At 40.8% G+C, this 71,162-nt stretch overlaps 4 protein-coding genes across 7 annotated transcripts in view; 2 read left to right on the forward strand and 2 right to left on the reverse strand.

Moving 5' to 3' along the window:
• Nucleotides 1-565: 565 nt before the first annotated feature.
• On the forward strand, nucleotides 566-18,392 carry znf395 (zinc finger protein 395). Of its 4 annotated transcripts, none has more exons than XM_023347817.1 (10): nucleotides 566-951; nucleotides 6,123-6,297; nucleotides 7,602-7,756; nucleotides 7,842-7,954; nucleotides 9,181-9,380; nucleotides 9,499-9,599; nucleotides 11,781-12,078; nucleotides 15,600-15,695; nucleotides 16,530-16,636; nucleotides 17,492-18,392. In XM_023347817.1, exons 2-10 carry the CDS (start codon nucleotides 6,187-6,189, stop codon nucleotides 17,625-17,627), a joined length of 1,317 nt encoding a protein of 438 aa, XP_023203585.1. In that variant the 5' UTR covers nucleotides 566-951; nucleotides 6,123-6,186; the 3' UTR covers nucleotides 17,628-18,392. The 4 variants fall into 4 exon arrangements, with proteins under 4 accessions (XP_023203585.1, XP_023203584.1, XP_014329404.1 ...); XM_023347816.1 differs by having other exon boundaries at nucleotides 570-941; nucleotides 11,778-12,078; XM_014473918.2 differs by having other exon boundaries at nucleotides 571-951; nucleotides 11,778-12,078.
• A 2,306-nt stretch (nucleotides 18,393-20,698) lies between these two features.
• Nucleotides 20,699-44,393, reverse strand: LOC102226437 (proenkephalin-A-like). The gene is made up of 3 exons (XM_005812577.2): nucleotides 44,289-44,393; nucleotides 29,163-29,419; nucleotides 20,699-21,605 (listed from the first exon to the last, which is right to left on the reverse strand). The coding sequence occupies exons 2-3, from the start codon at nucleotides 29,298-29,300 to the stop codon at nucleotides 20,967-20,969; spliced, it is 777 nt and encodes a 258-aa protein (XP_005812634.1). The 5' UTR covers nucleotides 29,301-29,419; nucleotides 44,289-44,393; the 3' UTR covers nucleotides 20,699-20,966.
• Nucleotides 44,394-53,589: 9,196 nt separating this feature from the next.
• Nucleotides 53,590-69,035, forward strand: LOC102227986 (serine/threonine-protein kinase pdik1l-like). The gene is made up of 4 exons (XM_023348106.1): nucleotides 53,590-54,054; nucleotides 54,374-55,138; nucleotides 58,847-59,072; nucleotides 63,944-69,035. The coding sequence occupies exons 2-4, from the start codon at nucleotides 54,389-54,391 to the stop codon at nucleotides 64,180-64,182; spliced, it is 1,215 nt and encodes a 404-aa protein (XP_023203874.1). The 5' UTR covers nucleotides 53,590-54,054; nucleotides 54,374-54,388; the 3' UTR covers nucleotides 64,183-69,035.
• Nucleotides 69,036-70,066: 1,031 nt separating this feature from the next.
• elp3 (elongator acetyltransferase complex subunit 3) overlaps nucleotides 70,067-71,162 on the reverse strand; it is a 26,761-nt gene continuing 25,665 nt past the window's right edge. Inside the window, exon 15 of the mRNA XM_023347319.1 lies at nucleotides 70,067-70,410. Coding sequence (XP_023203087.1) covers nucleotides 70,319-70,410 — 92 coding nt within the window. The 3' untranslated portion in view covers nucleotides 70,067-70,318. The remainder of the gene's footprint in view (nucleotides 70,411-71,162) is intronic.

A 71,162-nucleotide genomic window follows, 5' to 3' on the forward strand; every position in this document is an offset into this window, starting at 1 on the left:
TGCTGACTGGATGTCTGGTGGAGAGGGTGCAGACAGCCGACACTAATCCGGCCTCTCCAACACAGAAACAAACACGCTGCGTACACACACAGCGGAGTCCTGTGTGATACGCAGGCGATTCGTCGTGTGATGTTGGGGGTTGATATGAGAGAATACAATTATGTGAACTGTTCGGCTTCTCTGTGTGTGCGTGCGTGTGTGTGTGTGTTTTAACTGATGGGATTGTTCGATGCTGGAAAAAAAACACTTGTCGTTCAAATTAATATGGAGGTTCTTTTAAATTGGATTAATAGCAGTCAGATTACACAGTCTAGACTAAATCTACAGGAAATATTCATGTGCTGTACATTTGGGATTTGCATTTTTTTTTATGAGGCATTAGTTAGAGGTCAACTCTGAGTGACCTCATGATTGCAGAGTACGTTCTCAAAAATTGGCCATCTCTTTTAGGGAATCTGTTGCAAACAAGTGCTTTAAAAAAAATTTTTTTTTTTTTTACAAAAACACACCACAGGGGGGAGGGTGAAAAAAAAAATCTATTTTGGTTGTTTATGTTTTTGGATGGGAGCCATGTTAGATGTTTATCTGCCTTTAAACACATGAGCAGAGCCAACAAGGAAGATGTGCTTGTGCTGCAGACAGACAGACAGGAAACAGACACAGTGGATGCTGCTGCTCTGGTAACCCCTCACCTACATCATCCTCTTGTGCACAGCGCGCCGTGCCGCGGGCTGATATCTCTGCGCTCTGCCCAGCTGTCACCTCCGGCATTGGTCCACCGAGCAGACACACGTAGGCACGTATCCGACCAACCCCCTTTTTCCTCCGGCAGACTGTAGAGCCGGCGAGCGGGCGGCGGGACAAGCCGAGGCAGTGCGAGGCAAGGCAGGCAGCGACGATCCGCTGCTGCAGCAGCTCGGACCGGGACGGCCAGGACCGAGGTCGGGGAAAGTAAGAAAATCGAATTTTGTATACGAGGCGGTAGATGTTGCGCGGCTTTCTTGTTGCAGAAAGGAGAGAAAAAAATAATAATCTGTTTTCTTTTACAGCATGGGAGGAGGGAGGGGGTGTTTCTCCTGAGGTCGGTCTGCGTTGCCGGGTGGAGATCAGTGAGCTTGTTGGTGGGGGGCGGATGACAAACTGACACTTTTCTGTTGTTTTTTCTTTCTGTAGCTCATCATAAAACGCAATTAACACCGATAATCGCGCGTTTCATGCACTTAAAAAATACGTATTGCTCCATTTCAGCATCTATGTTATTTTAGATGTATTTTTGTCCGCAATAACGTCTGCAGCCTTTGAATATGCACCAACAAATATGATCTATATTGGAATGATCACGGTATTTATTTCACTTCAGTTAAAATGTTCGGTGTTTACGTCTATAGCAGGACCCTGTTTAGGAAACCGACCGTTTTGCGGTCGGTGTAAACGTGAGTTTGCGTGGCGAAAAAAAAAAAACTCTAGATATTTTCAGCCGTATTCCCTCATCGAGCTCCGACTCTCCCGGTGAAACTCGTGTCCGAACACGTTGCTGGAGCGGGGGTGTGTACCCGAGAAAGCGGGGCGCATCCAATCAGCGGCCGCGTTCCGCCCACACTGTGCAGCTTGTTTACTACTAACGCCGCGCGCTGATTGGCGGAGAGCTCGGGGGGCTTGAAAGTAGGGCTTTGTGCTGCGTTTAGGTGCGTGGAAAAGTACAGGACAGTGGGGCTTTTCTTGTGCCATGCACCGCTGGGGGTGGATTAAAATGGAGTAAACAACTTCCACATGCACAGCAAAGGGTTTGATAACAGTATTGGACTGGATATAGATAAAAATATTAACGTTTTTCATGTCAATAAGCGTTTTTTTTTTGCTGTGTCTTTTAATATTTGCTGCTCAGCAACGACTGATACATTTACAGACTGTCTTTATGTATGTATGTGTCTGTGCATGTATTTTCTTCTTTAAGATAAAACAAACCTCTTCTGTTTTATTATTATTATTATTATTATTATTATTATTATTATTATTATTATTATTATTATTATTTTCCTTTGATTAATTTACTACGCCCCACGCCACAGCTGGCGTTGCCTGAATTTAACCCAACGTAAAGAAACAGTAAACCTCTTTATTCACTAGTTAGCAACCCACAGCAACCAGCGAATAGCTAAAATGAGCAAATACTTGATACCCCCTCTTATAATTGCTTATTTTAATAGTTTAAACACCAAACATACCTTAATATGAATGAACGAAGATACGCAGTGGAAATCGTTAGCATTACGCAAAAGCTAACATACGCACTTTTCCTCGTCGCTGCTTTTGGGGGCTCAGCCAATCAACACCAAGGAAAATAAATTGCGCTCAAGGATTGGCTGCTTTGGAAGGGGCTGCCAATAGCATGTCAAGTAACATTGCAATTAGTTTTGCGGTATTTCAGTTTCCGAAGTAAATGTTTTTTTTGTGTGTCATTCGTGTAATAACTGTCTAGGCTAATGGTGGTTAGCAATACAAAAGCAATAACAATCTAATTCTACGTATTTCATACATTCAGACTGAAAGGAAGGTGATTTCTAGGATTTCTATGATGATTGATTTCATGAGATTAAAAGGGTCTAAAGAGCAAGTAAACAATCTGTTATAAGAAATTCTGCAGCTTGGTATGTTGAAATGCCCAGGCGCAATGCCACTCGATAAGTTACTGGTAGCGCAGCCAAATCCAGCTTCGTTGGCGCTGACTGGCATTTAAATGTATATTTGGAGTTTGAACCATTAAAATAGGCAATTAGAAGCATTTTTAGAGGGCGTCTCAACTATTTCAGACGCTCTCATTTGAGACTCCAGGATTTGCATGGGACCAACCCATGCAAATCCTGGGAGAAAACTGTACATCCGTTAACCACCCCCGGGGTCCCAAGTTAATGGTTTCCAGTTGATTTTCCACACTTGGACACACAGTAAGAGAACCCACGTTTTGCAACATTAAAAACATTCTTTGAATGTCCATCATTTGAGTCTCTGCTGGTGTGTCTTTTCACTAATTGCTTGTTGATTTTGGCAGCTTTGAAGTGCCTGAGCACTTGAAAAGACACTCCGTCTCTGCAGTGGGACCATTTCGTTAAGCTTTTCAGCTTTAGTTTAGTTCCTGAGCTGTCCCGGCTGCAGCTGAACACAGCACTGCCCTTTTCACCTTTTTCAGGCGGCAGGCCAAAGTACGTGCAGCCAAACATTAGATTATGTCTGCTCCGAGTTTGAATCACTCTCATGTTTTTGCAGGGAAGGAGGCAAGCAAACAACAATAAGATAGGAACTAAATCCATTCTTTCAAGTGTGTTTCATCATTTCAGACCTCCTGTGGTGCTGTTGCTCTTCACCACCAGGCTCACAGATGCAGGATGAATATTTGATTCATTTAGAATATTTAGGCTCTAACAGAAATCAACCATTGACCTTCATTTTTTTTCCTGCTAGCATTGTGCAGAATGTTGCCTTTTAAAGATATTTGTATAAAGATATTTATCTAAATTTGTCACATTACAACTGGGGATGCACCGATCCACTTTTCACTTCCGATATCTATACCGAAATCTGATGTTTAGTGTCGACCGATGCCGATCCGATACAGAAAATCAGAGCTGAATTGGCTTGAAATGTTTCTGTTTTTTAAACACAGACATCAATGTACTGAATTACAAATTTATCAGTTAACTCTGCACCAGTAAAGCACACCCAACTACATCAATAGCTTCCCAAGCTTGGTAAAAACAACACAGCTTTAATTTGTTCAGTCAATTAGGAGTATAACAACCCATGTAAAATAAATAAAACAATAGGTTGACTACCTTGGTCAAACGTAAAAAATAAACTGCAAGAAAATTTCTTTCAAATGCTTCAGAAAGTGCAATTAGTCATTCTAAGTATAATGTAAATTAAATATATATAGCCTGATGTTGTCCAAAGCACAAAGCATAGAAACAGACTGAGTAGATCTGCCCTTATGGATGGGGCATATTACGATATCCGATCTAGAATTGTTTTCAGTATTTGGACCACAGCAGATAAATACGGTTAGTGTTCAATATTTATCTTTTTTTTTAACATATCGGTATCAGTCCAGTAGGTAAAACTGGAGTTTTTTTCCCCATCTTTTTGCTGTTTGTTTTTGGAGGGGTTACCAAGGAGGTTGGCTATGTGACATTGATAGTGATGCAGAAATGGATTGTGGGTAGTTTAACTGATGAAGAGAAGCAGTGGTGAAGTCACTGATGTGGTTGGGGTTTTTTTTTCAAAATGTTGAAAGGGTAATGAAATATATGTACAATATATAAAATACTGGCAAATATCGGTAATAGGCCATAGCAGAAGTATTAACATAATATTATCGTCCAAATTTTCATATATCATTTTTCATGTATCATTATTTTGTAACCTAACCAATGCTAGTGCCGATATATTGCGCATCCCTAAAAAGAATATCACCTGAAAATGGATGACAGTATTGCAAACCATGGCCACACAATATTAGAAAAACTGAGAATTGTGACATTATTGAATGCTGAAATAAATACATTGCTTCCTACTCACCTACATTTTCCAGACTGACCCTCTGACCACATTTTTGCCCTTGAGCTTCAGCATCTTGGTTACTTGGATCTATTTTAAGGAGTAGACATAAACTATCATTGTTCCTCAACAAACACGGAACCAAATCACGTTGCACTTTCACATCATGCAAGTCGATCTGCTGACAACGAGCTCTGTGTGTTTTCAGAGCATGTTGCCTACAACTTGCAGCATTCGTCTGAGCAGCATTCGTAAAGACGAGTGGGGGATTTCCCTTCTGCAGCTGGCTTTATGTTCACTGCTTTAATATCACAGCATTCAGTGTGTTATTACCTGAAACAGATTCCAGTGGTTAAACCTCAGAACAGTTGGATTCTAGAAGATAATTTAGTGGCTCTGCTACTAAATGATCTACAGCTTTATCATCATATCAGTATGTATTAGTGTATTAATCCTTACAGTTCTTGGTAGATACATGTCTACAGTCTGAAGTGGATCAGGTGCGTAATAGAGGCGTGTGATACTCCATGTTTTGGTATCGATTCAAAACCAAATAAATACAGGACGCGTATCGCCGATGCTGATGCTGATACCGATACTTTTTATTTAAGTCAGATATATCATCAGACTTCTGACCTTTGGGTGTTTTAGTGGTAGGACTGAATTTGGACAAAGTTTATAGGTGTTTACAGAATACTTTAATAACATTAATATAATTTGTGTGCACTAAAAAAATATTATTTAATCATAAATTAAATTGTTGCAAACAATTATAATTTGAGAGCAAGTCAATACTAAATCCTTTTTGAAGTTGAGTTAAAAAACTCCAGTACAAAAATTAAACATAATTTCAAGAATCTAAAGTATGAATATTACCACACAGGTATCGATGCGACACACCGATACTTGGTATCGCTATTAGTGATATTTTTGGATCAATCCACCCACGTCTTGTGTGTAATATTGGTGGGTTGACGTCATCCTCCCCAATCCAATCAGTCAAACACAAAACAAAAGGATGCTCCAAAAAAAAACAAAAACGAAAGACCATCCAACTGTCTGAATATGTTTGTAGCAAGAAGGGTTTGACCGCAAGGAACCTGAAATATATTAGCCCGCCAAATCATTTACGCAACCAGTGTTTTGCTGTCGAAAATGAGTGCACACACCTAAATCGTGGCCACCGTAGTGAGTCAGTGCATTACGCAACTCTACTGCAATCCTACCAAGACGCGGCCGTCCACCTAAACAGTCATGCTGGGGAAGCAGAGCATTAATCAGAGAAGCAGCCAGAAGCCCCCCGTCGCCGCAAATCAGACCTTTATGGACGAGCAGCAAGAAGGAGGAGAGAAGGCTGCGGGTGAAAAGAAGCTGAAAGTGTAATACTTTCAGCTTGAAATGCAGTGAACTTCAAACGAAGTTCACTGCAACTTATGGAGGGCTTTCCAACAAAACTGTGTGCTGAAAGAGTAACATTGTACTGAACTTTCTGTGAATAGCTGAAATCCAATTCAAGGCTTTGCATGACTGAGAAAGTGATCTAATGCCTCATTTGCCCAAATCTGTTGCAGGTGTCTTGTCTGAAGCCAAGTGTGACGTTGTGCTGAGTCCCCCCTCACCGTGTGCAGCAGCACCATGGCAGCTATGGGACCAGAGAGCGGTGGTGGGACGGGGCCGGGCGGGACGGCGGCCTGCCAGGTGGGACAGCAGGACGGTGCGTCGGCAGAGCTCAACCAGCAGACTCCGGTGAGAGGCCGGAGCCATAGCGAAATCATTCTTCTAATGAAATGTTCCCACTTAGAAGGTGTTTTTTTTATCTTCTCATTTGAATCGTACAAGTAGAGAAAGAGTGGCAAAGTTCAGTCTTTTCCAGAGGAAAACAAAGCGTTCCTGCAGACGGGATCCGTGTTTTTCGTCCTGAATTCATTGTAACACACCACCGTGGCTCTGAGTCTGTCAGCCGCTTCCTGCTCCTGCCGTTTTTTCCCAGCAGATTTTGCCATCTACAGAAGGACAGGAAGTATTCTCTTAAAAGTGTTGTTCACGGCGCGGCGCCGCGGCTTAGTTGCACCATGTGTGTCCAGTGATTCATCCTGATCCAGTAAAACCAGGGGGATGCTTCACAGACCTTCCACTGGCTCCCTGGAGCCCAGAGAATAGACGAGGGCTGAAACGATTAATCGGATTGAATGTGATTAATCGATTGTTGAAATAATCATCAACTAATTTAGTAATAGATTAATCATTAACTGGAGTACACGGACTTGAAAATATGTCATTTGCTGAAATAACATCATATTCAGAGCAATAATGATGCCAAAACTGTAAAAAAAAAAAAAAAAAATATATATATATATATATATATATATATATATATATATATATATATATATATATATATATATATATATAAATAAGTTTTGCATTTAAGATAATTGGTTCTGGTTCTGGTTCGGTCACCAGAGCCAAAACCAGACATGGAGAATATTCGGCTAATGTAAAAAAAAAAAAGCAAAAAAACCCCACAAAACACAATTTTGCAATTTCGATGTTTTAAAATGAAAATCTCACGCAAATAAGTTTGTTTCACGCGATAAGTTGATAGAAAACATGCCGTGCCGTGATCCTCCAACCACTTCCTGTCGTCTTCTTCTTCATAGTTTCTGACAGTGGTAACATCCTGTTGTTGATGAAAAAAGTGTTTCCATTGGAGTTTTGTGAAAAGAACCAATTTTGATACAGTCAGAAAAAACCCTCCACCTCATCCTAGCGCCGAAACGTATTTACGAAACTGCCGTGTTTCCATGAAGCTAATTTATTTTCAACATGTCAAATTTTGAAATGTTACAATTACTCATTTATATTTAATGTATATTTGCTTAATGACTCCATTTGAAAAAATGTAATGTTGACTTCTTGTTTTACAATTAGTGACTGTATGATATTTTTATGGTGTAAAATCACTTTGACCTGCCTTGTTGCTGAAATGGGCCACACAAATAAACTTGACAAGTTTTAACATTGTCACCTCGTCCCTCCGCCACCTGTAGCTGCACACCCCAGGCGGCGTCAAGGCTGAGAAGGCGTTCGGCTATCATCACAGGACCAAGACGTCAGGCTGGGGTAACTTCACCGCTCCGCTGCAGAACGTGGGCGCCGCCACGCACCTCAGTAGTGGGCCGCCCAGAGGCGACGCTCCGTACAGGTGAGGGAGCGACACCCAGTGCTGGCGTAGCGGGGGTCGCCATGACAACGAACGCTCAAAGACATCTCTGCGTGTTGCTCTTCAGCTTCCGGAGCCCGGAGTCTGTGGAGATGGACGAGATAATGGCCGCCATGGTTCTGACCAGCTTGTCCTGCAGCCCGGTGGTGCAGAACCCTCCACAGACGGATCCGGGTCCAGGTCAGACTGCTTTCTGTAGTATTAAATACTGATTCTGTTGGAGCTAATGCTTTGTAGGAGCATTATTTGTAAAGTATATTTCTACTGGGACAGTTGTTAAATATCAGCAATTACCAGTATTTCATAGCATTTATACATTGTTTTTTAGTGCCCAGTCAAATGCCAAAGCAGCTGATGGTTCCAGAGAAGTCTTACAAAAAAAGAGTCCCTCCACGATGTTGCCATGGTTTTGTTTTTGTGGCCTAAAATGTCTGATTTTGCGGCACCTTTTTCAAAAAGTTGTTGTAAAAGTTGCACGTTTTCTTTTAAGCTTTATTTTTACCATGACATGTTCTTACAAAAAAAAGTTTGAAGTGCTGTGCACGACCTTGCCAAAGCAGATATAATCTTAATAAAGTCAATATTTAACGTGGAAAAGCCATTTTCAAGTAGCTTCTTGAATTAGTGCCTTTAATGCACATAAAATCCTGTTGTCAAAGTGCAACAGGAGATTTCCACATTGGTGATTCCAGCTAACATGAGCTGTTCGCCCAGTGTAATCAAATCCTACAGGATGTCTCAAAAAGTGTTTTTGCAACAAAGGCAACAAAAACAAAGGCAAATATTACCATTTAGCGTCACATGTGTTTCAAGAGACATTGTGAGACCATAAGTCAAATGAGAAGGGGGCTAATAGGATTGGTCAAAACTAAGCCAGGCTGATTGGTCAGAAATGAAAGAAATACAGGAAACGTTAAGGTGGTTGGTTAAATTTGGGGAAAAGTTGTGACGCCTAGTAAAAATTTCAATCAAAGTAATCCACCAGGCACATCTGTCCTGTTTAGAAAAGCAGAATAGACACTGGGCCACCCTTAGTAATATGAATCACCCCTTTAAGATATCAGGGGTCTTAAAGAAACTATAAATAAGATCTAATTCTGTTATTGTATCATTTATCATAAAAAAGCACTCAGCATTTTTGCCAGTTTGTTCTTTTCATCCCCAAAGTTGTTTATTTAATGATTATTTTACTTGCCCTTTGTCCTTGTATGCAATGACTGTGCCAGACCGAAGGCCACATATTTGGTATAAACTCACCTGCCTGAGTAAAATAAATATTAACCTTCTTAAGATAACAAGGAGTGGGCCAAAGGGGAATAAATGTGCTATAGTGATTTTAGTGTCGAGAGGTAACCATGTTGGAACGCCTTCCCGAAAACTAAAAACATAATCGTCTCCGACTCCAGCTGGCTCGTCCTCGTCCGTCGACATGGAGAGCGGCGGAGGCGAGCTCTCCGACAGCGGCAGCAGCGGCTACTGGAGCTGGGACCACGGCAACGGGAGCCCCGCCCCGTCGCCGTCCGTCACCGAGGTGGACAGCAGCCCCGACGAAGGCCTGCACATGGAGCTGGAGCAGGGCGAGGAGCTCACCGCCAAAAAGCCAAAGGTGAGCCGCCTGGGCGGGAACCTCTGGAGGAAAGGCGTGTTAGCCGGGGGACGGATTCAGCCGACCCCTCTGCGCTGCCCCGCGCTTCACCTCTGCTTTCCGTTCTTTCTCCCCGCAGAGCTCCCTGCGAAGTGTGTACAAGTGTCTGTGGCCCAGTTGTGGCAAAGTGCTGACGTCTTCTGTTGGAATAAAGAGACACATCCGTGTGATGCACCTGGGGTGAGCTGACATCATCGGTGCTTTACCCACAAGAACACTCAGTTTCACTTCATCAGTTTATTCATAGTGTTTTCTCCATGACTAAAAATAAAAGATAAAAGAAGAAAACAAGTTGAAACACACACACACACACACACCTATGGATAGAGTGTAAAGGCCTGGGCATAGAGGGAATATAGAATGTAGAACAGTCTGTTTTATAGTGACTTTAAAACTAAACACAGTGTGCTGATGGAGTAAAATTTTATTGTTGCCTCTCATGTAGCTCTTCTCTTCTCTTCTCTTCTCTTCTCTTCTCTTCTCTTCTCTTCTCTTCTCTTCTCTTCTCTTCTCTTCTCCATGTAAGTTACTTGCGTATTGCTTTATGCCTCATTTTTAAAAATCTTTTACCACATTTTAAATATGTCACATCTCACAGTTAGAGGTGGACTGAGAGTCTGCTGAATGCAATCAGACGATTCAATTTTTTTATTTTTTTGTATTTTGTGGCGATCACCTGTCAGTAACTTCAAATCTGATCTTTCGTCTGATCAGTAAACGCACCACATTTAAGCGGTAATGGTTGTGTTGTTGCTTCTTTGCTAATTCATTCCCTTCTAATTGCATCGTGTCTATGCTAGCAGTCTTTTGTGCCTGGTGTTTTTCTTAGGCTGTTTTTTCCCCCAAAAGTTGCCACCTTGTGTATTTTTTTTCTTTCTCCACCTTATTTCAGCTATTTTGTTGGTCAAGTTGTTTTCTGAGCTACTTTTTAGCCTCACTTTGAATATGTAACACTTCACAGTGAGAGAAAATAGTTGGTGACTAGATTCAACAGGATTTACACTTGGTGTTTATCAGCTGGTTGAAAACGAAAGATTTGATCCGCTTTTGTATCACCGAGCAACTAAGCGCTAACAGGTTGCACTAACCTGTTAGCGCTAAACAGGCGCTTAATAGACTCTGTTAAACGCTAACAAATAGCAAACCTATTTGCTAGCAAATAGGTTTGCTATTTGTTAGCCAAATGGTAAACCTATTTGGCTAGCTATCTAGGAACTTCGAAATCTCTATCGTTAGCTGTAGCCAGTATTAGCAAAGAGTGTAGAAAGACAAAACTTCTAGAAAGGAAATACCCGCCTGCTAATTCAAGTTGTCATGTTTAAGTAGCAAATAACAGGAGTTTTTCCTGCTCAAATATCAAGTTAAGCCAACTGATATTTATTTTTGAAATAATTTTGTAAACAAAAAAAGATATTTTTGATCTTCATGTAAAAAATTTTGAATGTGCAAAAGATATCTAGAGACGTTTTGGTAACCTGGACAAGGAAATAATAATTTTTTTTAATAATAAACAGTTTACAGTATTGGTAAGATGGGTAACATTTAAATGAACAGTTTTGCAGAAAAGTAGAATAAAGGACTTTTGTTTAAAGATAAATTGTAACTGTTAAAGATAAATTGTAACTGTTAGCAGATTTTACAAAAATGTGCCCTGCTGAGGTTTTCAAAAATAATTAAAATTGGCCACAAACTCTCAAATCCGTGCTTTTCTATTCATAACACGTATATTGTCCTCTTTGGGCTAATTTGTAGATGGGAAACAATCCTTTTAGCTCATTTAGAAGCAACTAGCAACAGTCCTTATGGCAATTTTATCATTTCTCATTCTTCTAAATATTTAATCCCCCCAAAAAAAGTCTGAAATCTTCCTTACCTACTCTGACACATGGACTTTCAATAGTCAAGCACTGAATGCTAGGTATTTAGAGTTTACCATTAATATTGCTCAATAAATGAGGTCAAGTCTCGTCTACATCATACAGCTTTAATGGTGAAATAAGGAAAATGACTTTGCCTGGTTTGGATTTGTGTGTTTGATCCGTCCATTGGTTCGGGTTTGTGGTGATGTACGGCAGTCTGATGTTGGGGGAATTGCGTGCAAACTGTTTGACCACCATCCAATCTGAGCGGGTGAGAAAACCAGAGAGTTCAGCCTTTAAAGACATTTCTCAGCTACAAAACAGCATTAAAAAAACAAGAGGGAATAAAAATTTCAGCGTTCTGAAGAGCTCTGACTTGGTGAGGAGAAGTGAGAGTTTCTATCTGGGCCACAGTGAGTGGTGTTCTCTGACTAACGCTTCTCCTTCTTTCCTCTGTGTGTCCACTAACATGTCCACCCCCACACACACTCACATGCAGCAGTGGATCCGATCAGACCCAGAGAGAGGAGGACTTCTACTACGCCAAGATCTGCTGTGAGACCATCGAGGCCGGTTCCGGTTCCGCCGCCGGTCCAGCACAGCAGACTCCGGGCCAGGCCTCTGCTGCTCTCCTCAGCTGGGCTTCGTGCGGGTCTCCGCCGGGATCCGAGGTCCAGATCCCCGCGGCTCACAGGCCCAGGTCCAACTCCAGCTCGTTGCCAGGGCCGACCAGGCCCAGTCCGCTCAGCCAGTCGGCCCCCAGCAGCTTCTGGCAGATCCACACGGAGCATCTGTATCAGGTGGGTTCAGATGAGGAGCGAAGCGACGATTTGGGATAGAGGAGTCTCAGAGTTGTTCTCGGTCAGCAGTGGTTTTGGTCCTGGACATCTCTATGTTACTTTATCGCTGTTGAAACATGAGCTGACTTTAACCGAGGCTGGTGTAGTGCAGCGTATTACTGTCAAAATGTTAAAAGCACAAAACTCCTTTCATATTTCTCATTAGCCACGTGAGTTTCAGGATGATGGACATTTTTTCAAGATGGCCACCATTTTTACACCTTCTAAACCAGTCGTTGACATAAGATGCTTCCTACCTTCATGACTTGGACTTTATGTCACATCAAATGTTTTTCGTTTATGGTTATCCCATTCATACAACTTTAAAATGATAATATGTAGCAAAATGAAGATGAAGGAAATGACTGAGAAACAGTTAACTTTATGGTTAGCGTTAGCGTCTCATATTTAAAATGTTTAACGCTAGCGGAGCTAAAATTCTTGTTTAGCGAATTACTGCTTAGTGAACTTAACATTTTGGCTAGGTGCGTCCGCCTCTGGCGATATCTACTGCCAATATTAGTACAAACACATATTCTCCGTTACAAGCATGGCGTAAATTTTGAAAAATGTCTACCAGAAAACAGAATCACAAGAAAAAGAAAATATAGTATGATTTCTGTAGTTCGACATATAGTTGGGTGTTATGAACTTAACCTAGAGGAGCGGCTCCGTCGTCCATCGTTGTTGTTTGAAGACGCAGCTCGCGCATCAGATTATACGGGCGTTCCAGAAACAGCCGAATACAAAGGATCCGACCGGAACCTTTGTTCTGTAAAGAAAAAAAGAAAGAAGAAATTCAATTAAATCCATCAAATGTGTTCAGATCTTCATAATTAATTACTTTAAATTAACAAGTTAAATTAAAGTCCTGGCCCTAATTATTAATAAACTATTTATTGTTTATCTCCTTAAAGGAATTTGTAACTGAGTATAAACCTTAAAGTTTCCAGTTTTTTTTTTCCAACTGTGACAGATTCACTTCATTTAGTTGTATTTTCTGCACTGAAGGAGTTTCACGTTAATTGCCAGCAGCAGTGGTTCAAAGACCCTCCTTACCAGACATTTCCCCCCGCCCCCTTTAAACCAGACAACATCCAACGAACCAATGAGCTACAGTGTTGTTTATGCATCACAAAGCAGCACATTTCACTGCTGACCTGCATTTACCCTGAGCCACGGAGCCTGTAAATGGATGCTTTGTGACAGAAAGAAAGAGAGAGAGAGAGAGCAAGCTGCCGGCTGGCTCACTCGCTCTGTCGGCGAGACCAGACTCTTGCCGGTCTGCAAAAGCCATGAAAAAAAAACACACACACAAAAAAAAAACAGGTCACCAGCAGCAGCCAGCCTGCTCTGTGTCGAACACCAACAAAAAGTGGTTCCCAAAGCCGTTCATTTCATCTTTTGGACAAAAACATCTAACTGTGTCCATCTCGAATTTACTCCTAATTTTCGGTGGGAGCTGTTGTCGCCAAGCCGACTGTAACCCGGACTCTCACGGTCTCCCTTCTGACCCAGACGTTTTCACTTTTACTGCCTGAATTAACACGGTTAATACTTTATGGTGCTTCGTTCTGAAGGCTTGTTTCAGTCCTTTACCGGGTTGTTGGGCACGCTGGAAGAAACGCGGCCGGGGGGGAAACGGTTAAACGGCACAGGAAATGATCAGTAACACTGTGACAGTTCAGTTGTTTGGTCACAAGAGCAGGTTGCGAGAAAAAAAAAAAAAAAAAGAAAAGTCTGAGCCTTGATTAGCTTTGCCTGTTCATCGTCAAGGTTGTCGGAGTCTGAGTCTGAGTCTAAAAGTTTCCCTCTCTGAACATAAACGTGTGTGTTTGCTCTCCTGTGTGTCGTCCTGCTTTATAACTGAATAAGCTTCATAAAATGCCCCCTCGGTGTGTGTCTGATGTGAAAAAGAAGAAGAAGAAAAAAGAAACAGTCGTTAATTCAAACAAATCCACGGAGCGTTGGGTGTAGTTAATGATCTGCAGCCCGGCTCTTCCTGTTCCTGTTTGTGCTGTAAAGCCAGCCGCAGTGAAACGCCCTCGATGTGAAGCCGTCGTCCTGTTTTCGGTCCGGTCCACACATCAGTCAGAGAGACACTAAAACTGTTTAGAGGGTCCATTTGTTACTCGCTTTAACTGGAATTTACAAGTTAGTCTGTGTTTCTAAGCGGAAGCATCCAGAGCGGACTTCATTGCTCCGTATAGCTACACGTTTTCAGAGAAGTAAAATGTAGAACGTTAAGAAAATACTTCATGTTGCATTCCCACAGGATAATGCTGCCACCGCTGTGTGTGAGAGTAAAAGTGATAAAGGCTGAGTGAGAGATTAGGGGTGAATATGTTTGAAACAAATAAAAGCAGACTGGTTTGTTTGAATCACTGTTTGTTTTGTTGTTTCATTCTTTCTTTCTTTCTATTTTTTATTTTTATTTTCTGTGCGCTATTGTAGAGTAATGGCAAGTTAAAGTTCATTCAAGATCCTTCAAAGAGTTGTTGTGAACGGCGACGCTGTGACATATCAAGAGGAAAAACGTGTCTCCAGTAGCAGTCGTTGTTGCAACAGATCTCAAGAGGCCTCTGACTGAAGTCTGTTACTGTACGACAGTCTCGTGACTGATGCTACTTAGCTGCTTCCAGTTGTTAAAAAAAAAAACCGACACCTCGTTGCCATGGTTACACGTCACAACAACTGTGCAACAGCAAATGAGTGAGAGCAAAATTGATCCTAGCTACGCAGCATCCAGAACCAGAAGGGATAATTGTCCAAACGTGCAACACTTTGACAAAACATAACGAACAGAAGTATAGAGAAGGACAAACCAGAGCTAGCGTAACAGAGGTTCACCATGAGTGGCGTAATGCTACAACCTAGCATGAAGGTTGTTACTGCCACCTGCTTCTGTAAACGGTTCACTTCAGGCGCTGTTGCTTTTTTTTTTATCTTTCATTAAACTGTTAAAATAACCAAGGATTTTAATACTAGAGGAAACTGACTGGGTTTTGGTTAAAAATTGGACTGTTGTGTAAAATCTATGGCATAATATAATGTGTGTCAAAATAGAGTTGGAACTTCTTAGAGGCCCAATTCCAAGACGTCAGATTTTTTTCAAGTCATGTTTTATATATATATATATGCACAACTGAAGGTAACACAGTTAGTTGATTGTGCAATAAAATGGCACTTTGTGCCTGGAAAACACATAATACAGCCCCACCGACTTTAACAAGTTCATAAACTGAAGCATCACACTGAAGTTGGTCCTTGGTTATGGAAACCAATACGATGTAAACTGATATAAAAGGAAGGATTTATAGTATAGATTATAGTGGAAACCTGAGGGGAAGCATATGACTGAGTTTATCAAAGTCTTGCTTAGATTGAAGCTGATGACATCCATCAGTATCTTAGAATCTGACTCCAGTTACAACCTGAAAGTGAACCTGCTGAATTAACTTTCTCCTCTTTTCTTTCTCCAGGCCTGCAGCCCTGTTCAGGTATCTATGGCCCCCAGAAGCCCGTGCAGTCAGGGCTGGGCCCCCTCTGGCTCGGTACCCGGCCACAGCAACGCTGCGGTGAGTTTTTAGCCTGAGTCTGGGTGTGCTTTAATGCTAAAGCTAAACATCTACTGATATCAAACTAGAGCCCTCCATAGTTGTATAATTATAATATTAGCAGTGTCTGCTACTGCACTACTAATAGTTTATAGAAACATCAGCTACTAATGTCTTAGTAGCTGATAAGCTAATGTCTTATCTAGTAAGACGCTAGTAGATAAGACTTGAAGCTCACGCCTTACCTACTAAGGCATTAGCTTAGAAGCTAACATCTTAGACGTTAGGCGTCTAAGACGTTAGAAGCTTAGCTTCTAAGCTGACGTCTTAGTAGCTAAGACATTAACTACTAAGACAATTAGCTTAGCAGCCAAACATCTATTAAAATCAAAGTGGGGCCCTAGTTACATAATCATTGTATTTGTAGTGTCTGCTGCACTGCTAATAGGATGTAGAAACATCTGCCACACGTTAGCTACTAATATCTTAGTAGCTGTTAGCTGTTAATGTCTTATCTACTCAAATAAGACATTAGTAGATAAGCTATCTACTAATAGCTAACGTCTTAGGTAACATTTTCAAGCTAAGATTTTAGCTTAGTTAGCTACTGAGCTAACTTAGCTAATTATTGTATTAGTAGTGTTTGCTATTACACTACTAACAATATGTATGGAAACATCTACATGTTAGCTGCTAACGTCTTAGAAGCTACTCTGCTAAATGTCTTTGTAGCGAATGTCTACTAAGCTACTAAGACGTTTAGCTCAGCAGCTAAACGTCTACTAAGATCAAACTGGAGTCCTCCATAGCTGTATAATTATTGTATTAGCAGTGTCTGCTGTTGTTCCTCCTCAGATGGTGAAACCTCGCTGCCGCTCAGTCAGCGTCGGGGAACAGTGGCTGCAGCAGAACAGGCTGCAGCCAATGAGTGCGTCTCCCTCCCGCAACCACTGCTCCTTCAGGTATTACAGCCTCCACCAGACAGGCTGCAGTAGCTGAAACACACTGCCTACATACAAATGCTAGAGGTACAATTGAAAGTCGGGGGTAAAAGAGAAAGTAAAGGTTCTAAAGTGTTAGCGGTTTTGTGGCCAAGGCAGCCAGGAGGAGTAGAAAATCTCTCCGGTGGGATTGTCTTTATTTATTTACATTTGCATCAACGTGTTCACTCATGGTGAACTAAAGTCATAGTTTGCAGTGAGGATCAAGGATCAAAATGGTCTGATCATACAAACGTATAAGGCAGGATAAGGGTTCAAAAAACTCAAATTAAAGACAGTCATCAAATTAAAGCAGCAAAAGAAAAAATATATGAATAAAATAAAATAGAAAAATAGAAAAGTTTTGTAACCATTGAGGAGCCCTGAGGAACACCAAAACCCTCTGAGTTTCCCCATCCCACACTGTTTTACTTTAAGGAATTCATTTGCTATTGTTAAAAGTGTCACGGTTTGTTTTTCTTTTTATTTAAATCTAGGACCACCATAACTCCAAATGCTTAATTATCTATCGATTATCTAGGATTAGTTTGATCTTTCAATATGTAATTATTCTAGATTTTGTGATGCTCTACAACAACAGTTATCTCTTAAAATGTTTTTTTAAAAAGTAGATTACAAAGACTTTGTTCTCCTAGGTTACAACTCTTTCCCCTTCCAGACACACAAATGCCAACAAGACAGAAATTAGCAATAAATCAAACCGATAGCAATAAGTTAAAAAGAAATGACTGAAATTGTTCAATACCAATGTTAATGCCGATATATCGCGCGTTAATAATTTAACATGCTAATATCTGATGTGTCTGTACATAATAGTGACCGGTCCGTGTCTCGCTCCAGGAAGGGCCGTGGGGAGGCCAAGAAGTGCCGCAAGGTGTACGGCGTGGAGCGCAAGGACCAGTGGTGCACCGCCTGCCGCTGGAAAAAGGCCTGCCAGCGCTTCCCCGACTAGAGAACGAGCCGAGCGAACGGACGTGTGCGAACAGAGACATTTATCGAAAAGAGAATACAAGAATAGAAATCAAGAAAAACTAAATTCTTTGTGTTTTCTTCTTTCTTTTTTCTTTTTTTATTTGTTTACTTTCGTTTCTTTCCTAAAAGGAATGAAGATGGACTCTTTGTGTATCTTTGTATCTCGATCCTGAAACCTGAAGTATGCGATGGTGCTGTTGACTGACTTTGACCATGTGATGTGCTAAGCCCTCTCTTCCTTTTTTTTTTTTTTTTTTAAATCCAAAGCTCATATTGCCGCCCTCCGTAGCTCCGCCGTATCCCCAAACCGCTACCTGGCTGTCTCCTTTCTTCCAGTCTTTCTCTTCCAGTTGTTACACAGTGGTTATGATGTACATTATATTGTGTGCTCTGATGTTCCGTACGAACATTTTATACCTTTTTTTTGTCTTTTTTTTTTATATATATTATTGTCTCGTCTAGCCTGTGTAATGGGCTGACTGATGTTTTTTTTTTTTTTTAATGTTTTTTGGCACTTTGTTGGAATATTAACTCACAAGAATAAGCTACATTTGGTTCGACTCAACCAAGTTCCTTCCATGAGGCTGAATTCCTTTCTGCCCAGGCGTCGGCACACAGACCCAGTGTTAATGGTTTTATCAGTTGAAGGTATGTTTGGAATCGTCACGGCAGCGGGAATTTGAGGAATGAGTTTGTACTAGAGGAAATATATTGTCAAACACAATAAAAAAAAAAGCACTGAGAATTCTGACGGGGCTTCGTTTCCTTCTGCAAGCGGCGCAGAGCGAGAGGGCGACGCCGTTTGGTTGGTTCATTTCCAGGTTGTTTATGTGAAGACAGAAAAAATCGTTAAATGTCAAACGTGTGGCCTGAAATGGTCACTGTTCTCAGGGAAAAAAACAACACTTTTTAAGCTCCCTACATGTAAACACAGTGTGTAATCACCCACACAGCCATTAGCGTGAATCACTGGATCTTTTAATCAAACGCCAGTAAACACTTCAACACAATTAAGATGCACGGTAATGGATTTGACCTGCTCATAATGGCAAAACAAATACAGCTTTTTAAAAATTTTTTCTTTGTTTTTTTTGATTAAGCAGAAAACATTGCTTTGTGCGTCATAGCAACAGAACCGCACAGTTCACTCCACTCAGGTGATTTTATTTTCATTTATTTATTTTTTTTTAGGATTTTTGCATAAAGGCTCTAAAACCATTAAGTAGATAATATGTGCAGTAGATAATTCTGGAATCTTCGCTGAGAATAAATCCATGTCTGGAGGCTGAAGCTGCTATTTCAAAAATAAATGTCACAATGTTTGTTTGTTGTTTTTAAAATCCTACTTTGAACTGTTTAAGCTGTTGTTGTTTGGTTATTTAAACAGAAGCTGATGATCATACACGTTTCAAAGTGACCCAAATTATTAGCGTGGACTCCAAGTTTCGTGGAGGACGTTTTTATTTATTTCCGCATTTGGGTCATTTTTAACCTTCGAACACCAGAGGGCAGTAATGCTCCACAGGGAGAAGCGGCGTGGCGGAAATCTGCTCTTCACTTCTGCTAAATCAACTCACAATGGTCGGAGGTCGCAGGGAAAACGTCCGCATGGTGACCAACATTTGAACAAGTATTTTATTTATTTCTACATTAATTTTCCTCTTCGGTCTTTTTTCTCCCCCTGTCGTCGTTGTTGCTTGGGTTGGGCGAAATTCCGTCGAGTTTACAAAGCGCAGAAAAACCAATTTTATCTCCATTGTGTTTAATTAATGAAATTTCTTTAAGCAGAAAATTGGACTCTCCCAGCAATAATTAAGAGTTTGTGCTTCAGCGCTCCCATGGTCTAACCTTAGTTACAAGTAATTGAACTATCTCAGAAACACGGCGCGGGTCCATTTCCAATTTAATTACTTAAATCTGCGCTGACATTCGTGAAACTTAGAATTTATAGTTAGGTTAAAGGTGGGGATTAGTTTGGAGTCTGAAGATGCGTGTGTTGTTGTTGTTGTTAGTTACATTGACGAGGCGATTTCCATCCAGAACTACAGAACTAGTTTTTCTTTTAAAGAGATGCAGTGTGAAAGTTTTCATAACCCCTTGAGCTTTTCCACAACTAGATTAATACTGAGATTTAATGTTTCACCACAAGTGAGGAATGTGGTCAACAAAATAGGCCAAATTTGATTTGTCTATGTTAATTATCAAGATTTGTTATTGATTTTTTTTTTAAACAGTTTTATGGAAACTTTTCAAAAAAAAAAAAAAAAAAAAAGAAAATCCAAAATTTTTTGGAAAAACAATTAAATAATTTGAAGTTGACTATTTTTCTTTTAGATGATGGTCTATTTTTGCCTGGACAACAAAATAGACCAAAATTTGTTGGTGTATCTTCAAAACAAAATAAACCGAAATTTTTTGGGGGATCTTTTTTTTTTCTGAAAATTTGGAAATTGTCTATTTCTCTTTTAATACGGCATATATTTTTGGATCTTTAATGAAATACAAATTTCATTTAAAATTCTTTTTCCTTTGTTGATCAGGTAAAACTAAAACAGTTACAATAAACATTTTTGTTTTTTCATTTTCAATGTAATGCCTTTTGTGGCCTGCCAGTAGTTAACATTGGCAAATTCTTTGCCCATTTTAACTGAGTCACTTTGACCAGTTGGCTAAGGTCAATTCTTATTTTTAAATTCCAAAAAATTGGGGGAATTTTCATTTTGGAAAAATTTGCCTACCTGGCCTGAGTCAAAAAGCTTGGAGACCACTGCACTAGATTTTATTAAGGGTTATCCGAGTAAAAGGGGATAAATTAAAATGCATGTCACACCTTTTAGGTTTTTATTTATAAATCCATAATTTCCTCTCTTTCTCTGCCGTCATTTTCCTTCTATTTCACAACTACGAACTGCTCCGTGTTGGTCTAACACACAGAATCTCCATGAAAAACACAAATATTCGAGGCATCCTAACAAAATGGGAAGAAAAGTGTAAGAAAGTGCTGCTATGGAGCTCTCTCAGTGGAAAAACATCACAAGCAGCCAGTTTTCCAGTGTCACTTGGCCCCTTTTTATTGTATCGACACACAAAAATATATTCAATTGCACTTTCTCTAATTCTTTTATTTCACAGAATGGCATGTAAAATGTGAGTTAAATAGGAGGGACATCAAAACATTCTCTGTTACTTGGGGACACGAAGAGGCGCGGAGGAGATGAGAGTCTGTTGTTCTGATCACGTCGACAGTTCAAATCCGAGGGAGCCGCAGAGAACTGAAAGGTGGGATGAGCTGAGGTAACCCGAGGGCGGCGGAGAGGCGTCACAGTTTGCTTTGCCTCCAGCGCCGGTTCGTGGGGAGGCCGCCGGTACCGGGCCGGCCGCTGCGGCTGCTGCTCCTGTACCGCAGCTGCTGGTTCACGTTCATCCACTTCGGACTGTTCCATTGGCGGGCGGATTTGCGGACGCCGATGAACCCCCCGTAGCGCTTCTGCAGGCCCCTGGCTGGGGAGCCGATCAGCTTCCTGTACCCGTGGCGCCCCCTCTGGAAGCCGCCGAAGCGCTTGGATAAGGTGACGCCCTCGGAGCTGGCGTCCCCTTCCAGCTGGCCGTCGCTCTCGGAGCCCCGCTCCCTCCTCTGCTGGGCCTCCTCCTCGGTCAGACGGACATCCAGGCCCCGCAGGCTCCCGCCCTCCTCCGAGGAGCCCAGCGGGGAGGAGTCATACTGGACGCTGCGCTCGTTGTCCCACGGCGTCTCGTCCTGGTCCTGCTCCGGGAGCTGCTGAGCTGCCGCCGACTCGGCGTTCAGGTCGAGAGGGGTCAGGTCCGGCTCCTCCCCGGCTCTCTTGAACAGAGCGCCCCCTTCTGCTAGTGTGGGCTGGTGCGACAGCTTTACGGCGCGTCTGCACACTTCCCATGTTAGCGAAGTGGAGACATGACCCTCACACTCCAACAGACACACCTGCAGAGGGAACAGGAAGTGGGATTTAGTCCAACAGAGAGATTAAAGAGGCAGTATGCAACTTTTCTAATATGTTAGAAAAGTTGCATACTTTGCTAAATGAGTGTGTGTACACACTCTGGCCCTATATATATATATATATATATATATATATATATATATATATATATATATATATATATATATATATATATATATTTGTTGAAACTGTGACCTTCTGGTGACAGTTTGGTGTTCAGACAGATAACCTGTGGGAAAAAAACAAGCTCCTCCTCCTCCCGGTGATCACTACAAACAACCAATCAGAGCCAGGAAGAGGGTCTTAGTGCTGCCAATCACTCTCGGTGTGGAGCGCCTCTGTTTCTTATGAAAGTTACTTTACTAAGCTTTGTATTTAACCCTAATAACAGTAAAGGTTAAATGGTTACATCATCAGAGGAGAGGTTTTGTCTCAAGTTACATCTAAAATGTAATTAATCTATGGCTGATTAATTTGAAATATATTAATTTAGTTGGTACGGACAATGCACATTAATTAACCATCTTGTAAATGCACCAGAATTAGCCAAGAGTTTGTGTCTGCTGTCCGTGACAATGAGTAATTTGTCTTGCCAAAAACAAAGGAAGGCTAAAATAACTTAACTCCACAAATCAACCAAGGTAATAAATTATTTTGTAGTTAAAGCCAATAAAATTTATTATGATTTTATCTCTTATTTTATGGGAGCTTTTCAACCCAACAAATCAAACCAGTGCCCCATTTCTGTCTAATATGATGAAACTTTTACCTCCGAGGCAAATATTTGTCAAACAGACATAGAAAAGACGATGATGTCTTTTACACTGTAAAATAAAGTTGAAAAAGGAAGTAAAAAAGACACCAGAATCCAGAGAAATACGGAAAGATAGCTGGCTAAGTTCTCATTAGCTTACCTACTCTGGACATTAGTTGTTAAGTTTAGGCTAAATGTAGATTTAAAAACGTCGCATTTTCAACATTTGCTCAAAGTTTTCAGAAAATGTTTGTAGCGTAAATGCTAACACTTGCCTAGTGAAATCTCAGTCCTCCCTAAAACTCTTCACTTAGGAAACAATTGTTACTTCACAATTGAAATTTTGTTCCACAATGAATGGAACCTAAGAAATCAAATCATAACCTTATGAATGTCAAACTGCAGTAGAATATGGCTAATGTGTTAGCAAAGAGTTTCAGGTTTTCAGGAAAAAAATAAAGATCTGTTAAAGCTATTTGCCACGCTAAGCTAAATGAGTGTGTGTACACACTCTGGCCCTGAAAAAATAGTTTCACTTTCTAAACTTTAAGGTGGATGGGATTCGAATCGTCTTGAAATATCTGGTGTATGCTGTTGGTGGCTTGATAACAATATCAAGATGTATTTGGAATTTTGTTGCTCTTGATAAAATGGCTACCAAGTTTGACTTTACACATCTTTTTTTATATGAACAAAAATGAACAGGAGTTATCATCTGATAGGCTCCAATTTTGTACATGAAACTTGAGATAAAAGTCTTAAACAGCCTTCCAAAAACAAATCAATGCATGTCAAGTATTTGGAGGGTGTGTATGCTCTCGTTAGCTAGTTAGCAAAGAGTTGCTAATTGTAGGCCAACAAAATCTCATTGGAGCTCAGGTGTGTCCAACTGTTAAAAACCCATTATTCACTAATCTGGTTTTTAGTTCGCCTCAGTACGTATAAAAAATAATTTTATCTTGTTGCAAGCTTAACTATCTGTAGTCATAACACCGGCTTCTTTTATTCATTTAAACTAAAAAGAAAAATCCTCTAAAATACTAAAAAGATTCACAAGGCTGAGCAGAAGTCCACCTAGGTGAAGCTAATCTTCTCTATAGGAATGTCTACATTAATAAAAAAAAATACTTCAATAGGTCTCACAAAGTTTTTCAACTTCATAAATTGTCTTTATGACTAAATATTAAAGTATTTTACACATGTTGTAAAACGATGGCAAGCAATCCCGTTTCTTTACGGCTCTGCAGCCTGACTGGGCGGCTGCTGCGTTGTTGGGGTTAATGGGCCTTGTTACTGCCACGGTCAGCGTATACGGAAAGTTATGCACCAATATGAGATGTCCGTCACTTGACAGGCGTAAAATCTGCGACCGCCGGATGACTGACAGCACCAAATTGAAAGACGTCGCAAACTGGCCTGAAGGACAGCAGCTGAATCATTTCCTTTGTCGATACCTATTTATTTCTGATTGACTCTTCGGTTATAATAATGATGTGTTTTTCGCTCTTCAAACGACACCTGTCATATCTTACAACTTTTTAATATAGCACAGGTACGCTGTGCAGTTTTAATGACTTTCCTGTCAAATCATCATTATTCCTGACTCTTTGATTTCCTGTCAGATTTCTTAAAGGGTCACAGCTTTACTGTTTGGACATGAGATTTTGGTTCGCATTCTGAACACATTATGAGCCTTTTTCCTGTCGGCAGAAGACTTGGTGCAACTTTTTCACACACGGTAATTTCACGCGGTCATTTGTTGTAATTTCATGTGATACATCCTCACAAAGCAGTGCAGAACAGCTATGGGAAAATAATGTGGAAGGTAAATAGCATTGACATTATGTAAGTTAAGTACTTTATTTATTTGTGTCATTTGCTGCCAGTATTTCAGATACATACACATAAAGGGATGTTACTGTGGTTGTGTTTTTTAAAGGTTTTAAGGGAAAAAAAAACACTCAGAAAGATTCACTCACTTCACATTTTTTACGTCAGTTCATAGGCACAGTAGTTCAGGGGTGTCCAATGTGTGGTCCGTGGGCCATTTGTGGCCCTTGAAATGATTACTTTCAGCCCACTGACCACAAGTCGAGAACAATAAGAAAAAAATAAAATGGATTACAAGTGTCAAAAAGTCAATTAATAGAAGAATCATAAAATATTAATGTTTGTATATGTTATAATTTTAAGAAAAAAAAGGGCATAAATAAAGGCAATAAGAAAATAACGATTCTTCAAATCACAATACAATAAATAAATGTGAAATTTGTGAACCATTAAATCATTTTAGCTCATCAAACTGGATGAAGTCCACTTATAGTTCAGATTTATTAAAACTACTAAAAACTGCGATGTTATTATTAGTACTAAAACGAGGTCATGTTACCTTGACCTTTTTGAAAAGCAAAATGGTGGAAGCTAATAAGCTAGCTGGATGCCAAGCCAAAACAACTTAAAATTGTAGTAGTTTAAATTTGCTGTACTTCATGTTGGTTTATGGCACAAAAATTCTATAAAACAAACTCAGGTTTGGGGTTATAACAGGATAAAAGGTGCAAAAGCTCAACTGGTGTGAATACGATCAACAAAACGTCCTCAAGGAAAATCAACAACACCAGAATGAAAATTACAAACCTCTAGACACTTTAGGAAAAGCATTTTCTCCCCACCATGTTCTCCAAAGAGCTGTGCCCCTCTGCTTCTCTCCTTTTTACCCAAACCCCGACACTCTGCAAGTTAAAAAGTTTCGAGCGTAAGCTGAGAGGCGAATCCCATTTTGCTCTTCAAAATCTCGCCCAAAACGAGATAAATTGCCGTTGTTATCGGAAGACCTGCTCGCATCACAGGAGCGAGAGAAGAGGGAGTTCCGCTGCGGATCTATCAGCGGAAATTAATTATCCGTCGTAAATGAAATGAGCACACCAAGGGGATTCTCCACGTCAGATCAATGGAGCAATCTAAAAGGAGTTTATGAGTGAGCGGAGATGAGTGTGTGTGTTTGTGTGTGTGTGTGAGAGAGAGAGGGAGCATTTAGTTCTGTTTTTATATACATGAGAGGACGCAAAGGCGGTTGTGGAAAACCTTTGGCTGCCGCAGACGTTTTGTGGCTATAAAGGGTTGATCCTCATATGGACCGGTGTACTACCTACTACCTACAACCAGGACACGGCTGTTGAGAGCAACTGCAGCCTTTTGAGTTTGGGTAGGGGGTCTTGGAGCAATAAATCCGTCTGATTAGCTCATTTCACGGTAGACAATTTAACTTTATCGAGAAGGGAACACGCAGGTGCGTTAGCGGACGCCGTAATTCAACCCCTGCATCTGTGCGCGCCTGTTGCCGGGTAAAAGCAGACCTGTCGCTCAGATGCAATGCGGTTGTCATTGACAAACCTGTGTTTTAAAAATGTCTGCTTTCGAACGGCCGAGCAGGAATTACACCTTTTATTTTGTTCCCTGATGGCATGACGCCAGGTGGCGAAATGAATTAAAGCGGTGGCGTCTAACAGCAGGTTAGTATCATCTCCATAGTCGACAAGCTCAGGCGTTAAAAGTGCAATCATCAGAAACCAGTCTACTCGCTTGATTTGACCCGTTTGGAAACATTTTCTAATTCTGAAGGTTTTTTTTTAGAAGCCCAGATTTGAAGCTGTGTTGAAAAGGAACATTTGACAAATTGTCACAAAAAAGGTCAGAATTATAAATTTCATTCTAATCGTTAACTGGAGTACGCAGACTCAAAAAGAAAGAAAAACCCCATCATATTCAGAACAGTAATTAAGCCAAAACTGTATATATATATATATATATATATAAATTTGGCATAGTTGCACCAGGTAACTTTTATTAAGAATATGTTTTTTACATACATTATTAAAACAGTCAGCATCTCCTAACAATTTGCTATGAGACAGAAAACCTGTGAAAAGATCAGTTTCCTCCGTCTCCTCCCTAAGGTACTACTGCTGTCTGAAGGAATGAACCGCTCCCAACCAAAAACAACCAATCAGAGCCAGGAAGAGGGGTTTAGCGCTGTCAACCATCCTCATGTGATGCCTGCTAAAAGCATGAAAGGCGAAGAAACAACTCACAGTTATGGAAAAACCATTTGTCCGCCATAATCAGTGGCTATGCTAACTAGCCTTAGCGTTCAAGACCGGCTCTGCTGGCTGCAGGATTACAGAGAGCAAGGAAAGGAAATTATGATTGACAGCGCTAAGACCCGCCTCCTGGCTCTGATTGGTTGTTTGTAGTTAGCACTGGAGAAGGTAGAGGAGGAGCTTAATTTTTTTCACAAATTATCTGTCTTACATTATACTGTCACAACATGGAGGCAGTTTCAACAAATGTATAAAATAAGTTTTAAATAAACATTGCATACTGTAGCTTTAACATAAAAATATCTTTGTAGATGTGTTCTTTTGCCAAAACTCAAGCAGCTCAGTCTTCAGTTCAGATCTAATTGAACAATTTGTCAATTTGCAACTTTGAATTTATTTGTAATACTGCATATTAAAAATCTGTAGAATGTGACAAGGTTTTTTTAATTAATTGATATAGAACAATTGATTGCTAAAATAATTGTTAGTTGCACAAGAAGGTAAAAAGTTTTCCCAGCTGTTTCCTGTTTCGCCGATGACTTTAACACTAGGAGAGGGTAGACTCTCTTAACTTTTTCGAGAAAGGAAAAACTTGATTTGCTGAAGTTGGGATCAAATTCTATGGAAGTTTCAAAGAGCTCAGTTTGACACCTTTCTGCTGCTTTGTTCTGAACTGTAACACTTAGAGAACCCCAGGAATCCTGAATAAAGCATGTCGGAGCTGCTGAAAATCCTCTAATTAAGACCAACAACACAGATAATTAGCCCAAGTGTAAACAAAACTTGGCGTTTACCTTTGAGAATAATATAATTCATTATGTAATGAATAGAAAGGCAGAAGGCGTGTGTGTGTACAGTATGTCTCCTCTATCCGTGTGTCTGCCTACTCCGGGAACAAATCAATGGGTCCTGACATTATAACAAACAGCGGCGGCCTCACACACACACATGTTTGCGTGACTATCTTTATGGGGACTTTCCATTGACTTCCATTCATTTCTACAGCCTAAACCTTACCCTTATCCTAACCCTAACCATTACATACCTAACCCTAACCAAAACTCAATTCACACCTAAATCTAACCACTGAACCAAAAACCAGGCTTTGGTCCCCACAAGGAGCAGTGGGTCCCCACAAGTATGTGTCGGGATAATGGTCCCCACAAGGTATTACAAACAAACACACGCCTACACACACACCCCTTCTCTCCGTCTGGAGTGGGAAACAATGGAATTGCTCTGCGGATTCCATCTGGGGCTCGGCTCAATGGGAAGGCGCCTAACATAATGAGGAGCTGATCAAAAGTGTCAGTCACCGATGTAAGCCCAAGATGATGTTACAGAGGAGCAGTCAATTACATAGTTCTATTACAACTCCATAAAGGTCCCAGCTGTCTTTCCGCGCATCATTATCAGCTAAATTAGCCGTCCTGCCGTTATCCATGGACGCCCTCGGACTATTTTTACCCCTGCTGACGTCCTCGGACTGTTTGGAAAGCCGAGTTGGAAGTTCTGGGTTTGAGAGAAGGAGGAGGGAATCTGTTCCTCCCGGTTGAGAGGCTGGAGTTGGTCACGAAGTGTTGCGCAAGTGCCGTTCATGCTTTGCAATATCAGAAGTTGGGTTGAAATAATTTGAGGATTTTCTTTCCCAGCTAAAGCCATGTCTCTCTGGTTTTCTAACTGTTCCGTCTTATGCAATAATTGTCTGACAATAGCTAAACCACTGTGCAACGCCAACAAAAAACGTGTGTCAAATATTATGATTTTAAGCTGTAATTTTTTTTATTGATTTTAGCTTTCTTAATTTTACTGCGATAAAAATTGACATTTTGATTTTCAACTAATACGCTGATAATGGGATAATAGTTCAAGTTTGCCCTCTCAAACACAAATAAACTCCAATTTTGTACAGAACACTCCACATTGGAACTGGAAGACATTTTAAATGTCCGAAATAAAATAAAATCCGGCAACCAAAAATTAATCAACAAAGCAGAAATAAAAGCCTCACACAACCGAGAACATAAATAAAATGGATTATGGCGTCTCTGTAAACAAGATATTAATTATCACAATGGAAACGATCAAGCTAATTTCAATAACATGCCATTAATTAATGAGATGATTAATTGCTTATTGCGAAGAGCTTAGGTATGAATTTGAATTCTTACAATATGTTTTAATGGTGTTCATTTAAAAAAAATCTGATGACCAAAATGCATAGCATTGCTTCCATTTTAAACTAAAACTCAGTAGTGATTCCCACTGCTGCTAAAATAATTTAGCAAAGTTTTTAAGTGATAATTATACTACCTTTATTTGTTGATATTTTGTAGTTTAGAGAGAGTATTTAAATGTTTATTGTTCTAAATGACATTTATTTTTCCAGCTCTGTTCTTTAAAAGGGAAATAGTGTAACAAGCTGGTTTACTTTTTAGGTTATCTGCTCCTGTAGCTAGCCTGCAGTCTGCTGCTTTACAGTACAGATGGCCGTTTCCTGAACAACTGACACAGAAATAGGCCTAAAATAATGGCCTAAGTTATATTTCAGAACCTAATTCATCTTTTGGCAAAAAATGACACAGGCCATTATTTTTGGAAGGTGATGACACGTGCGCTGCAATTTAGACCCACTAAAAAAAGAAAAGAAAAAAAAAAACAGAGCCAGCCACCCATATACTCACTATGGTATCGAAGGCTTCTTCCAGCTGTTGCTGCTGTAAGAGCAGCCCACAGGCCACGCATTCCCCCTGACAGTCACAGCGCGCGGGGGTGAAGAAACATCCCAGCAGAACCACCAGGCACCACACGGGGATCTTCATGCTCAGCACGGCCAGGCAGGCGGGCAGGCGGGCGGGCAGGGACGGACCAGAGCCCAGCAGAGATCACAGTCAGCAGCTGGAGAATCAGGGAGGCAATGCCGCTGGGATCTGGCTCCAGCCTACAAGGAGAGAAGCGCACCAGAGTGACAGCAGTATTGCATCAATTCCATTTCTTTTTTTTTTTAAACCCCCAACAGATAATTAACTGGATTTGTGTGGTCAGTTGAAAGCGTTGGTGGTGGAAGAGTGTTCAGCCAACATCAGGAGATGGACGTCGTGGGTGGGGATTGAGAGAGAGCGCAACCTCAAGCAATTATAGATGGGCAAATTCCAGTGGGCAGGAATCGTCCTCTGCTCCAGGGGTTGCTTCACAAATTGGACTTTTTTTGTCCCCGATTGCAGAGGTTGGGGATTTGTTGCCGTTTATAAGTGGCTGCAGGGATTATCTTTAAAGCACAACATGGGTCATCACCGGAGGCAACACGAATCGACACGAAGCTGTCTTCAGTCTGTCTGATAAACGACATACAGATGATGGCGCATATGAGTTTTTAAAAAGTTCTGACATAAAAATAGAGCTATGTTTAAAGCACAGGTGTCAAACTCCAGTCCTCAAAGGCCGCTCTCTCTGTCCTGCAGTTTTTAGATGTGCCACAGGTACAAAACACTGGAATGAAATGGCTTAATCACCTCTTGCTTGTGTAGATCAGTTCTCCAGAGCCTTAATGACCTAATTATTCTATTCAGATGTGGTGCAGCAGAGGCACATCTAAAAGTTGAAGGACAGTGGCCCTCCAGGACTGGAGTTTGAGACCCCTGGTTTAAAGCTGCATTATGTAACTTTAAAAATATTTTAAGATATATACTGTATATTACTCATTTGGTAAAACTGCCACTACATCCTGGCAGTATAGTATGAGAGATAATCTGTCAAAAAACCCAAAACCAATCAAGCTCCTCTGCCTTTTCCCAGTTCTAACTAAAAACAACCAATCAAAGCCAGTAGGCGGGTCTTAGCGCTGTCAATCATTTGTGCTCTCTGCTACGCCACAGCGTCTTCCCAATAGCAGAGTCTGCTAGGAATGTTGTGGCTAGTTAGCATAGCAACCAACAATGTCGGATGAACAGTTTTCCTGGAACGTTAAGTTATCTCCACCATTAGCATATTTAGCATGTACAGTACGTGAAGTTGTTTGACAGCCATAAGAGATCTTGGCTCTGATTAGTTGTTTTAGTCAGGGAGCGCTTTATTTCGAGGAGCTCAGTTTTTTTCAGTGCTTGTTTCATGACATGGTGCCATGATATGGTGACACTTTTAACTAAAATATGTAAAAATAAATAAATAAAAATTTCTATAAAAGTTACTAACTGCAGCTTTAAGTCATTATTTTTAAAAGATGAGAGATTCAGCAGGAAAGGTGGACAAATCAATTTGAGAGTCCTCTGATGTGTGACTGTGGCATTAACTGAGTGGACCAGGTGCACAGGGTTGACCTTCATTCCCCGACCCACATCTATTCTGTCGCTCCCCTCTATATCAGCCGATAACACGGAGATGATGAAGGAAAACAGCCTCTCAGAACATCACAGATTGCCTGTGCTCAGCGGCTGGTCTACCTCAGAAGAAACATTTTTTGTTGCCGCAAATCTAAAACACGGCCATCGTCCAGGTAGAAGGAACTAAATGAGGTAAAGAGAAATTAGAGATTTTTATGTGTTGTATTTTGCGAACACTTCAATGCCAACTAATGAAAGGATGTAAAGGCAGCAGAAAGATGCAGCAAATCAATTTTTCGTGAACATGATGAAAACAACCACAGATGTTTTTTTTACCTGACAAACATTAATTTAGACCCACTAAAAAAAGAAAGAAAAACAACAGAGCCAGCCACCCATAGTGGTTTTATGTATTCCTTTTACTCATTACCATTTCTATATTAGGATCTGTGACTCACTTGCTGCTTAATTGATGCCATAAATATAAAAAATAACAAATAATGTAATATATATAAAACATAATTATATAATTGATACATGATACACCTTAGTTTAAAGGGCTTATATTAAATACATTTTTATGTGCAAAGGTTGATATGTAATTTCAACACTGATGTCACAACCATTCCTTGGTGGATTGTCACTAATCTCCACATTAAAGAAAATAGTTAAGAATAGTTCATATAAACTTTGGCTTCTACACTGTAGCACTGTTAAGTAACATCTCATTGCACCAATTGTACAAAATGATCCATTGTTATAACTTCCTTTTGATGTAATTTCATCTTGTTCATTTTGTATCCACACCTGTTGCAGAACACCTGGCATCAAGTCCTCAGTGTCCACTTCCCAAAGTTTTCTCTAAACGTAGATTAGTTGATAATTACATTCGTCTAAACTGCGTCAATCTCCAACGTTGGGTAACGGCAAAATGTAGATGTACTGTAACCCTGACCTGAATTGTCTTGTTATATCATTATCTAATATATCATAAATTGTTCTATTGGATAACAATATATTGATTGTGTTGTTATTGTATATTGATATCGTTATTGAGGAAAAACATTATTGTGATAAGAGTTTGGATGTATCATGACATATCGCGACAGATTCCAATTAATGATGTTTTAAAACTTCTGAAATTGTCTGTATTGTCAACATTGCTACTGCTGCTATTTTCGCCACAGCTTGTTACATAATATCAACAACTTCAAAAGTATGATTTGTTACTGTGTGCTTATGGAGCTATGATTGCTGTGCCATGAAGTCACAGCTATACAGTTTACAAAAACCGATGGCAAAGAAGCAATAAGCTGCAACAGATGAAAAATGGCCTTTTGACTAATTCTGGCACATTTACAGAAATGTCAATTAATATGCATTGTCCCTACCAAAAATAAATACTTTTTTTTACCATCACTTTTATTAAGAAGTATGAAGATAAAATTTTAAGTCAATATCATTTTTATTTTATTTTTTATTTTATTATTTATTCATATGAGTTGATTAAGGCCTGTAAAAGCAACATGTAAATACGGTTGAAAGACGAAACCATTCACACAAGTGTCTAAATGTGGACAAAATGTCAAAATATGTTAACCAAGGCTAATTCCACGTATTAATTTAGACTAAACTTTAAAAGTACATACAGAGTAAAGTATATTTCTTGACTGATTTGGGACAACCACTTAACAGTAGCTAAAAACAAAACTTGTCTACGGATGTTGTGTTTGGAGGATTTTATCAATCTTTTTTTACAAATTTTTTTTTGAACGGCTAAGTCCTCAGTTTTTGTTCCCCCGCCTGCCCATAAAAATAAAGACTTTTACGAAAACGGTCACGTCCTTGAGGACTCCTGCCAGAAACCAGAGCCACTTGGTGCTCAGCCAGGAAAGACTTTGTGCCTCGCTGGAACCAATTTTCCAAGCGAGAGCGTGTTCTTTAAACCTGCCTTCAGGTAAGTACTGACTGACGCAGTTTGCTGGAAAAGCTCAATGTACACCTGCAAAGTCAAAGGACTGTGGAGGAAGAACGACTTCATTGTCTGCATTCAAAGGAAAACTAGCTACATGAAAAGTTTGTGTGAGAAATATTTCATCAGAAATATCACAACGTGGCCAGCCCACACAGAGCCAGTAGAGGAGGTAATCAGTCACAGTGAGCCTGTATTGATAACAGTGAAGGGGGACCTTTGAGAATAAACTGCACTGCTGCTGTATTGATGAGTTCGCTGAGGTAAAAACGGATGAATAGGTAAAAACTGGCACACCGTGACCACTTCCACTTCGTCACATTACCACTTGAAGTCAGCGGCGTGTGAGACAGGTCGGGCACGGCTCTGGCAAATTTCCAGGCGTCTTTATGGGAAATCATTAAGGGAAACCTGTTTGCTTGCCTCCCTGAAATGTTTTGTGTGACGATTATTTACCCGCCTGCTGACTAAGTCCAGTTGATATTGCCATGTTCTCCCTTAAGTGGCCCTTTTTAAGTTAAACAAATTAGCACAGGCCCAGCGTGGGCGACGAATGCACTCCGGTGTTACAAAGACGCAGCATTCACACATTAATAATAATTCCACTGAAGTATTTTAATATGAGGTGACATTTCAAGCTTCCATCCAGACGCTTTTGTCAACACCATTATTAATAAACAAAGTCATACAATATTCATAGTAATTAGATAAAAGGCGTCCGTAAAATTGCCTGCATGTATTTAAGCATTGGCTTTCAGCAAAGCATTGTGTTCCCAGTCTTTTAAGTATCCGTCCTGTCCTCTGGGGAAATAACCTAAACAAGTCATCAAAGTATGAAGAATTTCCCAATCAAGAACTGCTCCTTGTTCAGCAGAAGCTCGAGATACAAGTTTAATTCATCGCGTAAGTACATCTGCTGGTATTTCAAACGTATTTTCTCTGTTCAAGTTAACTAAAATAACTTTCATCTATTCCAGCCCTGGAAAATGACTCTAAAATGACCAACAAAACCCCCCCACATTTTTATTAACAAATAACACGAGCCCATCTCCTCGTGATATATTTTCTCAGCTTCGCACTGAAACTCCGTCATAGGGAATAACTTTACTGTACAAGGCAATTTGAAAAAAAAAAAAACACACGGCAAAAATCATCTGGAAAAATGAACTTTCTAAGACATGATCGTCTTTTTATTTTTAATTTCACACATATTGTTACATTGACTTTCATGGACGCAGGAAGCTCGATTAGCTTGCTGGGTTTGTTTTGTGAGGAAGCCATCAACACATCATGCAAACCCACAATGGAAAATCCCGTCAATGTTCTGGATCAATAGACAGAACATCTACTTGTCCCTCAACAGTGATCCAAATGTCATGATCTGTATTGATGCAGTGCATGTTAAAGTGACACCACTTTACTGATGTTTATTGTATATCTCACTTACATCTGTTTGCACACCTTTTACCCATAAACTATGACCCCATCATTGTTCAGCAATTTCTCCCGTAAGCTGAAAGCGGCCTGAGATTATTGCCCAAACGGGGCATGTTGAATGCAGAGTACACACATATGAGTATGTTAACAACACGACGGTATAACTTCAGAAGTCCCATGCTGGCTGTGATGAAGGCTATTTTGACAAGCTTTAATTTTTGTGTCTTTTTTTTGTCAGAAAAATGCCATCAGGTACAGATTACGCTCTGCCAAGTGGAAATGTGCGCAGAGCCAAACGATAAGCCTTAGATTATCTTTCTACGACTACACTTTGTGTCTTTGTGAATTAGTGTATCTTAAATAAAAATGACAGGTATAACAGCTGGGGATTTTACACAATTTACAGCAATGATGTGTTTGAATTGTGCTGGGAAGAAGTAGAAGCTTGTTAAATCAGGTTGGTGGATCCATAATTGTTTTGTCCTTGAACAGTAGTCTTGAATATGACGTGGTCTCCTCATCTGAAACCCCCTTTTCAAACTGGGTGACGTTTGGACATGACTTTATTTCTACGCTAAGACTATTCCACAGATTTACTCCACAAGACAAAATGTTTTCAGTAAATTAATGAAAGTATAGAACAAAAAGCCACTGAAAGCAGTAAAACTGACTGGACATGAGAGTAAAAGGAGTAGTAAGTGAACAGCAGCAAGATTTTCACGGTTGGTGTTGGAAGCATGTTGGAGTAATATTAGTTCTTTGTTGATTTTTTAAAATAAATATATATATTTTTGAAAAATGTTTGGACAATTGTCCTTCTCTCGTCATGGACGCTGTGCAGATTGAATGATTCTTGCTCTTAACTTTTTCTCTTTCGGGACAGTTGCTATGATGCATAAAAGTGGCAACTCTGTTGATTTTAAAAACCGGGATCCGCGGATTAGAACCCTGCAAACTCAAATATTACCTGAACTTTGACCCCCCCCCCCCCCCCAAAGACCAGAAGATTTGAAGAGGAAGCTTCATGGATGCAGAGCAGGACCAAAGAGCAGGGAGAAGAAAGAGGAAATTCAAACCATCTCTTCCATCCGTCTCGATGAAATAAGATCATATCTACAACTCCACCGTCGCTCCGCCCGGGTTTCTGACCATACGACCAGACAGAGATTTAAACAGAAGCAGCAAAAGCAGATGAGACGGATTAGAAATGCTTGTCAACAACTGAGAGTGTCATCCAAGACATGTTGCTGTAAGCCCCTTCTCCATTGTTAAGTCTAATTTTAGCCAGTTAATGTCTGGCTTGGTTCTAGCAAAGTTGGGTGTCTCCATTGGTGGTGTTTTCCTCACTATGTGGGCGAACCTTGAGCATGCAGGAGCTGTGGTCGACGCTACAATGGTGTCATTTTGTACCAGTAGGCGGCCAGTTTTTCCGAAATCTTTTGGTATATTTGTACGTTGCAGGTTGCCCCATCAAGTTGATGCTATATGCGTTCTTCCAAAAGTATCGCCATCTCTCATCCTGTGACGTAAATCCAGTTAGAAAAAGCAGTCTCCCAATCAGATGCGCAAAACTCAGCTTGGACCGGCTTGTACCACCCATGAGGTGGTTCCAAAAATCGGAAAGAAACCGTGCTGGATCTGCAAATTGAGACAAAACTCACTGGAGCTAACTGAGGGAGAACCGGTAGAGCCAAGCCTGTGGAGACGGGGCTGCAGAAAATGATCTCTCCTGCCCAGAAATTGAGTTGTTAGCATGTCAGTCAAGCAACAGTCTTCGTTCAGAGAGAATGAAGCCTCTCTGAAGGCTTCATTCTCTCTGAACGAAGATTTAAGAGATTTAAACAGAAGCAGCAAAAGCAGATGAGACGGATTAGAAATGCTTGTCAACAACTGAGAGTGTCAGTCGTGAATCACCATTCACGACTCTTTGAAGATATTTGGATGGTAACATTTACAACAATTAATTCCCCTTTTCGGTATTTAAAGTATTTTTGAATTGAATCGAGTCGAAAAAGAACTAAATTTAAGGCTGAACATAATAAATCAACCAACCCGTGATTGTTGAGACAAACCTTTGTATTTTTGCCTTGTTGATTCACATAAAAAAATATATTTTATGTCCTTCAGAATAATACATTTTTTCTTTACAGGCATTCGGCTGTGTCAAAACCATCATTGTGTTATTTTAAAGCTGCTCTTTGGCTTCCTTCACCCCTCCGTTCAAACACCACATTGCACTTTAGCTGCCCATTATCTCAGATCAATGCACTCTCCACCAGTGATTACACGGCGCGTCGACATAAAACACTCACCAATCTCTGCATATAAAGATAAATCAAGTGTCGCTAATGGTTCCGCGAGATGTTATTGGTAGAGCAGAAATTCTAATCATCTCTCCCTCCTAGAGAGTGACCACATCGTCGTGCCTTGGTTCTGGACTTTCGTTAAGGTTGGTTAAGATTACTAATGGAAGAAACTGGAATCTTTCGGAATACGTTGCACAAGAGGAAAGAATCCCGTTATAATACCAAATGTTTCAAACAAGAGGGAGAAACATTGGGTAGGTGGGCTGAAGAAAGAGGAGTAGAAGGAGGTAAGGAAGAGAGTGAGGAGGAGGGAGACGGGGAGAGACAGACACATAGGGACCTCTGGGTTATCTGTGCATTAACAGACTCCTCTTTGCTTTTCAGCTCCACGCAGACAACTAATGGATGAGATAGAGAGCGTCAGGGCTTTGTCAGGATCGAGGCACCGGGCTTTTCTTCTCCACCACTCACAGTCGTGACATTCTGGCGCCCTCGACGCCCTTCACCGGAGCTTCTAATTTAGCCGTATTCATTCCCACCAAGTTTGTTCTCCAGCCGCATAAATAGCAAATCTCATCCATTCAGCTGTCTTCTTTTTATTTTTATTTTTTAAAGAAAATAAAAGTAGAGGCATTGTGAGACGTCCTCTATCTAATAGCAAGACAACAAGGCAGTAGTAGGGGGGGAAACTGATACACCGCCTCCCTGTTTTGGTGAAACAAAAGCCTGGATAGGGGAGAAGTATTTTTCAAAGTCTGCATTAGGCAAAAAACACATTTTAATCTGTTTTTTCTCCAATACAATACGGTCCATAAGGGTAGAGTTAAATAAGGACTTCTAAAAAGTTTAATGGACCTTCTCTGCTCAGTTTCCACTCAAAGAAAAGGTATATAATACCTCCCTTTTCTGACTGCCGGAGCATCCCTTTGAAAGACCAAAAACCAACGGTATCAGACATTTCTGCTCCCGCGTTATTATCCTCTCCGACAAGAAATGGACCCAGTTAATAAAACCAAATGCATGAGAGCAGTGGCCCTTTTGTGACGGCCTCCTTGCTAATTCAACAGGAAGAACATTTCTTTTGAAAACATAACATTTTCAAGGCCTTTGTTAACTCTAATGGAAGCGCGCGACCATGCGCTTGTTTCAGAGAGATGCAGGTAAAAGCATTCTTCTCCAGGAGATGGGGGGACGCGTCTAAAAACAGCGCCGCATCCGGCACTTCATTAAAGTCCATTTTCCCTTCGCTTTCATGCCGGCATTCATTAAGGAGGACAAGGTCGCTTCGGCGGGGGCACGATGACGGAGATCTGTTTTCAAGAGCCACCCTTCGGGCAGCGCGCTCCCAAACTGCCGGACGGATGATGTCGTCTTCGCCTCCACAGGAAAAGGCCCCTTTGTTTGCCCAAAGATCCCACTTTTGTCCCGCTGCCGTCCGTCAAAGATTAGCCCCGTCGCGTCCATCCCAGCACTCTTGCTGTCAGACAGATTATGCAAATGAGGCGAAACGCTAAAGGTTGAAGAGTGAAACGGCATGCAAATTTATAGGCAAGAGTGGCCGATATTTATTTGTGAGTGGCAATATCAAGATGGAGGGCTGAATCATTACTGCAAATAAAGCAGAGATGAGAGTTTGGAGGTTCATGGCTCAAACTGTTATACGGATTATTATTGAATTCAGGAAAAACTTCTGGCCTCCGGTGGTTAGGAGCTCCTGGCTTGAATAAAAGGTCCATTTTGGCGCCTCAATAAAATATGTAAATGTTCACTATTATTGATTACTGATAATTTACCTCATCATATCTTGTTTGGTGTAAGCAGATAGCATTCTAGTGATCCGAAAGTATCTGTGCCCTCTTGTGTCAGGATGGTGGATATAAAGCATTAAGCCATTCTAAAGGGTAAAACCAAACAATGGTGATTAGTTTTGTTCTCTTCCTACTTATGGAAGTATCTTCAACTAAAGTCCAATCATCTCTTCTGTTTAAGCTAGTCTAACCAAGCTGCAAAACCAGCTAACCCTTTAAATCAGACGTTGTCACTACCTTGTTTGGCAAATCAGAGGAGTGAGCTGACTTCTCCTCATTCCATTCAGTAAACACACAAAGCTATTAACAGGTTAAGTCCCTGCTTGAAGTGTTATAAAAGCACGCTAGTGAGTCAGATGTTACTACCAGTAGTATTGTACCTGCTGTAAAGATCTTAATATATTCCACTTCAAGTACCATCTACAATAAATGTACTATGCTTGGAAACAAAACATTGTTGCTGTTCATATGCTAGTTCAGGCAAAGCAGAACAGAAATCCTTCAAGGAAGAGTTTAAAAAAAATCATTCTTGACTCAGGGTACTCAAAATCAGTCCTCAAGCGACGCAATCCTGCAACATTTGGATACATCCCATCTTCATCACATCTTGGCCAAATTACTGACTCACTACCAGGCCTCTGCAGAGTCGAATGACTGAATGCTGATGGAAAAGCATAGCAATTTGATTCTGGTGTTTTGGAGCAGGTGTACCTCGTGAAGTTGCAGCATAGTACCTCTCAAGGACTAAACTTGGCCACCGAGTTCTAAACCAGGTAGTCAAGATTTTCAATCTAACGCTATAGTCCGATATAGTCCAAGGCATGATATGTTTTTGTTATTTTAAGCGATTCACTTTGTTTAAAAACACAACCAAGATTCTGAAAATCTGTGTCTTTCATACATTTTTTTTAAAAAAGTCCAAAATTTGGGATGGTAAGTCCAGTCTTCTCAGGGCTGCATTCCAAGGTCAGTAATGGATGCCGATGCCATTTTTTGGTCACTTAACAGACAACTGACGAAGAGAAAGATTTTAAACTTTCATCCACTTACTGTAAGTCTTTTTTTTAAGGTTTACTAATTCCTAAAAAATAATAAACCACAATTTCACATTGACACAAACATTCACATTCTTTGCCAGAAACCTCCAAAAACAATTAACAGTTTCCACTCATTATGCTTGAGCTGTTTCTCCAGCTTAAATGGAGCCCAGCTGTTGGGAATTCAGTTATTTGGACTTGATTCGGAAAGACACATTGTGTACGTGAGGTCTTACAACTGGCAGTGGAGGTCCGGGTCAAACACCAAGAATGAAATCAAAGGAGTAGTCTGTAGACCTCCAAGACACGATTGCCTTCAGGTACAAATCTGGGGAAGGATCCAGAAACATTTCTGCTGCTCCAAAGTTTCCAGTGAGCTCAGGGGCCTCCGTCATTGGTCAGTGGAAGAAGTTTGGAACCGGCAGAACTCTTCCCAGAGGTGGCCAACGTCTAATCTGAGCTAAGGCCCTTCAATGAGAAGGGCCTTAGTCAGGGAGGTGACTAAGAACCCAATAGACGCTATGTCAGAGCTCCACCATTCAACTGTGGAGAGAAGAGAACCTTCCAGAAGGACAACCATCTGGAGCAATCCACCAATCTGGCCTCCATGGTAGTGTTGCTGATCAAAGTCACCAGATGGGGCAGCCCATCTGGAGTTTACCAAAAGGCACCTGAGAGACTTTTAGATCAGGAGAAACAAGATGCTGTAATCTGACGACACAAAGACTCATCTCTTTGGTGTGAGTACCTGGCATCACTTTTGGAGGAAACCAGGCGCAGCTCATCACAAGGTCAATACCATCCAAAGAATCATGGGAAGAACTGTCTGACTAGTCAGGTTAGGGTAATATCTCCGTAGGAAACTAAAACTAGAAACTTGTGAGAAATAGATTTTAAAAAAAGTTCCACATGTAAGAATACTTTTGTAGACACTGTAGACTGATATGAATCTTTGAAAAAAGAATACCAAATAGCATTTAATATTTAGTAGGATGTGGTTGTGTCATGCCTCCTGAAACATTTATCTGTTAAATGTCTCCAGAAAGGTTATACAAAATCAGCAGACTTAGTGCAGCATAAAAGCACATTTCTCTCTCTCTCTCTCTTATATTGTTCCAACAGCCAGTTGACGATATTCTAATTAAAACCTCCAACTCTAATAGCATAGCTGCAGTTTTAACCCTTTTCACCTTTAAGGGAGCTCAAATTAAGAGTCAGCAGCCATCTTACAACAATTTATAAACTATTTACCGTGCAAAAACAAAAGGAACCTCCAATTAATTAGATTTTCAGATCTTTGCCAAGGAAGATAAAATCGGTGGATAAGATTGATTTCACATGTAGGTATCGGCCAATCTCCAATTTCCCAAAATTGATAAAATCAGGTGCACCCCTATTAAATTAATAGTGTGAGCAATGCAATAATGCAAAAAAACAATTTAAACACCACCTTGTAGGAGTCTGGAAGATTACTCAAACAGTCGAGCAAAAAGGAATGTTGGCTTTTAATTCTAAATTTCTTTTTAACTCTGACCACCATGAAGTCCAAGCCTCCCACAAAAACACATCCAAGACACCCGGACCTACAAGTAACTTTTTGAGAAGCTTTCAGCTTGTGAAGGATTTAGTCAGTTCGTCACAGGATGATAGTCAAAGTAAATCCATCCTGTGCAACCACTGATAAAGAATGCGTGACTCGATGGAGAGTTCAGACGACCAGGAGAAGCTGAAGTGTCGGGCCCTTCCTCGCGGGGCGCTTCCCGAAATGACAAAATCTGAGAGTGTGAGTCTAATCCGATTTGGGCGTTTTTGCCACGACTGCAGCCGGTCTCCTGACTGCGTCCGTCACCTGACCCGTAACCACATGCGTCCTCTGCGTCCACCCCCCGACAATGGCAGTCATTTTTTCTGCCTCGCCAGTTCTCTCCGTCATAATCTTCTTCATGTCTGCTGGAAAATCATAACCCCTGCTACTGTCTTTATCTTCCACTGCTGTTATTTAGGAAATCTCATCTAGCGCACACTGCTGAGAGAACAAATTGAGTTGCAATAATACAAAACCGTGCTTCTTTTTTTCCCCCCTCATTTCCCACAGAGGCAACGCCAACACTCATTTATCCCAAACATTAAATGGGGAACAATGCGCCTCATATTCATGTTTGTCGTCTTTCCAAAACACAATCGCGTCTGATCAAACGAGCGTATCGTCTCCACCATCTTCATTAGACATACAGGCGGGGTGGCTCTTATTTGCACCTGACGGTAGAGGCTCAACTTTTTCTGCAATCAGCCAAAGCATCAGACAAGTCCTTCATGGTGGGAGAATCACACCAGCAGTCATCTCATTTGGCCCCCACCTAGCTGGGTTAATAGCCCCTAAACAATATTACTCAAGCGCAGAGCAAGATCTCAGACAGAGCGGCTGTGTTTGGGCTGATAAACCCTCAACGCAGGCGGAAGCCGATGCTTGGTTTAGATATGAGAGTCTGCAGGAGATAGCAGGGTCACTGTGCTGCGGAGTGAATTTCGATGCTTCGCCCTGCTCTAAACCTGCAGAGAAAGACAATGTTCATTTGTTCGGCTTTCATAGTTCGGCATAATAAGAACGGAGCGGCAAACACCGGGACCATCAAGGATGCCACTCCGAAATAAAAGTTAGATGACGTCAGAAAATATGTCAGTCGCCGCAGCAGAATGACTGCCCAACGGGTGGGAAAAGTGGAAAGCTTTTTAAATTCTGCAGAGTTAGGCGGCTGACGCTGTGTGTCATCATTGATCTGGTTGCTGTTAAGACAGCGTTGACACCTGCACGAATCCATTGGGCACGGAGTCCAGGGGAAGGCAATCTCACTCGACCAAGACGAGCTCCTCGGTTTTGCCGAGGTGACGACAGTGAGGCCAGGGTGGGCGGATGGGTGGTGGAGGGGGGGTGTAGAAATACAGAATACAGGAGGGAGGGAGGCGCTGGCAGAGGGGTCAAACAGATGATAGATTATCTGGAGGTTGGGATCTGTTTGGGCTCAGGTCGCAGAAATCCCAAAGACGGTGGGCGCCATCCGACACGAGGCTGAATGCGATGACCTCGAGTAAAAGATCAAATGTTTTCCCTTTATGAAAACGGAAATTTCAAGCAAAACAAATGATCTAATCACTTTTATTTCAGCAGAAAGCAACAGTTCTATTGTCATTCTTATTGCTGCTAACATAAAGTATCGATGTGAGATGTTATAGTTCCAGTTCAGTTCATAGGTGCTTTATTGATCCCAAACGGAAAATAAATGAGTACATTTAATCTCTAACATTAATTTATTATTTAGATTTTGATACATAGAATTCATAAAAATATTTTTAGAAAAGCACCCGCAGAATTTTGTAGTATTTTTATGCATAGAATTTTGTATCTTTTTGACATTCTTTCCTGTATACAGTAATACTGAGCATATAAGATGTTCATATGAGCTGGTTAATTAGTCAGGCCACCTGCTCCGGTATCAAGCCTTCAGCAGGATTAGGGTGACTAGCCAACATGCTGCTTGTGGGAACTATAGCTTTAAAACTGTTACCTCAGGGAGAGTTAACGGCGGCACCCTTTATTTTCCACCTCATTACTGTTCGTGTTTTCCTTAATCGAAACCAAATTTTGTTTCAAGTGTGGGAAAGTGTAGAAAAAATATCTTCTGCAAGCTAAAACAGCAACAGGTTGGGGAGGGACGCACAGTAAACTCTACTTTCCATGCAACTGAGGAAAACTTTGACTTGATAAACGAACCGTAGACAGTCGTGATGTAGTTTTTTTTTTCACATACTGGTGATCATTTGATCAGTGCACAACTACAAAACAGTTTTAATAGATCAAACTGAAGACAACTTCAATTCAGACCTTCCTTTTTGAAGTTTTAAATTGAAAAATTAGATTTTTGGGAAAACATTTTTAAATAGGCTACTTAAGGGTATTTTTGAAAACAAACTGTCGACAACCTAAAAAGGAGCGTTTTCTATGGAAGTACTGAACAGAAAGCGAAAGAAACTAATCATTTCAGTCAATCAAATTTACTTCCAAAACAATACATTTGTTGCTGTCCTGTAAACATTTCAGTCTTCAAAATCCATTCCCCTAATGTGGAGTCGTTTATCCCAGAATGGCACATTAGGCACCCATTTTCTCCCGGTCTGCGTCTTTTTTTTCCTTTCCTCCCTGATAATGGGAACAGATTATGCACATTCATTACCATTATCATTACAATCATCATCATTATTATGTGTTTAGCATAATAACAGAAGATCCACTTCGGAAGCCTTTCTTCTCTTTCTCTATTCCCGGACCACAGGTTGACACCGGAGCTGCTCCGGGGAGCATCGAGCGGGCTTTTGTTGGAGAGTCTTTGTGTGGTTTAATCTGACGCGCGATAATCCGACAACAGGCTATGAATAAATTGATTCAGGAGTGGCATGGTGATTAGCTCATTGACCTCTGCCGGGGCTGTTTCGGTTAATCCACCCGTCCGTTCAGGAAAATAGGAAAATTCCTAACAGTTTCAAAATTCCCTCTGATCTTATTTGCGTATTTTGTGCGTGTGTGTGCCTAGTATCGGGTGCCTCTCTGTACTTTTCTCATCATGACTTTGTCCCCTGTTAATGAAGTAGTAATCAGGTGCAACGTGTGTACTGTTGATGGTGCCTTTGTTGCCACAGGGACATAAACACACAGTAATGGAAAAAAAAAATCTTCCTCTAGGTAAGAAGGGTTGTTTACTGAACCGCCTCAGAGGTCAGATATCAAAACCATCAAACTGGTGGGAGATAAGGCGGAGAAGAAAAAAATAATCCTGAAGAGACATCTTTAAAGCGATTCTTTCATAAACCCAGGCAAACACCTGTATCTATCCGCACAGGTGAGCTCACCCTCACATGATAGAAAGTTCCCTCCTTACCTGTGGCGGTGACGTAAGGATGTCTCGGAGTCCTCCCTTCTGCAGGCTCTGAGGGGTTTGGTGTCTCGGCTCGTATCCTTAGGCTGAGGGTTTCAACAACTAAACGCGTGCCTCCTCTGAGGCTCCTTATAATGGCACACCCCTTCCCTCCTGGCTCAACCCTCCAGTTCCCTCGCCACCCTCCCCTCTCCTGTACATCACCATTCATATCACAGGAGCGCAGAGGGGATGGGGCGGGAAAGAGGTGGATTCCCCCGTTCTGTTACGCAGGAGCACGAGCCAGCGGGCCGCGGTGACGTAAAGAGGCATTGCCTACGCCACCGGTTTCATCCTCAAGTGAGCCAACTAATGGAGGTGGGGGCTCTAAAAATACACAGCACACACTTGGATTGATCTAGAACATCTCTGTTCAAGCCAAAACCAAACGCCAACCTACTGTTAAGGTCAGGGAGACAATGGCGTTTCCAATCAGTTGCTTGGAAGGTGAGCCGCCGGAGTGAAAGCCAGCGGCCGTGGTCGATTGGGTTGTTTGTGTTGGAAAAGGTTAAAGTATCAAGGGTTTTTTTTGTTGCTTGTAATGATGCCCCACCTTGATGGGAGACAGTATTATCTCTCTAATTGAAACAACGAGTTCTGTAGAGCAGAGAAGTCGATGGAAGGAGGTGGACTGATGACAGGTTAGTCATACAAGACATTTGAGATCTTAATCATGCTGGATGCTTAATTACTGACTTTACTTAAATAATTACCGTGAAACACAAAGTCTTCAATCATTATTGACCCAAAGGTCTCCTGTTAACCTGTGACTAGAGGAAAGTGATTGCAAAACACTACATAAGGTGGAGGTTTAATGAAAAATTTCTATTTAAGTGGGGAGTTTTTCCTCTTCTTTTTTTTTTAAGGCTGTGAAAAAGTATTGAAGATTTCTGTTTTGTTTTTTGTTTTTTTGTGTCACATGGATGTTTCAGATTATCAAACCGGTTTCATCATCAGACAATGAGAACCTGATTAAACACGAAACACAATTTTCAACAATGATTTCAAGTTTTAAGGAAAGAAAGGTTATTTACACCAGCATGGCCCTACGTGAAAAAGAATTGACTACCTACCTAAAGCTAGCAAAGCTAAAGCTAACAGCTCTTCACAGGAACACCTGGCACTAAGCATTCTTAGTGCCAATCGTTTTGGCAGAATCGTCGGCTGCTTTGAAAGGTTTTTGAACACTAACAGAAGGTTAAAGGTCATACCGCGATACCTCGATCAGATTTAAGCCCAAATTTCGTAAAACACCAGTCCAAAATCTTCAAATGATCTTTTCTTCACACACCTTCTAAAGAGGCATGAGTCACATGACATTTGAGGGGAAAATGTGAAACCTTTGTGTTCCTCTTGGTCAGAGGGCTTCCATGGAGGTCATTTTTGCCCGGTCCCCTTCTTGTTGAATCAATACATCTGGTCTTAACTCAATCAAGTGACGCCTGCAGTGCTTCGGACGTCCTTTTCTCTTCTGTGTCCAACGGATGAACTATCAGTGCCCCTCTTGAGGCAATTTTGATAGGCTAGCCTCTGCTAGAAAAGCAGGCCACTAATCTAATTAATCACAACATATTTTTCTCTCTTAGCCACAATTTGCAAATTACAGACTGAATGCAACCTGTAACTCGTGAAAAACATTTGAGTACGTTGGGGAACTTTTTGGGACAGCCGAGTGTTGCCAAGGAGATGGATACCTGGGTGTCCCTCCACCCTCTGTCAACTGAAGTTTATTTCATCAAGGACAGCACAGCAAACAATGCTACATGATAAAAATCAAAGCAGCTGTTGTTTTGTATGAAGGTTTCAGTCTTTTAGCCACGTATGGTTTAACGAATGTTGAACACAATTGAACCTGATCCTGATTAGCGTTTTGCGACCAAACTTCTGATTCTGGGTTACTGCTATCTGTCCATCTGTTGATGAGAGCATCCTGACACAATGAACACCAACCACTTTTACACATTAAATAATAATAATTAAAAGATGTAGGAATCCAACCTGTTGATGGCGCTCTCATGGAAACCTTCTCATCTGGGCTGATGCGTTGGGTATGAAGCTATGTTTCCTATCTGCGGCCCGCTTTCACAGATCAGCAGCCAATAGGTGTTACAACAATTATGTCCTCGATAACAACAAAGGCCCTCGCCAAAACCTACTTTCACGGTGTCGAAGTTCAACGCTTCAACTGTTTTCTCATCTTGAGCTGCTGATAGCCTCGGCCCCCTGTGAAGGTGTGAAAGCCCCGCCATGGGAACCTGCGTGAGGTCTGATAGTGATGGATGAATCGGGCCCATGGTGAAGCGGAGATAAGCAGCCCTGAGGCACAAGCGGCCCCAGCTAGGTCTGTCTGTCGTTGATATTGCCGCCGTCCACCAGCTGTCTAGTGTACATAAACGCTCCTCTGGCGGGTCAGCGGCAGTGATTGCCTTGATGAAAGGGACGGTTACGCTTAACTTCACAAAACCTTGACGCGGAAGCGTCTGGTGTTAGCATTTGTGCGACTGTTCGATGCAGCTTTTTTTTGAGCATGAAGGAAACACAAATTGAATCAGGAATAGAAACCGAACCGTTGAGTATTTCGTCAAAAGGATTATGGAAATCCCTTTGGAACTTTAGCGCAAATCTGTTACTAGGTGTACAAAAAGTACATTGCAAAAGCATACGTTTTTTTTTCAAGATTTTGTCATTTTACCACCACAAAGATTTGACACTATGATGATGCCAGCACCATGTCTCACGATAACAATGGGAAGTGCCACACTCGGGGTGCTGCTGGTTGGCAAAACACTGAGAGAACCCTTTTGCACGTTTGGCTGAGTCTCCTACTTGGCTTGTGTCACAATAACAACTTCTAATGGCTTTCTTTCAACTATGTCTTTCTCTTTGCCTCTCAGGTTTTTGCAGTTGCCTTTATACTGAGATTGAAGGGGCAGTAATATGTTTTCCAGGCACATAGTGCAAATATATTACCTAATTTATCTTCAGTTGTCATAACACTTCTTTCTCTCTCCTCTTCTCTCCACAAACAGAAATTTTACTTTGCAATTTAACGCCTTGAAATTGGGCCTCTGTCTCTTTAAAAACTCCTGCTCCTTCTGAAACTCCGCCTTCAGGAAGTCAACCCAACACGGCTCCTCTATTAACCCTTTCACAACGTTTCACTACCGTTTCATTGATAAGCAGCTCCTATAATGAGGTGAGCAGATTCACAATTCCACCAGCTGTTTGCTAATTACTGCTGGCTAGTCTGAAGGAGCCGAGTGGTGGAGTCGAGGAAGAGGGCTGCTCTGTGAGGCGGAAGTTTGGAAGGTGGTGGAAGGTGACGCTAGGTCCACCCAGGCATTTTGCACGTATGAATGGTTGCCACGGGAGATTAGAAATTTCTCAAACAAGCATGAATGAATCAAGGCAACAATCCAGGTATGTTTTTGACTTTATGGCATCACATAAAACTCAGACGAGTTAATTTTACATGATACTGCCCCTTTAAGTCATACAGGTGGATTATTTGACAGCTACACTAGATTTTATTCATAGGTATCAAAGCAAATTCAGGCCGAATACAACATCACTGAGATTATTTATTTAAAGTGTTTAGTTTGCGTCAATCTGAAAAGCGAAATCCCCACGAAACACATCAACTTTTGTTTGTAACGTGACAAGATGTGGAAAAAGCTGATGGGGTTTGAATATTTTTTCGCAAGCAAACTGTGCGCTTTGCAAATTATTGGCATCGTGGAGATGAGCTCAGCCCCTTCCAGTAGCAAGGAAAATGACTTTTTGTCATTTAATAACAACACGAGAGGATTAGAAGCATAAATAGCCCCCAATAGAAATGTGTAATTGCTGCGAGAAGCAGCCTCGTTAAAGCTATGGGAAACAATAAGCATTTGTCGATTTCTAGGAAGAAAACGGCACAATTTATCTCTTTCGTGCACAAAAAGGGAAGTCACAATGTTTGCTCTTTTTTTTTTATTTTTATTCTCTCTTTTTAAACATGAAATGACGCATTTCAACATGCTCTCTTACAAAAACACAATAAAAAAACGATGGGAAAATTTGAGCTTTCACTTTTAAGAAAGAATATAGATTTTTTTTTTAAAAACCCTTCTGTTTCATCTGCCCCGAGAGATTTCCCTGTAATGAATTATGTTTTCAATAATGACACATCATCACCTACAAATACTTAAATCGGAACTTAATTGTTCCTATAATTGATGAAGAAACTGAGAAAAAAAACAACCCAACTGAATCCTCCCACTGACATTAATGACTTTATGAAAATAAAGAGCAAAGTGAACCAGGGAGTAAGCTTTCTCTGTTGTTGTTTTTCACGGTGTTGATGGAGGAGCGGGTTAAAAAACGGTCGGCTGACGACTCGTGAGCTTCCTGCCGGCTATTCCTGCAACTCTTAACAGACAGCCGCCTCCGAACGCCCCGCGTTCCTCTCTCCTTTCTCATCCGGCTGATGTGTATTACAGGCCCGCCGCACAATCAAATCCACTGATGTGAAACTCAGCGAGCGATCCATAGTGTGGTTTATGGACCGCCCGGGCTTTCATCTGTCAAGATAAAGCCGATTGTTATTAACAACGGGACAGAAAATGATTTTTTTTTTTTTCTTTCTTCTTCCAAGGAAAGGAGGGCCACATTTCCATCCAAAGAAGCCAATTCCACAGAAAAGAAGAATTGCTCCTCGGTTCGGGAAAACTGCAGCGTCAACCAGTCGGCACTTTTATTTCAGAGTGTAAGCAAGACATACTGCAGCGCATCATGTCTGTGTATATGGAGCCTGTTACGTAACCTGCCTTTTAATCCCACCTTTCCACTGGCACCTGTGAAACATTTGAAAACCGGACATTTGGACACTCTGTGTCATAAAATCATTTTTTTTCTCCTCGCTGTCTGAACTTTTCCTGTTCAGTCACTTACAGTGATCCTAACTCTAAGTTAGTTAGGATCACCAACTCTTATCATATCATTTTACATTTTTATTCTACACTAATGTCTCGTTTTCACAGTTTTTACAATAAAACGGCCCATATGACCCACTCATGGTCCAGATGGTATGGTTATGGTGGAACAACTGGCTTCAGTTCGCACAAAAATAGCTACGTTTCCATCGACCATGTAATTGAGCAATTTGACATTTTGAAAATACATTTGCTTAATAGAAAACATGCAAATTTCAAAAAAGAAATTAAATAAAAGTTTTTTAGTAAGAAATTTTGGTTCAAGGTGGTGTTGTTTTATTTTAGCCGTATCAAAATTGGTGTATTTTTCAAAACTGCAATGGATACACTTTTTTTGTCACAACACGAGTCACGTGATCAACAACCGGATGTTACCCAATGGTGCAAAACACAAAGAAGACGACAGGAAGTGGTTGGAGGATAGTGGCGGCGGCGCCTGAACAAACTTATTCGCATGTAATTTTAATTCTTATTTAATAGAAACATTGTAACTGGGACATTTTTTAAAAAAATGATTTTATTTTAGTGGAATATTGACAAAGTCTTGCAAACATTTGTAGTGGAAACCCAACTGCAGTCAGTGCGTCACGTTTGTTGTCGCCATGAAGTTGAATGTAATGGAAAATCTGGTTTGCGTCACACGAGTCACATGATCAACAACCAGATGCTGCCACTGGTGCAAACCACGAAGAAGATGACGACAGGAAGTAGTTGGAGGACCGTGGAGCGGCAAGTTTTTTAATGACTCATTGCGGGAACAAACTTATTCAAGTATAATTTTAATTGTGTTTCTTATTAAATTGTAATTTGTAATGGAAACACAGCTACAGTCCTGTTTGTTGCGGCGCTAGCATGAAGCTAGTTCACTCTATCTGGTTAATGTCTGGTTGGGTTTTAGCCAAGTTGGGTGTGTCTCTATTGGCTGTGTATTCCTCACTGAATATAGACAAGAATGTGGGTGGAGAGGCTGTTGATGTTGACCAAAATCTGTACTTAGACTCCTGACCTTATGTAGATTAGAGGAAATACACAATAAACCGACAATAATTTACCAGTAACTGGAAGTTTATGCTTTATATCCACCCTAAAAAATATATAAAAAATTTAAGGGCCCAAACTTAATACGAGTATGGAAAGCTTGTCTTTTTGAGGAAAACAGTCCCTGTTTTTAAGAGTGTCTGCTGTGGAAGTGAGTGTTTTCACGTCGTTCTGTGAAAAATATTTACTGCTGTTTGCTGTTCGCGTGCCGGGAAGCTCGGGATAGACCTGGGGATTAAACGCGAGGGTTCTGACCTCAATCACGAAAATAATTACTCTTGCCCCTTCCTATTGGCGCGCTACTTGATTAGCATGCAGAGCCCCCACAGAAAGCGCCATTAGTCTGAAAACAGAGATGATTACAACTATAATTCTCATTGAGCTCATCCACAGCTTTTTTTCCCCCCAGCACCTGTGAAATCTCTTTTCAGTTAGTTAAATCAAATTTTGACTCTCCTTCCTCATCTCAGTAGCTTTCTGATCCTTCACCGTAAATCTGCCACCAAAAAATAAAGAGAGAGAACGCCTTCAAAGCCAGTGAGATATGATGATAGAATAAAGTGCATCTGCTTTGAGATAAAAATGCAAAGTGAAGTGTGACTGATTCCATCATCCTCAAGTAATGAAGAGTATTCCTAACTGGCAGTGCTGATAAAAGCCGCGGGTCCCATCAGCGCACTCGTCAAAGCTGCTGCTGAATCACGACGTTTCCTGTTAGGCTCGCGCACGACGCTACGCTACGTGCTGGTAACTGTCATCGCCCTTGTTGTTCCTTCACCAAATAACAGTCAGTACCCCAAACAGCAGCTACGTAATGTGTGTGTGTGTGTTTTGTTTTGTGACAAAAAAAAACTCCAAACAGAACTGAGTCAGAGAGAGTGTTATCCTCCTCGCTGTGTTAGCGAGATATAACCTACTCTAATCTCCTCAGGTGTTTTTTTTTTTTGTATTTCAAAGAAATGGCATCACGCCATGAAAAAGTATCTACAGCCCTTGAATTTTCTTTATGTGTCTTATCATGTTCCAATCATGAATTTAAATGTGTTTTATTGGTATTTTATGGGAAATAATCAACAAATAGGAAGACTTGTGGAAATCCTTTCAATGGTAGGAAAAGCACAAGCTCTAATAATGTGACTTAAAGAAGAAGTATAGTGTTTTCCAGGCACTAGCGATCAACTATGCTACCTGCAGTTGTTAAAGTAACAAGATGACTTAACATAAATTTGACTTTGTAATTTAATGCTTTGAAATTGGGCATCTGTCTCTTTAAGAAATGTTAGCTCTTTCTGAAACTCCGCCTCCAGGAAGTCACAACAGCGCTTTGACAACGTTTCAAACAAACATTTCACGGAGAAGAGGTTCCAAAGTGGCATAGAAAATCGAAGTCATCGTTCATAACTTCTGCTTCTGTTCGCTGATTGGCCCCTTTGAAATTCTATCGGAAAAATTCACCTTAATGGGAGAAATTTCAGACGGAGAAGTGAAGGGAGATGAGAACTGAGCGGCACTGCATAGAAAGGCAATGGCCAAGCTAGTTAAAAGTAAAATAAATAAATAAATAAATAAATAAAATGTGCAAGTTTGTTAGTTTGGGCCCTCAAAAAATGTCAAATTGTCTGGTGTTTTAACAGGGACATCAAACATGGAAACTTTCACTTGTGAAGTGGGAATAAAAAGTAAGGAATTTACAGCATATTCTTAAAGTACAAAAAGCAAACAGAAAGGAGAAAAGTGCTAAATGATAAATGTAAAAACAAAAAACAAATATATCGTAAAACATCAGGAGTACCTGGTTGAAGTGGGTTTACTACAGTTAGGCAACATGGTACGGATGCTTTTCAGCTCCAGAAGAAAGTTCAACAAAAGAAATCTTGAATTTTACCAAATGATTCATTTGCAGTTAAATTCAAAATCAAAGCAAGTGTTTTATATTAATTAAAGCTAGACTTAAATAGGAAATTCTCCATACGTTACTATTCCGAACTGTGATGTGGGACTGTTGTCGCTGTGCTTTGTCGCAGCTTCTCTGGCTGTCCCGACTGGCTGAGTTCTTTTGATGCACAGACGTTGCAAATGAAAACCAACTTCCTTCATCAATCAGGCCCCAACGCTCTCGTTGAACAGCCGAGGGGCTCGCTCTGCAGGATGGAGTCTTGTCTGGGCCAATTTTTATTTCAGTTCCCGCCATAAATTCTCAGCTGGATTAAGATCTGGACTCGTTGCCGGTCTCGTTATGAAGTTGATGGAAACGTTTCAGTGCCTTGTTGGTGGCAAAGTCAAAGTGTTGAGAAACAACTTCCTCCCCAATGTTTTCTTCAGACTGACATCTTTCTTTGTTTCATCTCATTGAAACTATCTTTTTTTTTTCCCGGGGGGTCACAAATTACATTTCCTTCAGCCGATTTCTTACACTTTGACCCAGATCTGTCCATTTGCGTTCCGGTTCTTGTGTTGCATGTCCTGCTTTGTGCTTCCCAGACTTTGTTTCTCGTGATCTACCTGGAAGTTTCCGCGTTCCATTTTGTTTGTACATTCTTCAAACTTTTGGCCACAGCTGAGTCGACTGGAAACAACAAATATCTCTGGCACACTTGAAGGTTGATTTGCCATTTAATAATTTCTTCCATTGTTCTATTGCTCTCATGTTAGGGCATCACCCCCCTGCCAATCAGCCATGCAGGTGCAGCAGCTCGTTAGGGTTTGCAGGAACCCTCTTCATCAAGCAAAAAGAAAAAAAGAAAAGAAAATCATCCATAATCAAAAGTTTTCTGGTCTGCTAGACTTTCGTTTTGCAGTGTAAAATGACAAAACTTCAAACATCTGTCTCAGCAAAGTTATAAATCACAGTTCTGTTGGATTTTAAAAGCCAGCGCACTACCCAGAGTCAGGCAACAACATTCTACTTAAAAAAATGTTCAGTTGGCTTAAGGTTGTATTATGTATAGCAATCTCAGCAGAGAGCTACGCTGATGGTCTAAGCAACACCAAAGGCTATGAAACACTTTGATTTCAGAATATAGATCTTCTAATGAGGCTTCGGTGTGTGCCATCAAACTGGCACTCCGTAAAAAAAAAAAAAAAGAAATAGAATATTGTTAAAATGTTTAATTTTTTTTTTGTCATTTATTTCTGAAATGAAACTCGAGTATAATGAAATCTATTAATGTATCGGAACCGCAGCGATCTCTCCGGAAACGGTTGAGTTTATTTGAGGACGCGCCGGAAGTGGACATTTAAAGGTAAACGGGTCTTTGTGCTTGAAACCTGCGTTACATTTAACCGTATTCATTCTATGTATCACCACTTCATAACTACGTAATGTGTTTGAATATGTTTTTGTAATGTACTAATAGACATATCTGAGACTACAGAGTCTTTTATTGTGTTGCACCTTCATGTGTTTACAGACAGAAGCAGCCTGTGACCAATAGGATCGCGGTGTATATGTGGCCTGGAGAATTCGAACGATAGCCAATCAGAACTCACGAGCTGAGTTACGCAGCCAATCACAGTAGGCGTTGAAGCAAGGCGGGACGTTCTGAATGAGAACTCGGAAGTTTTTCTTGTTTGTTTCTTCAGTTTGTTTTTTCCAGCTTCATTTCGGTTGATTATTGAGGATTAAAGCCAAACTAACGCGGATTAATGTTACTTTGGACGCCCTGTAACTTTTCTCGGCTACGTTTTTGGAGTTTCTAAGACCAACTGCGGCCGTGTGGGTAAGTCGGAAATGATAAAAAAAAAAAAGGTAGAAACGCTTCCCGTTTTGACAGCGCTGTGTCAAAACACGTCAGAAAGTTGAACTTAAGTGTTTAAATCAGTGTTTGTACTTTCAAAAAACTTTTTAAAAAAAGTTTAAAGAGATTTGTTTTAGTTTTCACCTTAGCATAATGTCATAGTTAGAGGTTATTTTAGATGTTTGGTCGCTCTTTATGTCGTTTCAGGTGTGTTTTCACAGCTAAATAAAGTTTCACAAAAAATGTGGTTAAGTCGTTTCTTGTCAATCTAACATGTTGTTCTGTTTCTTCTTGATGTCAGGCTGCTTGATGAAACATGGAGGAGTTGTACACCTTGGACAGGGAGGTGGGCAGGGGCAGCTATGGTGTTGTGTTTGAGGGCCACATGGCCAAAACGGGACACAGGGTGGCTATTAAACGGCTGCCCTGCAGCAACCCAGAATGCATTGAGCTCTACCTGCAGGAGCTGTGGGCCATGAGAGCCACCGCCAAGAACCACGTCAACGTTATCGCTCTGCACAGCTGCCTCCTTCAGACCGGATCCAGGAGCCTGAAGCCCCTCAAGCCTGGAAAACTCCCCCTGCGGCTTGTGGAGACCGTGCTCAAGGGGAGCGTGGTGAACCCGCAGAAAGGTCGAAGAAGCAAGAGCTCGTCGAACACCCCGAGGAGGAACTCTGCTTTCAGACTTCAGGACAAGACCAACACGGCGCTAGGTAGAACCAAATCTGAGGAGGGGAGGAAATCGACTGGTTCTGATTCCTTGACCCCGCAGCGACCTCCAAGCCGAGCCATGAAGAGGTCAGCCCAGAGGGAGTTGGAGGAGGAGGAAGCGGAGCAGGCTGGATCTCTGCGCTGCCTGGCCCTGTGGCTGGTCATGGAGTACTGTGATGGAGGAGACCTGACCCAGTACCTGCTTTCTAGAGCCCCGGACACCGACCGCAACCACAGCGTGGTGCTGCAGCTCTGCAGCGCCGTGGCCTTCCTGCACGCCTTGGGCATCACCCACCGAGACCTGAAGCCGGACAATGTCCTGGTCTGTGTGACGCCCAAAGGCCCCATTATCAAGGTAAGGCCATCAATTTGGGGTCTATTGTGATCATACATTTCCAGAAATTACTACGATGCACGATAATATGTTTGTTCTTTTAATTCAAAAGTACTTTATTGATCCCAAGGGGAAAATTAATTGTTGCTGTAACTCAAATTATTCAATATTCTTCAAAGAGTTTTAGATGGTGATGGCTGTGGGCAGGAAGCATCTCCTGTAGAGGTCTGTGTTACAGCAACTTTGAAGAAGCTTCTGACTGGATGAGTTTGAGACAATTTTCTAGTAATAGTGATAATGGTATAACAATACCAGTTTGTACTCCAGTTTGAGATCATTAAACTTTAATTTCGTAAGAAACACTTAACACTGGAACTGGAAGATATTTAAATATCTAAGATAAGTAAATAAAACGGCCAAAAACGATAAATAAAACCAGGTTGTCCGCCCATCCTTAAAAACTCTTAATTTCATGTATATAAAATTAAGGCCTAGACTGAATTAAAAAGCATGAAGGTGGGCCTTAAATACATGTGAGTCACCGGCCAAAATAATAATAAGTAAAACCAAAATGTTCACACGTCCTTAAAGTCTTGAATTCATCCATCTAAAATTAAAGCCTTAAAATATCTTAAATTAATTTAAAAAAAAGAAAAAATTAATAAAAAAAATTTTTTAAGGCCAAAATGTTTGGCCTTAAATACATTAATCACAGGTCTTAAATTTAATCCAGGCAGGACTATTTAGCTTTAAAGCTAATTGTTAACTGTATTTTAACTGCTGGCTTTAAAGCCTTAAAACTAGCTTTTTTTGCTAGCAAAAATGTCGGTTAGCAAAAAAGAAAAGCTAGCTTTTTGGTGTCAATCACGGGTCTAGTGCAAATCTATTGCCTGTTGACTGGACAACGTTCGTAAGCAAATTTGCTTAGGATAATCCTCATCCTAATTGTAAATTATGGAGCTCATTTTATTCTATCATGCAATTAATTCAGTTATTATATATTATATACAGACTTAGTCATTACAATGTCTTCTCAAAATCTAGTAGGTTTTAGGAAATGCAACACTGTTCAAATTTGATGTTTAACTCAGGTTATGTTCATGTGTCTTTAAACATCAACGCTGCTACAGATTCTCAGTTTTGAGTCGGGACTTTGACTGGTCCATGTTAGCATGTTGATATGTTTTGATGTGGGGCGTTCCCCTGCAGCCCACAGATTACCGTGGGGATTGTTCAGGTTGATGTGACGGATTAGTTAGACATACAGCTTGAGGTCGGGGGGGTTTGAGCAGTTCTCAACCCCCCCACAGTTCTCTGAGCTGCTTCTCAGATTAAAGCATTAAAATGAAATGTGAAAAGGTTCTATAGGTAAAGATACACAATTGGTCCAATTGCTTGAAATGAATAGGAAGTACTGAAAAAAATACTGAGCCTAACGCTCAGAAAGATAATAATAATAATAATAATAAAAGAAAACTCCTTAATTAATCAGCTACAAAAACATTCTTTCTTGAGCAAACCATCGTCTCAGACATCCGTCTTGAAAAGGCCACTCTGTGTGTTCTTGTCGGATTTAGCACTCTGGGTAAGAGCCGCCATTAACAGGTCGTCTTGATTATGATTATCCTGCCACTCCTCGACTAATCGCTTGATCTGTAAACCATCAGGGCCAGTGAAAAATGTCCTTCAGTGTTTCCCCGAGGCGAGGCTCCATCATCAGTCATCAAAGCCAGAGATACTCAATACAACCTATTAAGAGTAATGAAGCATTTGAGTTGAAACGTCGGCACGTTTGGCGTTCAGTGAGAAAAACGGACGAGCAAACTCCTGGAGAATCGACGCATTGATTCTCCAGGAGGAATGACGATGTTAAAAAAAAAAAAAAGTTGAAGTAATATCTGTAAAACTGTTATCCACATTTAACCACACCACTTTGCAAAAGTGAAAAAAGTTCATGCCCCTTACTTTTTTTTTTTTTTTTTTATCACATTACAAACACAAATTTGAACTTTTGTGGAAGAACTTTTTTTTTTTTCCCCTCTACATTTAAGTCAGCGTGGTAGAAAACTCACACCGCATTTCACCCTGAACACACCATCCAAACTGTAACACATGGTGGTGGCAGCAGCATGCTGTGGGGATGCTTTTCTTTAGCAGAGACCAAAGTTGGTCATGGAGGCAGAATCCAATTTCAGACGCATCATTTTCTATCGCATAATATGACCTGTAGTTGCAGTTAGGGATTTTTAATGGTAGATAGTTAAGAAAGTTTAGGAAATATGTACACTTTTTTGGTAAGGATATTATAGAGTATTCAAATGTTTTCAATCCCTCCTAAATACTTAATTTTATCATGTAGACTTGTCTCATTTTCTCTCCAGTCCTTTGCATTTCTACACCACCTGCTCTAAAATAAGTAAACAAATAAAAGCCAGACTCTTTAGGAGCAAACTGTAAGAGATGAACTCAATCTTAAAGTGTGTTTTCTGTGTTAATCAGAGAAAAACAAAACCACATAACTGATGCAGGATATGAGAAATCCATCACCCTTGAGTTCATAATCACGACTTTTAACAGCAGAATAATTAGTAGATTTAGACGGAAGAGCAAACAAATCGTAGAAATAGTTTGTTACGAGGGGAGAATCTGTGCCAGAAAGCTTGATGTTAGACATTTACTCCAAGCAACTTTGAAAATGTCTCGACTCGGTGAAGCAGAAAGAAATGGAGTCTTGAATGAAGACCTTTGCGCGTTTCTTTGGCTCAGTGAAGCGTGTGGTTAGTCTGAAATATTGACCAGCGATTACCAGCAGGCTTCACAGGTGGTTTGCTGTGACTTGTCGTTTATGTTTTGATTGTTGGTATTGATCGTGCCCCCTCCCATGGGCGTCACTGCATGTACCGCTCTCCTCCAGTCACACACAAATCCCAGCTTTAAAGGGGCAGTACCATGTAAAATGTTATAAAGTTGTTCCTTCATTAAAAACATACCTGGAGATTTGCTTTGATTCTTTTTATGCCTGTTAAAGGAATCCTTTAATCTCCCATGGCAACCATTAAGCTGTGCAAAACATTTGGGTGGACCTAGTTCCACCTTTCAGGTGTAGCTCCTCCTCTTAGCTGCAGTTTCCAAGCCTCTGCCTCACAGAGCAGCCCTCCCCCGTGACTCCCTCACGCAGCCACTTCAGACTAGCCAGCTGCAATTAGCAAACACCTGGTGGAACTGAGCGTCTGCTGAGCTCATTATGCAAGATACTTCTCAGTGCAACGCTGGTAAGAAAAAAAGAAAAACGTTGTTAAAGAGTTAATAGAGCAGCCATGTTGTGATGACTTCCTGAAGGTGGAGCTTCAGAAAGAGCAGGAGCTTCTTAAAGAGACAGAGACCCAATTTCTAGGCTCTAAATCAGGAAGTAAAATTTATTTTAAGTCATATTTTATATATATACATGTATAGCATTTTTATAACAACTGAAGTTGACATAGTTAATTGATAGTGCCATTTTTATAACACATGTTGCCTGGAAAATACATGATAGTGCCCCTTTAAACTTTACCGTTTCTGTGGCAACCAATGTGGCAGAAAACAAGGCATCAGTTCAAACATGACTCCTCTCATTGCACTTCCTGCAGAACTCATCTCAAATGTCAACGCATGTTTCCCCCCCCCCCCCCCCCCCTTTCTTTCTTTTTTTTTCTTTTTTCACCTCTGTCTGCATCAAATCTCATCAAGGTGGCGGATTTCGGCCTGAGCAAAATGAGCGGCGCCGTGGCGAATGGCGAGCAGCGCCGGCAGCACTTCTCGTCCACGTGCGGCTCCGACTTCTACATGGCCCCCGAGGTGTGGGGCGGGCTGAGCTACACGGCGCAGGCGGACATCTTCTCCCTGGGTGTGATGTTCTGGGCCGTCCTGGAGAGGATCACCTTCGTGGAGGAGGGGACGACGCAGGAGCAGCTGGGTGAGTGTCTGGGGTCGGTGACGCATTACCCCGAATCAGGTTTGATTAAACAAACTGCCGCATATTAAAAATGTCAGGTGCTATACATCAGACCTTCATCATCCGTGGAAAGGTGCAGTCCCATCTAAATGGCAAAGAGATGAATGATGATTTCTACTATCTACTTGTTGATATGGATTATAGCAGCCGGAGTTCATAACACAAGCCGACAGCTCCTGCTCCAGCCGTCCATCCTACAGACTGCATGTACGGGGCAGTGCCATGTGTTTTCCAGGCACATAGTGCCATTTCATAACACAATCAAGGAACTGTTTTAACTTCAGTTGTAAAAGAAACTCTGCTTTCATGAGGTCATCTCTACATCGCTCCTTTATTAATGTAGACAGTGTCAGCCTACATTAGTGAGCTAAATCTTTTTCATTTTTAGTTCAGTTGTTCCCCATGTAGACAATTCTGTTGTTAGAGGCATGAAAAGTCTTAGAATCAGGGCTTGGCGATTATTTTATTTTTAACCTTCCCTCTGTCTTAATAGACGGGGTTCATTTGACTCCGTGAGCTTGAACACTGTACTCAGTTTGGCGGGGTCACACTGAACCCGTGTGTGCTTTTTTGTTATGTGTGTGTGTGTTGTCCGACAGGACATCCCATATCCCCCGCGCTTTCCCGTTTCCCCGCTGTGCGACCGTGACATCTGCTGCACGCTCCTCCTGAGCGCCACACTAAGACCGCGGAACAAGCAGCTACAAAGTACAGTGGCCAAACATGAAACTACTGCTGTGCAAGTTACTCACCAAATTGTTGCCAGGTTACCAATGAGTGAGTGAAAGTGATGCACCTAGAATTCGCTGTGAAGAGATTTCATCTCAAGTGATTTCCTCTTCGTTTTTATTTTATAATTTTTATTTTTTTGTGAGAAAATTTCTTTGAAATATCAGTTTTGTCTAAAATTGAGTTGATGATTCAGCAAAAGGAGAATGCCCTCATTGGGTCCTTCAGCACAATAATGACTCAAAAGAAATGGCGACATGACGACAGCGCTAGGCTACACGCTTCTTTCAATTATGTTCTGAGAAACTGGAGTGCAAGTCTTTTTATTTTTATTTTTTGTACACTCCTGGTTTATTTATTTCTTGTCAAAATGATTAAAAGTTCCCGCTCTTGAAAACGACGCACTACGTTCATGGTGTTACTATCATAAAAGTGTCACAAAGTCACATTAGCTGTCAGTTATTTGGATGTTATATCTTTACAAACAAAACTTTTCATGGCTTTTCTCAGCCGCCGCATTCTGCTCCCCAAATCTCAGACAGGTTCCTCATGAGCGAAATCTCCTCCGTATATCTTCTGTGTGCCGCTGAGATTTCAAACCGCCTCCCTCGGTCCCGTCGTGCTGTCAGAGCCCGGCGCGGGCGCGATGCGCCTCGACGCCCCAGCGCGCCGGGCTCGGCTCTGCCTCCGCTCTCCGCTGTCACGTTGTAATGAAATGGCCGTAATACGAATGTCTCATTTTATTTTCAAAAAACGACTACAGCCCGGGGGGGATGTGGAACCATTACGCCGGAGTTTAGTGCCTGCGGACCTCCTTGAGTCACTGATACTTCATTTATTGGTGTCGCAGGAAGAAACGGATCTCAATAGACGCTTTAAAACGGCCAAGTGGAATTATCCCCTGGAGCCATACTGTCAGTGAGGCGATGCAGAGAAGCAGCATGACAGAGATGTGACTGCTTTTTTAAAATTTCTGGATCAGACGTTTGACATTCTTTGGTCATAGTAAATCTTAAATCAGTTTGGTATTGGTATCCCTGATTCCTTCAACCCGAAGCCTGTCACTGTAAACAATAAATCAATTGAATGATAAATTAAAATGACTGCAGACCTTTTCATTAAAGTGATGCTGTAAAAATAGTTTAAAATCTGGCTGCAAACGTTTGACACGCAGTACCAAGTCAGTTTTTCCTGTCTAAGCTACCGAGACTTTATATTCCTTTTTAATTATTGTGGTTTCCTTTGTTTTATTTATTTTGGCTTCTAAAAATGTTTCCCAGTTCCAGTGTTAAATATTCTTTAGAGATTCCAATTTATTTATTTTTTTGAGTGAGTATACTTGCATTAATAAGCCATTTGTATTACTATACTAATTGAATATGGTCTCAAAATGAATGATCATTTATCGCAATAATTTCTGGGACAATTTATCGTCCAGCAAAATTTGTTGTTGCGACGGACTGGCCCGACCCAACTGGAAAACTTCAGCCTTCAAAATAAAAGCAAACATGACTGGATAAACATTCACAAGTTCTTATGAGCTTAAGTTAGATTCAAAAGAAGAAAATCAAACAGTTTTCCTCTTCAATCCCTAAACGGCACAAAAGTCCAAAGACAAAGTTTTATTTTTAGCCTCAGTAGAAACACTAATACAGGCTTTCGAGCGCAGAAAGAGTGGCCATTTTTATGGCCTTTGTTTCTTTTTTTTTTTTTTTTTTAGGACTCTAATGGTCACATAAAAGGGTCCATTAACGTCGCTTAATTCTTTCTCTAAATGCACAATTTATTTGACGACACACTAGTGGGGGGAACCTGCTTAAATTCAAAACAACTTCAGGTTTTTCTTCCCTTAAACTTCAATTAATTAAATAACTGTAACTTTACACAGAGAACCAGAACACTTTACACCCGCCGTCTGGCTTTGGATTCATTTTTTGGTGATTAAAAACCAGTTGAACGACTGGACCAACTGTACAGCTCAGGAGTGCTGACCCTGTGATGAAGCACCAGTTGATGCCTTCTTAATTACCCTCATGGATAATCTACCTTCATTTTCAAAACGGGTATGTTTTGGCGATGTAAATAGCGCTCGTTTTTATCTTCATTAATCTACAGATTTTTGTCATTTAATCAACGTTGTCCAGACAAACTCCATGACAAATGAGCAATTCAAGTTATTAGTCTTATCTTATCTACTGCTAAGAGCAAGAAGTCTGTTTTGCTTTATACAGGGAAAAAATTAAAAAGAGGGAGTTTGCTCAAGTTCTTCTAGCGGATTAACAAAAGTAGAGTATTCACACCCCTTCAAGTTCTATTTTACGGGTTTTGTCTCTTGGCCTCTGGCTGTGCGCGAAACTTTGTCGAGATTCCGCTACTGTTGGAAAAACACAATTTTGCGATTGCTGCGTTTCCATTCAATCCGAAACGCAACTGCAGTCACACGCGGATTAGTTTGGTCACGCGATAAATCGTTAAAACGCATCGCGCCATCATCCTCCGACCACTTCCTGTCATCGACTTCTTCGTCTTTTCCGCTGGTAGCAACATCTGGCTGTTGATCATGTGACTCGTGCGATGCGAACAAAGTGTTTCCGTGGCAGCTGTCTAATTTCCATACGACCGAAAGAACCCGTCTCATCCTAGTGCAAAAACTTTTTATCAAAAAAACTTGGAATTTCAAAAATATATTTGCTCAATGGAAACGCGTCAAATTCTTAAAAAATGATTTGTAAATGGAAAAGCAGCTATTTTCTTGTTCCATTGGGGAAAAAGCAACAACAACAAAAAAACCACTTAAACAAATCTTAAAATGAAAAACAAAGCAAGGTTTATTGTTCTCTAACTTAACTGCATTAAACTTCTCCACATCTTCAACTTTATGATGCTGAGCTGTTTGGCTATAATGGGACAAAATGGGAAAAACTTCAGTGTGAGTTCCAGTGACCCAGATCTCAGACACCCTGCTGTGTAAAGTCACATGTGATCACAGTAAAGTATGATTGAGTCATATTGACATAACTGAGAAATGAATCCTATTGATTTTTGTAAGTACAAGACCAAATATGATTGGATATTGACAAAGAACTGCCTTCCTGCTGCCAGAAACATTTCTTTTTTTTTGGTGTTACATATAATGAAACACCTTTTGGCTCTTTGGTAAATGCTTCTCTGCTCTGTTTGAACATGAAAATATTACAATTCAAAAAAACAAAAAGTCTTTTCTTGTTACACTTCAGTCTTTTTCTATGTTACTATGGCTGTAGTCTTGGGAAATCTAAAATGGACCGCCTGGATTTTGGTGTTTTCATCAGTTTATGAGGTCTGTCTGGAAACGACACAATCCGATGTAAAGACAGCATTTCTGCTTAAAGTCTTTGAAATCTGAACTTTAGACTTGAAATTTAAATTGGTTAAGTCTTCGGTGCTAATGATGGCTCATTTGAGGGCTTTTTATTTGTTTTGTTTTGCTTTAACAATGCATTGGCAGCATCTGTTTACTTGGGAATTTTGGCGAAGGCATTGGGTGTATTTAAACTGTCAAAAAAAAAGTAGACTCCTCATAATGCAGGGCAGCAGTTCTCTAAAAAAGGCATGTCTATGGAGGCTTTGCCTTGAAAACAGACTTCAGCTGGTGGCTAAAAGAATATATATATATATATATATATAACAAATGCTTTGATCACCATTCATTTATGATAAACAAACAGTGTCAAATATCTAAGGGGGTGAATACTTTGTAAAGTCACTACTTACAAGAAATGAAGGGGGGGAAACGGCAAACACAGCAGAGTTGAGACTTAGTGAGTTGTTTTTTTTGGGGACCAGTGATGATTATGAATTCTTCCAGCTTTGAAAGGAAGGATCTACGATAAACGCTCCTTTGTGCACTAAAGAGGCAGCAGCCTGTCATTTAAGGAGACATTCCTTGTATTTATCAGAATTCCTTTATTGTCATTGTGCAAGAAAGCACAACAAAATAATATATATATATATATATATATATATATATATATATATATATATATATATATATATAATTAGCCACTGCTAGCTCTCTCTAGCGTCTAAGCTGACTTGACTTTCCTGACTGTGTTGTCATGCAGGTGCCTACGTGTGTAAGGGCCGGTGGCTCATGCCCCTGGGGGAGGCTCTGTGGGAGAACCCGGACCTCCAGCTGTGCATCCCTATGAAGTTTAAGAGGGCGCCGCCGCTGCCGCCCCCGCCCGGCCCAGCCGTGTGTGCCCTGCTTTTAGACATGCTGGCCTTGAACCCGGACGCTCGGCCCTCGGCGGACCAGCTGGAGGCCAGGGTGCGCTCTGCTCTGAGAGACGACTCCCACTGACGGACCCTAGAGACTGGAAAGGCTCGGCGAAACCAAATGTGGCGCGTCCCGACTGCAGCTGTTCCTGTACTAGAACCAGAACCTTTGAGGGCTATGCTAAGGGAACGTGATACTAAAACACTCTGTGGTGTGTTGGTCCTCTGCTTCATTTAAGGTCTTAGTGAGTTTTGATGTTGGGTGGCTATAAAACAAATGTTTCACCTGCTATAAAAAAAAAAAAAAAAAAAAAGTAGCTGACATTACAAAAAAAAAGTTTTTGCTGTCATATTTCCATTGCACTTCAATGTAGCATTCCTTGTTAAATATGCTAATGACATTTGTATTTTTAACTTGTAAAAGGGTATATATGTAAATAAGCTGGGCATGTTTTGCTGATTATTTTCTTTAGTTTTAAAAGTTAAGAAAAGTTAGAGACTAGAGAAGCACCGTTGTCAGTCCGCAACAGATGTAAACCAGACAACTTTTCAAATAATAAAAAAAACTTTCTTCCCTCACTGCTTCTGTTGAACCAGAAGTGCAACACTACTATGAATAAATTTGTAATTAAATAAATGCATATTTGTGCTACAATTTAGAATAAAACAACTCAGACCCACTTCGAAGCAGATTATGAATTGTTTAACCTCTAACGTATTCCTGGGTGGTGAGGTCTGATTTACCTAAACTTACTGCTAGTATGAGTCCAGCTCTAAAAACCAAAGTGAGTCGTTATTAATCAGACTTCATCGCTACAGCAGTTTGATTTAGCGGTGCATGTTGCTGGGTGACTCTGTTTCAGAGCGATATCGCCCGTCAGCACAGCAGCTGAACTGCAGACCAATCGGTTGGTCGCTTAATTTCAAATAAACGTTCAAAATAAATTTGACATATTTGAGATAATCAATTCATCTGATTAACTTATTCACCATGTAATTTAAATAGTCACATATAATATACTTAAAAATGTACTAGATTGTGGCACTTCTGGTCTTCCGTAGGCAGGTGAAATACTTACATTTTTGTAACCTCCCCCCCCCCATATTTAAAAAAGAAAAACATGCATCACATTCTGAACTACCACCATTTCTGCTGTCTTAAGAGATTTGAAGTAATTTTAATTTAAAAAAAAATACAATTTGAAGTTCTTGATTATTTTTGTTTTGTTATACAAACGTTAAATTGTCACACGCCAAGGCCTGACTGGTGCGTCCCTATTTAATAAAAACTAATAATTTTAAGGTGTTCACAGAGCAAATGGCTAAGATACATATTTAAGCGTTTTGCTATTTAAAATATTGCTTGAATGGTTTTAACGTGTTTGTGTGACAGGGAGGATTTTTAAAAGTGGTCTCCTTCTTGTACAGTGTGAGTATCTTTGTGTATGTGATTAAAAAGTCAAAGAGCAAGTAGCATGAGGCTCAGTGATGTCACTGATAAACTGTCCTGCTGCAAACAGGAAATTAAAACCCGGGTCCAGGATTGGTCCTGATCCGATCGGCCCGGCACCCACAGCATTTATTACGGGTCATCAGTCTCAGTCCTTCAATGTAAACCTTTATTTTCTTTCTTCAAAGCCTGAAACGACTTGTGTTTTTAAATGAAATGTAATTTAAATAAAGATTAATAATATTATCTTTGCTAGTATTATTTACAGTGCACACCCCCATTTTTTATATTTTTTTATTTTTTATAGCTCAACATTCCAGCATTACAAATTCCTCAAACTGAAAGATTTTCTCAAATCTTCACTGAGCTGCGTGGAGGGATTGCATTAGAGGGGAACGCAGAGCTAAAAAGAACGTCTGTAGGACGCGCCAACTTAATTTGACTAATCTGTGCTTGCCAAAGGCTCTTATGCCCCATTACTCAAAATTGAAATTGCATTAGGAAGGCATCAATTTACAGCTGGCCAGTCTGGACAGCGAGAGAGATTACAGCCAGAAACTCGTCCGGCGCACCATCAGTGTAGAAACTTTCCCCCGGTGAAGAAACTCAGCAAAGTTTAATCTTTTTTTTTCCTTTAAGCGGGTTTCTGTTGAGACATTATGACCGGTCAGTATCTTACACGTGTTGTTTCAGCAACATAATAGTCATCCATATTTATTTAATCTTTTAAACGCATAATTTAAAGTCAAATTTGTGAAAATCTTCAATGATGCATGTTGGTCACTGAATTATTCCATGTTTTTACTGCTGCGGTACACTGTTAAATAATTTAAACCTTCACAAAACACTTTAGTTCATAACGCAGATGCTAAGACCTGATTGGCTGACGTCCAGAGCAAGTCTATTTCTGCCCAATGTTGTTGTAGAGCAAAGTGAAGCCCCACCCTCTGACTTTGGCAGGTAAAAGTTATTCCTGATGCACGGCAGCAAGGGAGCATTAACATCTCATTAAAACAGTAAAATAATTGTTTAGTAAATTATTCATGTCCACGGTAATTTGACGTAGTTACTGACTCATGAATTGTGGCAGTTTTTTTGTGACGGGGATAAATGGGACCAGGAGGAACCAGCTCTGACTTTAACGCAGAGTGGAAAATGATAAATGGTTTTCATTTCTGATTTTTTTTTTTTTTTATGCCGAAACGTGTATGCTGCGTTTGTACTTTTCTCCATCCACATTTTGAACGGCCATCTTTAACAGCAGTCAGAGCCGCAGGCCTGTTGGCGTCGGTCTCAACTGCAGTCCATCCCTCTCTGCAAAACAAGTTCAGTCAGGTTGGATGGATCCATTTTTGTATCTTTCCCACAGATTCTCTGTTGGAGTAAAGCTGCAGTATGTAATATTAATAAGTTGTTTTTACATACTTGTTAAAACGGAAACAATCAGTCGAGACAAGTTATTGTACTCGCTGCTCAATATGCTAATGACGGAGAAACGACTCGTCCTCACAGGAAAACTGTTTATGTGCAATAATCTGAGGCCATGCTAACTAGCCTTAGCATCGACGACATGTTCCGCTGTGGAGCACTCGCTATAGTGTTAGCAGAGAGCAAAGGTGAAGATGTGAGCAGCACATACACAAGCGTGATTAGCAGCACAAAGACCCTCCTCCTAGCTCTGATTGGTTGTTTCTGGCCGGGGGCGGTGTGTTTCTGCAGATGCCACTAGAACCACATGTAGGCGCCAGAGGAACTTTTTTTTTAATAGATCATTTGTCTCATGCTGTCTTGACGTAGTGATGGGTTAGCAAATATATCAAAAACATGGATTGCAAAAGTTACATACTGCAGCTTTAAGATGTGAAGTTGGCTGGACGAGCAACACACAAACTCTAACCCAAACCCTCCTGCTACACCTCTGGCTGCTGTCGGATTATTTGCAGCCTCTAAAATCGATCGATTCATCCTCCCTTTCAATGCTGAACAACAGCATCCCCCCAGCATGATGGTGCCACTACTGTACGTTTCACTTTGGGGTGTTGGTTTCCACCAAACAGTGTTTTCTATATAGTTCAAAAGGTTACATTCTGACCAGAGCACACTGTTTCACATAATTGCTGTATCCCCTTTATGGTTTGTGGGGGGGAAAAAAGCAGCTATTTTTTCCTCCAACTATTTATGTCTTTTTGCCACCTTTTCTGTGACGTCCCATTGGCTCAGAGCGCAACTGCCACAGATTGTCCTGAGCGTTATTCAGTACAGGTGGACATCAAAGGTGGAGGAAGTTTAGAAATTCTAATCTAATTTTAACGCCATGTGACTGTTGACGCAGGGAGATATTTTTCTGATTACATAAGTTTGTCCACTGGAGATTTCTGACAGCCGCACTAAACAACTGAGCAGAATTTCACACCGGCAGAATGGGAGCTCCTAACTACCCAACCAGGCTGGAGGAACAATTACATAGATAGAATCTATCTGCAGTGAGCTGCTAATATTAAAGGGGAATCTATTTAGTGCAAACAGAGCCGGATGCTTTTCCTCCTGGTACCTCTGCAATCTCTGCAGATAAATCCTGAAGCCTTCAGCTCGGCGGAGTTTTAGGAGCCACACCGCACACACACACACACACACACATTTGTGCTCCTGTTGCAATGACGATTAAAGCAAACTCTGGCCAAAGCAGCTCCGCACAGAGCCGGAGCGGGGAGTCCTTTCAGATTTCACAGCTGGTAGCAGAGGGGAGAGGAGAGCAGAGGAGAGAAAGCCCGAGTGCGGCCTGTTCCTCAACACCGACAGCGGCAGTAAGAGCGCGGTCCCGGTGTGATAGATGAACTGGTGGCGGCATCTGGGAGAGACAGATGTTTCTGTGGGCGTGGCTTTATTTTTTAGGACCCCTTCACCGAACCAGGAAGTAAACATTGCGATAAGCTTAAAGAACTTTTCTTCTTTATTGTTGATATTTTTTCTCGTAATTTAACTAAACATCTTTATTCTTTTCATCAAGTGACCCTAACACTCGACCATAAGAGACAACGCTGACAAAAACAACTGTCTTGTATACTTTTACATCAGAAACGGGTTAAAATCTTCACTCAAACCAGTGAATCCAGGTTTGCTTCTTAAAGCGCGGAGTGTCCGTTAGATCAGAATCAATAACAGGTTGGATTATTGCACTTCCGTCGGCCGATGTAGTTTAGTGGATAAAACGGCGCTCTCGGAACTCAAGTTCAGTTAGAGATGTCGTCTAATTAACATTTTGGACCCGTTTATTTTATTGTCTAAAGAAATCATTTTCACTTGCTGCCAACGTTTTGGTTTTAATATCGTTTAACAGGTTTGCCAGGCAAACTTTTAGCTGTAAGGATATTGTGAAATTAATAAATTGCACAGCTTTGCGTCAGGAGCCCAGTTAAGGTGCAAACAAAAATAATATGGCTTCCATCAAACGGACAAGAAATTAGTTTGCGTGATATCAGAACTGATTACATTTATTGACATGTTTGCAGAACATGTCAGCCAATATAAGGCGAGAAGATGTGAAATAATCTTCATTACTCTAACAATGCTGGGTACAAATTCTAACAGTTTAGCACAGTCTCCTCCTAAAGTGTGGTATATTTTGGTTATATTTCAATATATTCTTGAATATTCCTTCACATACACAGAATTATTATTGTTTTGAAAAGACCATAGCGAAAGAGACATTTTCTAATCAGTTACCTTACCCATGACAGAGGCAAAAAAGCTACGAAGCTACGTAGTTTTAAACCTGTTGTTATTGGTAGCTCTTTATATACTTTAAAAAAATATATAAGCAGCTACTTACTGATAGCTGCAACTGCCTAACGTCTCAAAACACAATGAACACGACAAAAGCTTTTGCCGGACAGAAAGGTTCCGCGAGAATTTTTTTAAAACTATATAGAATATTCTAGATTAAATAGGTCTGCCACAACATTTAAGATATGTGAATAAAGTATTTAAAGCCAATTATATTTTTAAAAGAATTTAAGATATTTTAGTCAAGTTTACCTGTAAAAGACTTTATTCCTTAAAGTGTTTCCTTACGATGTTTCCAGAATGCATGACGAAACAAAAAAAGACCCCCACAAAAACAAAACAGGATTATGGAGAGGGCTTTAAAAAGCAATTTATGTAACGCTAAGACTTATTTCCTGCCCCATAATTTGAAATTGTTCAATTACACAACCGCTGGCCGGTGAGGATTTCCCAGCCATCCCCCGGCAGCCAACCGTTTCCCTTTCACACGATTGCAACAGAAACACGATTAACTCGAACCATGACGTTAATCCCAGACAAACACGTAACAGAAATCAGAACTCCCCTCTGTAAGGTTTGTTGTTTTACATTAAAGGCACGTCAGGGCCTTCAAACAGTTGAAACGCCAGGCGTTAGCGCCACCATCTGGAGTGAAGAGTCTCCAACCAAACGAGGCTGGCTTCGTCCTCCCCACCCCCCCAAATAGCTGTACTTCCCCCCCCCCCCCCCCCCCGTGTCTATTCACACGTCTCCTTATCTAAATAAAGCAGAGCGAATGCAGCAGCTTCAGATAATGGGAGATGAATGGCCTGTGGAAACAACCTCAGCATTATCTCCTTTCTGTGCTGCTGGAAGAGTTTCTCTGCAAACATTGCAGGAATTGTTTCCCAGGACTATTGTTTTGATTTAAAAAACAAAAGAAAAATCATAATAATTTGTATGCGTCTGTGGTTCTGTTTGCACCATCCAGATAAGGGAAACCGGCAGGTCAGTCCAGTCGTGCACCGTAGAGCTGCTTCACCATGTACGGCCCCTCCAGCTCGTAGCCCATCTTCCTGTAGTAGTTTCTGGTTCCTACACCTGCAGAAGAAGATTGTGACAGGAAGGTGATGTTCTCACAGCAAAAAACAAAACAAAAAAAATAAACCAGGATAACTACGGACATTTTGTCAACTTCACCAACCCGTTCATTCCTCCAGCCACCGGGGGGCGCTGTTATAAAAGTGCTCACTCTGCATGGCTGGAACGGAGCTGTTTAGATCAGCTTTTAGTATCCCAAAACTCAATGAAAACTTTACAGCTACCAAATTCGGCGGAGCTGTTTGACATTCGGGTTGTTTGGATTATTTTGTCGAGGGTCGTTAATTTTAGCTAGCATCTGCTTTTAGGCCTCGTTTTGCATGTTTTACCACTTCAGCCTTACAAGAACAGAACTCCACTGTGGAGTGTAGTTATTTTTGAGCCGGTGTATATTGTGACTGGTGTTCCATCCTGAAATGGACGACTGATTATATTTGGTTAATGTCTTCAGGGTCCTGACCAATTCAGCTAAACTACCGTCGACCCAATTATTTATTTTTCGGGGTTTTTTGACATTTTTACAAATGCTAATGCTTTTGGCATTGTTGGTGAAAGCCCGGGTTTATTTTTGATTTATTCTAACAGAGTATTGAATATATTTTTAATAAATGACTTGATGTTCATAATATGGCTAATGAATAACCGAACATGCCAATTTGTGATTAATGTAAAACTTGATTATTAATAGGATGTCCGGGTGGAATTTTGAAATGTTACAAGTAACTATGTATTTAATTTGTTAACTGCTGATC

Source organism: Xiphophorus maculatus, chromosome 15 (genome assembly GCF_002775205.1).
Source record: "Xiphophorus maculatus strain JP 163 A chromosome 15, X_maculatus-5.0-male, whole genome shotgun sequence".
NCBI classification, from domain to species: domain Eukaryota; kingdom Metazoa; phylum Chordata; class Actinopteri; order Cyprinodontiformes; family Poeciliidae; genus Xiphophorus; species Xiphophorus maculatus.

What these genes read in the sequence shown, in the direction of transcription:
- znf395 (XM_023347816.1), top strand. Translation starts at nt 6,187, where the DNA reads ATGGCAGCTATGGGACCAGAGAGCGGTGGTGGGACGGGGCCGGGCGGG. An exon ending in TCACCGCCAAAAAGCCAAAG is followed by an intron (nt 9,381 to 9,498) that starts GTGAGCCGCCTG and finishes TTCTCCCCGCAG; the next exon opens with AGCTCCCTGCGAAGTGTGTA. An exon ending in CGCAACCACTGCTCCTTCAG is followed by an intron (nt 16,637 to 17,491) that starts GTATTACAGCCT and finishes TGTACATAATAG; the next exon opens with TGACCGGTCCGTGTCTCGCT.
- LOC102226437 (XM_005812577.2), bottom strand. Translation starts at nt 29,300, where the DNA reads ATGAAGATCCCCGTGTGGTGCCTGGTGGTTCTGCTGGGATGTTTCTTC. An exon ending in AAGAAGCCTTCGATACCATA is followed by an intron (nt 21,606 to 29,162) that starts GTGAGTATATGG and finishes TTCCCTCTGCAG; the next exon opens with GTGTGTCTGTTGGAGTGTGA.
- LOC102227986 (XM_023348106.1), top strand. Translation starts at nt 54,389, where the DNA reads ATGGAGGAGTTGTACACCTTGGACAGGGAGGTGGGCAGGGGCAGCTAT. An exon ending in CCAAAGGCCCCATTATCAAG is followed by an intron (nt 55,139 to 58,846) that starts GTAAGGCCATCA and finishes AATCTCATCAAG; the next exon opens with GTGGCGGATTTCGGCCTGAG. An exon ending in GACGACGCAGGAGCAGCTGG is followed by an intron (nt 59,073 to 63,943) that starts GTGAGTGTCTGG and finishes GTTGTCATGCAG; the next exon opens with GTGCCTACGTGTGTAAGGGC.